The 72,089-nt window shown below is 46.2% G+C and overlaps 1 protein-coding gene and 1 non-coding gene across 2 annotated transcripts; both read left to right on the plus strand.

Annotated features, from left to right (window-relative positions):
* The first annotated feature begins 8,892 nt into the window (after positions 1-8,892).
* LOC148144706 (uncharacterized) lies at positions 8,893-35,758 on the plus strand. Its single transcript, XM_087975049.1, has 2 exons — positions 8,893-9,153; positions 33,745-35,758. Exon 2 carries the CDS (start codon positions 34,155-34,157, stop codon positions 35,133-35,135), a length of 981 nt encoding a protein of 326 aa, XP_087831175.1. The 5' UTR covers positions 8,893-9,153; positions 33,745-34,154; the 3' UTR covers positions 35,136-35,758.
* A 34,706-nt stretch (positions 35,759-70,464) lies between these two features.
* trnaw-cca (transfer RNA tryptophan (anticodon CCA)) lies at positions 70,465-70,536 on the plus strand. Its single transcript has one exon. It is a non-coding gene; the product is annotated as a tRNA-Trp (tRNA).
* The last annotated feature ends 1,553 nt before the right edge of the window (positions 70,537-72,089 follow it).

A 72,089-nucleotide genomic window follows, 5' to 3' on the forward strand; every position in this document is an offset into this window, starting at 1 on the left:
TCCATCGTTCTGCCACATTTACTAGCTGATAGATATCAGAGTGGAGCCAGAGACCATCCTCTTCCCTATGAACAATACCACCTTTCCAGCGTTTACTCCTGAACAGAGGGGGCAGCACTATCTCCAGCTCAGCAGTGTGTTTTTTAGCTTATCAGCATATCCAACTATATTAATCAAAAGTACCTCACGCTAGCTACACAATAAACCAGCGATGTTAGTTCCCATTATCTCTTTAGTTGTGCCCTTATAGTTTTTCCTACATTCTACTTAATGTTATTCTAATGTCACAGTTAGAGATTTCGTGCCAGCTTTTGCAACAATGGTCTTGCATTCCAGACCCGACTTAATATTTTCCCAATGTCATGATTAGATATTTATTATCAATAGTCTCAAGCAGGCTGACTCTACTAATTATTAATTAGATATTTAATATCATGTCCCAAATATTTATTGTCCCAATCCTGTCAATTATATTTAGTAGGTGAGTCTAACTTTACTGACTGTTATCTCATCTTGCCATGGTGACCTTTCAGCCGCAACCTTACTCTGCTAATTAGTGTAAGAGCTTTCCACTATCCTTTGCAAAAAATTGGCAGTGGTCTCCATGCTTTTATGCTCTTTATTTTCCATACTATCTAAAAATAGACTTAGAGTTGTAGAGCACAGAAACAAACCGTTCGGTCCACGCTGACCAGATGTCCTAAATTAATTTAGTGACCCATTTGCCAGCATTTCACCCCTTACCCCTCTGAATCTTTCGTATTCATAACCCCATCCAGATGCATTTTAAATAATGTAACTGTACCACTTCCTCTGGCAGCTCATTCCATAAACATACCACCCTCTGTGCGAAAAGGTTGCCCCTAAGGACCCTCAGAAATCTTTCCCCCCTCACCCTAAATCTATGACCTCCAGTCTGGTCTCGGCGCCTTGCCCACACAACAAGAGGAAAAGACATACAAAAATTGAGCAGCCAGAAAAAATGCAAAAGGAATAAAATATCGAGCCATAGGAAAAAAAATTGTGGCCCTATCTTTTTTCCCGTTGGCTTTTGGACACTTAAAATCTGTCAGTAACACCAACATCCCCGTAGAACAAACTGCGCATGTTTGCTGGTGTCAGCAACGCAGTGCGCATGCTGGCCAGTGTCAGCAAAATACTGAGCATGCTCATCACCGTGCGCAAAAAAAGGCGCGAGACCTTCTTTTGATTGACCAATAGGCAGCATTGGAGGACTGGAAGGAGGCTGGTCCTCCTACCAATCAGAGCCAGCCCATTGTCTGAATGCGGAAGTTGGACCATGAACTTCTCAAGCTGCGACTCCTGATCCTCTCTGTCTGAGTAAAGATTGAGCTTTACCCAGACTGCAAATTCCTTCCTGTGTCCCAGATATGTGAGTATGGCACTCTCTTGCTCCCATTCCATTTTTTTTTCATTCTGGGATTCAGTTGTGGACTTGCAGCAACTGAAAGAAAAGTGAGTGAATCCGGGAGGGACAGACTCCGGAAACGTTGGTCCAGGTCTGTGTCTCAATTTGCAAAATAGACAGGCAGGAGATGGAGAAGACGACGTTTCGGGTGTAACCCTTCCTCGGGGCTGGGGCTGGGTGTAGAAGCTGCAGATAAAGGGGGTGAGAGTGAAGTGGGGATAGGTCAAGACAGGTAGAGGGTACGACCTGGTTGGTCAATGGGAGGAATGAATCTGGTTGGTGGCAGGGAACGAGGAGGGAGGTTTTTTGAAATTGGAAAACTCAACGTTGAGTCCTTCGGGCTGTAGGCTGCCTGGAAGATGAGGTGTGGTCCCTCCAATTTGCAGTTAGGTTCGTTGTGGCAATGGAGGAGGCCAAAGATGGTCATGTCAGAAAGGGGGTGGGAAGGGGAATTGAAATGAGTGGTGACTGGGAGGTCTGGTCAGCTCTGTGAACCCAGCTGTGATGCTCAGTGAACCTTTCACAAGTTTGCGCTGGCTCTCCCTGATATAGAGAGGACCACAATCAGCAAACACAGGGCAAATGCAGTACCACAATATGAAGTTATAGCCTTGGCTGTGGCAAAGAAAAACAGAAAGGTGCATTGTTTAAATGGAGATGTATTTGGATGTGGAGAAAGTAAGAACTGCAGATGCTGGAGATCAGGGTCAAAGATTGTGGCACTGGAAGAGCACGGTAGGTGAGGCAGCATCTGAGGAGCAGGAGAGTTGACGTTTCGGGCACGAGCCCTTCATCGAGACTGATGTGTGGATGGGCAGAGGCCTCAGTGTCCTCCTCCTCCAGTCACTGCCTGTTGTCAGACTGGTGCAGCAGGCAATCAGCAAGTTAAGCGTTATATTAGCAAGAGGAATTGAGTTCAGAAGTGGGGGTGTCTTCCTGCAGTTAGGGTGTCATTGAATATATTCAAGGCTGAGTTCATCTGATGTTTGAACAACAAAGAAGTGGATGATTGTGGGGGAAGGCAAGAACATAGTTTTAAGACCAGTATAGAATAGTTCCAGAGTCATACAGCACAAAAACAGACCCTTTAGTCCAACTAGTCATAGAGATGTACAGCATGGAAACAGACCCTTTGGTCCAACTCATCCATGCCGACCAGATATCCCAACCCAATCTGGTCCCACCTGTCGGCACCTAGCCCGTATCCCTCGAAACCCTTCCCATTCATATACCCATCCAGATGCCTTTTAAATATTGCAATTGTACTAACCTCCACCACTTCCTCTGGCAGCTCATTCCAAACATGTGCCACCCTCTGTGTGAAAAAAATTGACCCTAAAATCTCTTTTGTATCTTTCCCCTCTCACCCTAAACCTATGGCCTCTAGTTCTGGACCCCCACCGCAGGGAAAAGACCTTGGCTATTTATCCTATCCATGCACTTCATGATTTTGTAAACCTCTACTCCTTAGACTCCAACGCTCCAGGGAAAACAGCCCTAGCCTCCCTATAGATCAAATCCTCCAACCCTGGCAACATCCTTGTAAATTTTTCTGAACCCTTTCAAGTTTCACAATGTCTTACCGAGAGTAAGGAAACCAAAATTGCACACAATATTCCAAACGTGGCCTAACCAATGTCCTGTACAGCTACAACATAACTTCCCAAATCCTATACTCAGAGGATTGGGAAAATTTTCAAAACCTACAAAAGACACCTGGGAAAGAATGGAGGGACAAACCGAACCTTTGAGGGTCAGCTTGGAGGCATCAAGGTCTCAGGACAGGGGGTAGAGATGACCCCAGCTATGGGCCATATGCCAGCAAATGGGACTAGATTGATTTCGGATATCTGGTCAGTACAGTTGTGTTGGACAGAAGGGTCTGTTTCTGTGCTATATATCTCTATGACTCTGGCGTTGCACTAACGTTTGCCACGTGAGTAGGTTCATTTTCTCTCTACTGTCAATGTTAATGCCTTGACGTCTCATTTTGCTCCAACCCTCCCGGGGACGTTAACCGTTTTGTGTCTGGTTGTTTCTAAAGAAGCTGCGTGGCAGGTTCACCCTGAATTGACACTTTCGTTTTGCTTCCCAAAATCAGACCTGCTCACTCTCAGCAGTATCCCAGTGTTGTGAAAGATATTAGCTTTTCAGGCGGAGATATTCAAAGTTCAGAGAGATGGCAGTCTTGATGTTTTTGCTTTTCTGCTCCATAAGATCCTGAATCAGCACCCTCAGGAGGAATCAGTTAGAGCGGAGTGAGAACAGAGGGGGAGAGAGAGTGGGATGGTGCTTTCAATTTTGTGGAATAATAAAAGAAAAGAATATTCCACAGAAAGTAGAATTCCTTGTTCAGAATTTCTACCCTGCACTGACATTGATGACCTTTGTAATTTCTTTATACAAAGTACAGTTGCACCTCGACATACGAACGACCCCATTCATGTACAAACCGGTTTACGAACAGGATTGTACGTAAAATTTTGCTTCAACGTACATACGAAATTCATGGTACGAACGCAAAAAGCCCATGTGCGACCACGTGGTTTCATTGTTCTGCTTTGCTTCGCGCTTGTTGAACACAAAAGCTCATCGGGCCCCGAGTGATCTCATTCAGTTCGTCTTTGGTGCGTGTGCTGTGAACAGCCGTCCAAGCATTCTTATGCTATCCAAACAATGGGAAAAGTTGAATCAATTCGCGAACCGGGTCCAGGAACGGATTAAGTTCGTAAGTTGAGCCGCTACTGTATTTGAAAATCGCAAGTTTCAAAATCAACAGATGATGGTCTTATGCCCGAAACGTTGACTCTCCTGCTCCTCAGATGCAGCCTCACCTGATGTGCTTTTCCAGCGCTGCACTTTTCGACTCTGACTCTCCAGTGTCTGCAGTCCTCACTTTGACGTCAATGTCTACAGTCACTCAATCCATCGGGACCACAACGGTTTACAACTATGATTCTGTGAGAAGGAGTAAAGCTTTTTGGTTCCTGTTTGAGTACGTTTTCAGCATCAGTGGGACTGGATGAGAGACCCTACCATTGCAGCGCACTGAGTGTGGAGCCTAAAACAGCCATACGGCCTGGAAAGAGGAATTCACAGTAGGAAGTGGCTCCACACTTCGGCCATGGAGAAACCTGAGGAATCCCACCTCTTGGAGAAACCGTGGAAGTGTGGTGACTGTGGGAAAGGCTTCCGTTTCCCATCTTCCCTGGAGATTCATCAGCGTAGTCACACCAAGCAGAATCCGTTCCCCTGCCCTGTCTGTGGGGAGGGCTTCAGACATTCCTCCTCTCTGCTGAGGCACCAGCGGGTCCACACGGGGGCGAGGCCATTCAGCTGCCCGAGTGCGGGAAGGCCTTCAGCGATTCCTCCTCTCTGCTGACGCACCAGCGGGCCCACACCAGGGAGCGGCCCTTCTGCTGCATTGAGTGCAGGAAGACTTTCAGCAATTCCTCCGACAGGCTGACCCACCAGCGGGTCCACACTAGGGTGAGGCCCTTCAGCTGTCCCGAGTGCGGGAAGGCCTTCAGCAATTCCTCTGACAGGCTGACCCACCAGCGGGTCCACACCGGCGAGAGGCCATTCCCCTGCCCCGAGTGTGGGAAGGTCTTCACCCGCTCCTCCAACCTCCGGAGGCACCAGCGAGTTCACGTACTATCGCAGGGGGATTGAAGGAGCGACGGCTGAATGCCATTATTCACTGGACCATCAACCCAGTTCCCGGGGTATGGGTTGAAATTGCTGAGTGAGGCAACACTTCCTCCGGGTTATGGCTGTACCAAGGATCCAATTAGAAAGGGACATCTCGGTGCTGATCAATAGTAAAGACAGTGCGGTGGGGTGGGTGTGTATGCGTGAGTGAGTGTGCTTTGACCTTGAGCTGTTTAAAAAGCAGCTACTTTTTCTCTGCTTTTTTGCTGAGGGGAATTTGAAGCTGTAACAAAGTTGGGTCACAATAAAGGTTAAGTGAACTTAACGCCGAGCTCAGACTCTCATTAAAGGCTTTGAGCTCTGAGAGGTTTTTGTTTTAAAGCTACTAATTTATTTCAGCCTCCTGCACTAAGCTTCCAATGTCGTGTATCAGATGGATCAGTGAATGAGCAGCCAGTACCGTGAGAAATTGTCAATTTTTCAGGAGTGCAGAGTGTGTCGTTTCATCGGCGTTGTAAGGTTTCCTGGCAGCATCGGGTGGTGTGGGCTGTGTTCAATAGAAACGATGTGGAGGAGCCGATGTTGGACTGGGCTGGAGAAAGCTAAAATCACACAACATCAAGTTATATTTATTTGGAAGTATGAGGTTTTGGAGCGCTGCTCCTTCATCATGTAACTGTGGAGCAGGTTTATTTGGAAGTATGAGGTTTTGGAGCGCTGCTCCTTCATCATGTAACCGTGGAGCAGGATCATAAGACTCAGATTTTATCGCAAAAGATCACAGTGTCATGCAACTGAAATGACATATTGAACAAACCAAGATTGCTGTTAAGTCTTTCACCTTTTAGAATGAGTTGCAGGTTTCAGTTCATTAATTTGTGAATCCCAGAACTACTATTAATTCACATTCTCGAGATGACTTAAGGTTTTTTTTTTAAAAGGTGACACCTCAGCCCAGACAATGCATTAAAGATGTGAGGTTCGAGTCTGTCAGTAACCCAATCTTGAATCAGACTGGTTCTCATTCCAGAGTAGGAATTTATAAAATATTACATGGATTGACTAACTGCAGTTTGTGCACTTTTTGAGCAAAGTAGAATGTATCTGCAAACATAATTCTGCCAATACAAGTTTGCCCACAAAGTGATGTGTGAATGTGTGCATGTGAGTTTGTGCATGAGAGTGCACATCAGAGTGTGTGCTTGCTTGGTAAAGTGAGAGTGTGATGGAGTATGTGCCTGTGAGTGTGTTGGGGGGTGTATGTGTGGGTGTCTGAGAGAAAGCGTGTGTATGAGTGAGGTATTAATAAAAGCAAGGGCTTGCGTTTTGCTAAAACAAGGAAGGGCAGGACTTGTACAGATAATGGTAGGGCCCTGTGACGTGCTGTAAAAGAGAGATATGGTGGGGTTCAGGTACACAGTTCTTTGAAAGTTGCATCGCTGCTAGACAGGGTGGTCAAGAAGGCATTTAGCACACTTGCCTTCATTGTTCACACCATTGAGTAGAGGGGTTGGGACATCATGTTGAGGTTGTACAGGATGTTGGTGAGGCCACTTTCAGAGTACTGAGTATGCTTCTAGTGTCCCTGTAATAGGGAGAATTCTAATAGAGAGGGTTCAGTAAAGATTTACCAGGTTGTTGCCAAGACAGGAGGGTTTGAGTTCTAAGGAGAGGCTGGGACTTTATTCACTGGAGCACAGGAAATTGAGGGGTGACATCATTGAGATTGATAAAATCATGAGGAGTGGAGATAAGGTGAACACCAAAAGGCTCTTCCTTAGCGTAGGGGAGCTCAAGACTAGGGGGTATATTTCTTTTAAAGTGAGAGGAGAGAGATTTAAAAGGAACCTGAGCGGCAACGTTTTGACAGAGGGTTGGTTTACACGTGGAATGAACTTGGATGAGGATGTGGTAGATGCAGATGAAGTTACAAATTTTAAATGACATTTGGATGAGTACATGAATAGAAAGGTTTAGAGGGACATGGGCCAAACGCAGGCAAGTGGGACAAGCTTAGTTTGGGAATCCTGATTGAGTGATCTTATTGAAGTGGTCTTATTGAAACCAGTAGAATTCTGAAAGGGGCTTGACAGGATAGATGCAGATAAAATGCTCCTTTGTGGAGGGAGTCATAGAATCCCAACAATGTGGAAGCAGGCCATTCAGCCCATCTATTTTACATTAGCTCTCCAAAGAGCATCTCGCCCAAATCCATCCCATGGCCAATCCATCCTAATTTTCACATCCCTGGTCACTAAGGGTAATTTAGCACAGCCAATCCACCCTAACCTCTACACCCTAATCTATAAATTACCTTCTCAAAAATGTCATTTAAATGTAGAGTTTTTCTCTAAGAACAATATCAGTCCTGACTCAACATTCGGGTGCAGACAGAATTCACACTTACTGTTAGAAAAGCTCTGCATTTGAGTAGCATTCTTGAGAAGGTAACAAAAAACAAGTTCTGGGATTAACATACCAAAGAGCAGAAACCTATTCTAAAGGTGAAAGACTTAATCTTAAATTGTTGATGTGTCACCTTTCCATGATGCTAGACTCCTTTGGATATAAATTGTGATCATGATCTCATTCTCCACAACCACCTGATGAAGGAGCGACGCTCCGAAAGCTAGTGCTTCCAAACAAACCTGTTGGATTATAACCTGGTGGTGTGTGATGTTTAACTTTGTCCATGGGAAACACATGAGTTGCGGGACTGGTAACAGTTCTTATTTTGTGATCTATTCCAAGTGAAATTTCTCCTCTGCACAGGCACGGGTGAACAGTTTGTTTTTGTGTTTTGTGCGAGATCGGGCGAGCAGCTTTTAAATCCTTATGTTAAACAGTTCAAGTAAACTGTCAATCAGCAATTATATTCCGAGAGTGATACTTCCAGCTCTGGTAATCCTGTTGCATCAACAGAGAGAGGGAGAGGATGTCACATCTAAAGAGCAGACAGAAAAGTTATTTCGCTTGTTCAGTCAGTTGAGTTGGTTCCGCGCTCAGATGAGACTGGATACTGCTTTTACTGGATCAGAATTAACCTGCTTATTTTCTTAAAAATTAAACCATCTCACGGCCATTCCAACCCCCTTTTTAAAAAAATGACTGGACTGTTTCCAATACGGTCGTGCTTTCTAAATATTACCATGTATTTTTAATTATGTACAATGTCTCTTTAGATTTCAATGTACCTTTTTAAATATAAAAATGCCCCTTTACATGTAGCTCAGCGCTTTAAATGTGTTATGTTCCTCTCAGCGCAATCTTGCTCCTGGATAGTGTATATTTACCCCTTTAGATATCAGTATGTCTCTTAAAGGGGTTCTTCTGCTTACAAATAGGGCAACGTTTCTTCGAAATGTAGATTCATTTAGATATAACTGCGTCACTTTACATATTAAGATATCCCTTTGAATGTGCCCACGTCCCTTTTGAAATATAATCTCGTCCATTTACATCTCTTTATTTGCAGAAATACCCGTTAAAATGTCCATGTCCCTTTAAAATACAGATTGCCCCCTTTAGATATGACGCCGTTCCGTTAGATGTCGGCATATCTGTTTAAATTGAGCCGTGAGCTTTCCCAATGTAGACAGGGCTCCTGGAAACGTGGCAATGCCCCCCTGCAGCTGCAGAGCGAGACAGGAGAGTTTGTTTTTGTGAATGAGCAGTTGTAGCGCGAGGTGGCTGTTGCTTGGTGACGGTGAGGCTCCCCCGGCCCCGCCCATCCCCCCGTGCAGACGTCACGCGGGGGCGAAGGAGGTTGGGAGGAGAAGTCGCTCGAGCGGGGAAGCGGCGGGAGGGCGGCCGTTAGGAAAATGGCGCCGTGCGGCCCGGGGTAGACACCCGTCACTGGGCACCGCCGCCTTCCTGGCGCAGCTGCTGTGTCACGGCCACACCGGCCGGCTGTACAGCAGGCAGGAGCCGGTGAGCATTCTGGAGGCGGATGGGGCTAAGGGCCTGCTTGGGAACTCGTCGGCCGCCTGGGTGGTGGAGTTCTACTGGTCGTGGGGCGGCCCCTGTGTCAACTATGGGGCCACCTGGAAGGTACTGGGCCCGGGAGGTGAAAGGTGAGGCAGGTTGTGGGGCGGAGGGGAAGGAATGTGGGGCCTGTCCTGTCATAGTGACATTTTACCCTCACTTTCCATCTGCTTTTACTGGCGCTTGTGCCGTTTCCCCCTCACTGTTTGTTTAATCCTTGTGCTGTTTCCCCCTCACTGTGTGTTTAATCCTTGTGCTGTTTCACCCCCACTATTTGTTTAATCCTTGTGCTGTTTACCCTCACAGTTTGTTTGTTTAATCCTTGTGCTGTTTACCCTTTGCTGTTACTTGTGCAATTGCTGAAGGTAGTGTGTAAATACTAGTGAAGGAGATTATGCAACAGCATGTATATGTTCCTCAGTTATTGAAGGGGCAGGACCTGTTGAGAATGGTTAGTAAAGCATGTGGTGCACTAAGCCTTGTTAACATGGATATAGTTTGTTATTTGGAAAAGTACACTTTATTATTTAGAGTCACAGAGATGTACAGCACGGAAACAGACCCATTTGGTCCAATCTGTCCATGCCAACCAGATATCCTAAATTAATCTAGTCCCATTTGCCAGCACTTGGCTCATATCCCTCTAATCCCTTCCTGTTCATATACCCATTTAGATGTGTTTTAAATGCTGTAATTATACTGGCCTCCACTACTTCCTCTGGCAGTTCGTTCCATACGTGCACCACCCTCTGCATGGAAAAGTTGCCCGTTCGGTACCTTTTAATATCTTTCTGCTCTCAGCCTAAACCTTTGCCCTCTAGTTGTGAACCTCACCCCGACACTGACGAACAGTCATTTTAAAAAAGTTGAGCAGCCAGACAAAATGCAAAAGCTATAAAATGTTGAGCCACATGGGGAAAAAGAACTGTGGCTCTACCCTTTGTTTCTCCTCTTGGCATTTGAACACTTAACATCTGTCAATAACACCAACATTGCCACAGAGCATATTGTGTCTGTTCCGTGGTGTGAACAACAGCACGCCTGCTCACTCGTGTCACCAACACATTGTACATGCTCGCTGTCGGCAGAAAAGGCGACATCGCTTATCTCTGTTCCTAAAGGTCTTCCCTTTATTCTTAAAGCTGTGCCCTCTGGTGCTAGTCTCTCCTACCAATGGAAACATCTTCCTAATGTCATTGCACTGTGGGGATGAAGCCCTATCCTGCCTGGTAATTTCTGCTGGTGGGTGAGACTCGACCTCAAGGTTAGAGGGAGGAGCTTTCAGACGGAGATGAGGAGGAACTGCTTTTCCCAGAGAGTCGTGAATCTATGGAATAGTCTAGATTAGAGTGGTGCTGGAAAAGCACAGCAAGTCAGACAGCATCCGAGGAGCAGGAAAATCGATCTTTTGGGCAAAAGGCCTTCATCAAAATCTATGGAATACTCTGGCCAAGGAAGCAATAGAGGCAGCTTCATTAAGTATATTCAAGACACAGTTAGGTGGGTTTTTGCCTGATAGGGGAATGAAGGGGTTCCTTGTGACAGTGCAGGGAGGAGGAGATGAGACGATGGATAGATCAGCCATGATCTTAATGATTGTGGAGCAGGCTCACTTGTAGTAACTGGAGTGAATCCAGGGAGGGAGCAGACTTTGCGACCTCAGGTATGTGTCTTGGTTACCTGGGTGAGGAGAGACATAAGGACAGGCTGGGACTGTTTTCCGTCGTATGCCAGAGTCTGAGGAATGACCTTATACGCTTTTATATCATCATGAGGGACATGGATAGGGTAAATAGACATGGTATTTTCCCAGGAGCAGGAAAATCAATGTTTCGGGAAAAGCCTTTCATCAGGAAAGTGTGTGTGTATGTGAGTTTGTGTATAAGACTGTGCGTCAGTGAGTGTGTATTTGCATGTGTGCATGCTTGATAAAGTGTGATTGTGATGGAGAATGAGTCTGCGAGAGGGTGAGAGTGTTGAGAGGATGGTGTATGTGTATGTCTGAGAGAGAGCGCGTGTGTATGAGAGAAGTATGGATATAAGTGAGGGGTTGCATTTTACTAAAATAAAGGAGGGCAAGACTTGTACAGGTAATGTTAGGGCCTGGGTCGTGTTGTAGAACAGAGACCTGGGGGTGTTCGGGTTCGTTGTTCTTGAAAGTTCCATCACTGGTAAACTGGAGTGAAGAAGGTGTTTCGCACACTTGCCTTCATTGTTCACATAGGTAAAACCTACCTCTTGCAAAAATGCCATCCCGTATTCCCAATTCCTCCGCTTTATCTGCTCCCAGGAGGACCAGTTCCACCACAGGACACACCAGATGGCCTCCTTCTTTAGAGACCGCAATTTCCCTTCCCACGTGGTTAAAGATTCCCTCCAACGCATCTCGTCCACATCCCGCACCTCCGACCTCAGACCCCACCCCTCCAACCGTAACAAGGGCAGAACGCCCCTGGTGCTCATCTTCCACCCTACCAACCTTCGCATACATCATCCGCCGACATTTCTGCCACCTCCAAAAAGACACCACCACCAGGGATATATTTCTCTCTCCACCCCTTTCCGCCTTCCGCAAAGACCTTTCCTTCCGTGACTACCTGGTCAGGTCTACGCCCCGCCCTACAACCCACCCTCCCATCCTGTCACTGCAGGAACTGCAAAACCTGCCCCCACACCTCCTCCCTCACCTCCATCCAAGGTCCTAAAGAAGCTTTCTACATCCATCAAAGTTTTACCTGCACATCCACTAATGTCATTTATTGTATCCGTTGCTCCCGATGCGGTCTCCTCTACATTAGGGAGACTGGACGCCTCCTAGCAGAGCGCTTTAGGGAACATCTCCAGGACACCCGGACCAATCAACCACACCCCCCCGGGGTCCAACATTTCAACTCCCCCTCCGACTCTGCCGAGGACATAGAGGTTGAGAGGATGGTGTATCTTCTGCCTCGGAACACTTCAACCCCAGGGCATCAATGTGGACTTCAACAGTTTCCTCATTTCCCCTTCCCCCACCTCACCCTAGTTCCAAACTTCCAGCTCAGCACTGTCCCCATGACTTCTCCTACCTGCCTATCTTCTTTTGCACCTATCCACTCTACCCTTCTTCCCCCTCCGCCCCTGACCTATCACCTTCATCCCCTCCCCAACTCACCTATTGTACTATATGCTACTTTGTCCCCACCCCCACCCTCCTCCAGCTTATCTCTCCACACTTCAGGCTCTCTGCTTTTATTCCTGATGAAGGGCTTTTGCCCGAAACATCGATTTTACTGCTTCTTGGATGCTGCCTAAACTGCTGTGCTCTTCCAGCACCACTAATCCAGAATTCATTGTTCACATGCTGAGTACAGGAGTTGGGACATCATGTTGAGATGCACACACAAAGTACTTTACTCAGAGGGTGATAGATGTCTGGAATGCATTGCCAGCAGAAGTAGAGGCAGGGACAGTAGATTAATTTAAGGTGCATCTGGGCGGGGGAGATCCAAGATGGCGGCGACCCAGCAAATCTGAGTCTGTAGTGCTCTGCCCAAGACTCAGGCAAAGTGGGCTGCCTGCCTTCACCACACCTGCCAAATCACTTATATAGCTTTTATTTAAATACACTAGTTATTTTGCACCAAACTTGAACAGTTTAGTGCCCCGTTAGAATGACTAAAGGAAAGAATGCCCTTAGCTCGCAGCACATAGGAACCCCTCCCCAGTTGCAGCAGAGGCGTCCGCAGCTGCCCCAGGATACTTAACTATGGTAGCGAGCCTTGTTGCAGTGATTTCTAAGCTTGCAGAGAAGATCGACACCTTCATAGAAGAGTCCAGGAGCAGGTGGGAGTCGCTCTCGGTTGCGCTGCAGAAGCACGACCGAGATTTGGAAAGAATCGAACATCGAGTCGGAGGGGCGGAGCTAAAGGCTCCGTGGGTCGGGTCTCGACTCTCAAACAGCGAGTCCGGGCCTTGGAAAATCACATCAACGACCTCAAATTCGAGTTTGTCGAGAGAATGTTCGTTTGCTGGGCCTTCCCAAACGAGAAGAGGAAGACCAGCTTACAATGTTTCTGGAGCAGTGGCTTACGCAGTTATTGAATCTGGAGGCTGGATCAGGCCAGGTCAGGGTAGAATGTGCCCACCGGGTTGCAATACACAGGCCCAGCTTGGACCAGCACCCCCACCCGGTTCTGTTCCAGCTGCAGTGCTTTTAGGAGAATCAGATGCTCCTGGAAGCTTCCAGAAATCTTGGGAAAGATCCCTAAGCCATGATTTACAAAAGATCCAAGATTATGCTGTTTCAGGACTTTCCCCCAGCTCTGGTACAAAAGAGGAGGGCGTTTAAGGGATTTAAACATTCAGTACTCCCTGCGCTACCCAGCGACGCTACGTTTTAGCCACGAAGGGTCCGTGTATAACTTCAGATCGCCAGAGAAGGCCAAGGAACTTTTGGACTCTCTTAGATAAATTGTAAGAGTTAACTCGTGTGGTGAATGATGTTGTTCTGCCCTCCCCCTTCTTTGGTTCACCCTTTCTTTTTTTCTCATTTATTACTTTATTGCTTAATATTATCTCCAGGGAGAAGGGAGGGGGGGCTTATTTGTTCTCCACTCTGCGATTTTTCTCCTTTTTTTGTAAATATATAGAGGTCGGGTGGTCTAGTAGATTTAGGTGAGGGGTCTCTGCTTTGTCTTATTTTTTCTCTTAAAGCGGGGTTATTTCCCCCTGTTATTTTGTATTACCATAATTAATTATTACCTGCTGAGACTGTAATTTTATAGTTTTATATGTTTATGCGTGGTATTAACATCGCCAAATATATCTAGGTGTTGATGTGTGGGTGGGGAGGGGGAGGAGGGTAGGGTACTCATTGTTAACTTTAGCTTAGTCATACACTTGAATTTTCTTCACTTTATTATGGGGAGCCTGGGTCGAGGGTGGGGCACTGGTCGGGAGAGGATATGATGGGTTTTCGGAAAGGAAGTGATTCCCCTGGTAACGAGGGGAAAAATCTCAGTTTTTTTTTATTTAGAAATAGTTGTTTGTTATATTGGTGTGAGTGTAATAAAGAATCTCTATTTTTGTGAATTTTCTATGGTCTATGCTCAGGGTGGTTTGGTGTTTCTCCTCCCACGGGGTCTCGGACTTGCCTGGATGATTATGGTGAGTCATTCGCTTAAATGGTGCACCTGGAATGTCAAGGGGAATAATTCTCCAATCAAAAGGAAGAAAATATTATCAAACCTCAAAAAAGAAAGGGTTCATATAGCTCTTCTACAGGAGACCCATTTATTGGATAAAGGATATTTGAAATTACAACAGGGTGGATTTGATCAGGCCTTCTTTTCTTCCTTCAGCTCAAAATGTAGGGGAGTAGTCATTCTTATTTGGAAGAATCTCCCTTTCAAAATCCTAAGTCAGATAAAAGATGAATCTGGACGATATATACTAATTAAAGCCCTTATAAATGGAGAGGAATATGGGATTTTAAACCAGTATTGTCTCCTAGCGCATCCTTTCAAATTTATAACAGAATCCTTCTCCAAACTGATGGCTCTCGGTGCTCGTCATACAATTATAGGGGGAGACTCAAATTGCATAATGGAGCCGGAAATAGACAGGATTCCCAAGAGTACTGCGGGTGGATGCCCCAGATCTAGACAATTGGATGAGGGTAGAACAGTGGATGTAGTATACATGGATTTTAGTAAGGCATTTGATAAGTTTCCCCATGGTAGGCTTATGCGGAAAGTCAGGAGGCATGGGATAGAGGGAAATTGGCCAATTGGATAGAAAACTGGCTAACCGGTCGAAGTCAGAGAGTGGTGGTAGATGGTAAATATTCAGCCTGGAGCCCAGTTACAAGTGGAGTTCCGCAGGGATCAGTTCTGGGTCCTCTGCTGTTCGTAATTTTTATTAATGACTTGGATGAGGGAGACGGAGGGTGGGTCAGTAAATTTGCAGATGATACAAAGATTGGTGGAGTTGTGGATAGTGAGGAGGGCTCTTCTCGGCTGCAAAGGGACTTGGATATGATGCAGAGCTGGGCTGAGGAGTGGCAGATGGAGTTCAAACCTGCCAAGTGTGAGGTTGTCCATTTTGGAAAGACAAATAAGAATGTGGAATACAGGGTTAACGGTAGGGTTCTTAGTGAGGTGGAGGAACAGAGGGATCTTGGGGTCTATGTTCATAGGTCTTTGAAAGTTGCCACGCAGGTGGATAGAGCTTGGAAGAAGGCCTATGGTGTATTAGCGTTCATTAGCAGAGGGATTGAATTCAAGAGTCGTGAAGTGATGTTACAACTGTACAGGACTTTGATTAGGCCACATTTGGATTACTGTGTGCAGTTCTGGTCGCCTCACTTTAGGAAAGATTTGGAAGCTTTGGAGAGGGTGCAGAGAAGATTTACCAGGATGTTGCGTGGAATGGAGAATAGGTCGTACGAGGATAGGTTGAGAGTGCTAGGCCTTTTCTCATTGGAACGGCGAAGGATGAGGTGTGACTTGATAGAGGTTTATAAGATGATCAGAGGAATAGATAGAGTAGACAGTCAGAAACTTTTTCCCCAGGTACAACAGAGTGTTACAATGGGGACATAAATTTAAGGTGAAGGGTGGAAGGTATAGGGGAGATGTCGGGGGGGGGTTCTTTACCCAGAGACTGGTGGGGGCATGGAATGCGCTGCCTGAGGGAGTGGTAGAGTCAGAATCTTTGGTGACCTTTAAGTGGCAATTGGATAGGTACATGGATGGGTGCTTAAGCTAGGACAAATGTTCGGCACAACATCGTGGGCCGAAGGGCCTGTTCTGTGCTGTATTGTTCAATGTTCTATGTTCTAATTGTTGGATTTGAATCAAGAATTAGGATTAATAGATGTGTGGAGGTGCCTCCACCCGCAAGGCAGAGATTTCTCTCTTTACTCTAATCCACATAAATGTCACACTAGAATTGACATGTTTTTTGCCCCCTCGACATTTTTAAATTCCATATCATCCTGTCAAATAGGTGATATGATAATTTCTGATCACACTGCTGTGTACATGGAAATCAAGTCTAGGAACAACGAGGCATCCCCCTGACATTGGCGTATGGATTCCTTCTTAATGAAGGATAGAAAACTTGCAAAATATTTTTCTCGAGTTTAAAGCTTTCTTGGAAATTAATTCAGGTACGGCTAGTAACCCGTCAATGATGTGGGAGACTATTGAAGCTTATGCGAGAGTTGTGATCATTTCATACTCGGTGACCCAGAAAAAAGTAAAGGGAAAACAACAGCGTCTACTTGACGCTCGCTTAAAAGCAGCTGAAACAGCATACGCTGACAGACCTTCTATTGACAAATTACAAAGGATTATGACCCTTAGGACAGCTCTGAATACCGCCTTCACCCAAACGGCAAAGAGGGAAATATTATTTGCAAAACAAAGATTATATGAATTTAGCGATAAACCTGGTAGATGCTTAGCATTTCTTGCAAGGAAAAAAAGGACCCCTCCAGCTATCAGGGAAAGTGCTGGTACTCTGATTCACATCATAAAGGGATCAACACAATCTTCAGAAAGTTTTACTCTGATTGAAGGATTGTGAAGATAGAGCCAGGAGGATGCAGTCCTTTTTTAAAAGCCTGGCCTTTCCGGACATAATCCCGGAATAGATATCGGTCCAGAATGCTCCCCTTACAACCCAGGAAATACTTGATGCAATCGGGTAACTTCAGAGCGGTAAGGCATCTGGTCCAGCGGGCTTTCAGGTTGAATTTTACAAAGAGTTCACAGGAGTATTAGCTGGCCCACTTATGGACATGTATAACTACTCATATAAGTCAGGGCTGCCTCCTGCCTTCACTGAAAGAGGTGAATATCTCCCTTATTCTTAGAAAAGAAAAGGATCCAGAAGATTGTGCATGATACAGACCAATATCCTTGCTAACTGTAGATTTTAAAATTCTCTCTAAAACATTAGCATTGAGGCGAGAGAGGGTACTGCCATATATCATAAATGAGGACCAGAATGGGTTTATTAAGGGCCGTAGATCATCTAATAATATTAGAAGAGTCTTGAATGTGAATCAAGTCTGTCATCAGGAAAAAATACCAGGAATAGTAGTCTCATTGGATGCGGAGAAGGCAATCGACCGGGTTGAATGGACATACCTGTTCAATACATTGGAAAGATTTGGCGTTTGAAACGTATTTGCCAAATGGGTCTCAACACTGTATAATGATCCCAAAGCAGTTGTGATCACCAATGGATTAGGTTTGGATAGCTTCCGTGTGGGTAGGGGCTGCTGTCAGGGATGTCCTCTCTCACCATTGCTATTCACGCTAATAATTGAGCCACTGGCGGAAGCGATATGGGCTTACTCTAATATAACGGCCCTGAGGGTTGGTACAGGTAAACATAAAATTACCCCATATGCAGATGATGATCTCCTTTTTCTTCGTGATCCTCTGATGTCCGTGCCTCACTTAATCCAAGTTATTAATACATGTAGTGAATTTTCAGGCTACAAAATTAATTTTTCAAAACCTGAGGCAATGCCTCACGAGTATGTCCCATTTATTGGACGGATCCCACTTCCCCTTTCGGTGGTCTCTGGAGGGTTTCTTATACTTAGGCAATTTTATCACCCCAGTATTTGGCCAGCCATATAAGGTCAATTTTGTGCATCTATTGGGAAGGGTAAGACAGGGCATCTAACGTTGGGGAGACCTTCCAATTTCGTGGCTAGGTCGAATAGCCCTAATTAAAATGAGTGTCTTGCCCCGTCTCTTATACCCTATGCGAATGCTTCCGGTGATGCTGCCGAGTACGGCACTGCGCAGATTGTATGGTTGGCTGGGTTCTTTCATCTGGACTCCGAGACAGCCCCTTATTAAGTTAAGGAAGCTACAGCTTCCACAGGCAAAGAGAGTGGGAGGGGCGGGGGGGTGGAGGGCTGGATTTTCCAGACTTTAGGAAGTATTAGTTAAGTTCCTTGTTAAGCTACATAGCCGATTGGGTCACGTCTGACCCGCAATCAATCTGGATGGACATCGAGGCTTCTCAAGTATAGTGCCCTCTTATTAACCTCTTATTTTTAGAGAAGATGAAAGTCATTACGAACCACTGTAGAAACCCTATAGTATTAAACACAATTAAAGCTGAGAATATAATGTGGCAAAACGAGGGTAATTCACATAAAACATCCCCCTATACGCCTATAGTGGGGGCATGGGGTTTTCAACCGGGGCTGACAGGTGCCACATTCAAATCCTGGAGATCTAGGGATATCTCCTGTTTCGGGGATCTGTTTGAGAAGGGGGTCCTGATGTCTTTTGAACAGCTGCATCAGAAATTTGCATTATCTAATGGAGACCCCTTTCGATACTTCTACATTTGAGACTACATACAGAAGATGACTACGTTATTAGATGTTTTCTATAAATCAGATAGAGAAGGTAGATGGTTGTGGCCAATAGGTGTACCCTCGGTCAGCACTCTTTATCATTTATTACGTGATGAAGTGTCGGAAGATATGGAGCTTAGAACATGGGATCAGGATTTGGGGCTGGAGGTTTCTACAGAACAGTGGAATGACATCTGGAAAAATGCCAAAAAAAATCTCCATTTGCAACAGAACCCAGGCCATTCTGGTAAAGATACTTCATAGGGCCCATATGGTATCAGAACTATTGGCAAAATTTAGGGCAGGAGCATCTGCAATGTGTCCCAAATGTAATACAGAGGTGGACATTCTTACACACCGCTTGTGGACATGCCATAAGATCCTCAAATACTGGACCAAAGTAGTAAACGCTCTGACAGAAATCTTGGGAACGGAAATTACAGTAGATCCAGTATCTCCTCTTCTGGGCTTCTTGAGCTTACCTTCTCTGGATGTGCACGGGAGGAAATTATTTTCCATTCTCTATTTCTATGAAAGGAACAATATCTTGGTAAACTGAGTGGCTGAGGGCCCTCTAGGACTTCAGAATTGGCACAGATTAATCATGGAATGTATTCCCCTTGACTTCCTTACAAATATGGTGCACCAAAAAACTGAATTATTCTATAAAATATGGCAGCCCTTTTTGAATTACATAGATACAGATATTTTGGCCATTCTATCAAGGACTTTCATCTAGTTGAGGTAACAGTTCTGGCTGGTCCCTTGAGAGAGGAATCCCGCATGAATACGGGTTTTATTACAACTTATGTTAACTCATTACGAGCATGTATTTCACTACTTCATTACTATGTTATCCTTTTTTCTTTTGAATAATGTAAGATATTTGATCATACACTCTGGTTAGTTATAGGTTAGATTCGTAGTTAGTTGAGTTTTGTCTTTTTCTTTTTTATATCTCTTCTTTTTGTTTGACAAGTTTTGGCTATTTATTTAAGATTTAATTGTATATTAGTGTTTGTACTTGTGCTTTTTTATTTGTAAACTTGTAAAAACATGTTAAATTTTCAATAAAAATATCTTTTTTTAAAAAAAGTGCATCTGTACAGATGCATGAGTAGGGGAGAGCAGAGGGATACAGATTCAGGAATTGTGCGATAGGTTTAGACAGGGGATTTGGATCGGCTTAGGCTTGAAGGGCTGAAGGGCCTGTTCCTGGGTTGTAAGTTTTCTTTGTTCTATGTTGAGGTTGTACAGGATGTTGGTGAGGCCATTTTGTTTAGAGTACTGAGTACAGTTCTGGTCATCCTGTAATAGGAAGAATACTATTAGAGGGGGTTCGGTAAAGATTTACTTTGATGTTGCCAGGAATGGAGGGTTTGAGTTATAGGGAGAGGCTGGGATTTTTTCACTGGAGTGGAGGAGGTTGAGGGATGACCTTATTGAGATTTGAAAAATCATGAGGGGTGAGGGTAAGGAGAAAAGCGAGGAACATGCGTGGTTATGTAGAGCCGGGGGGTGGGAAGGTGAAACAAAATTGTGGCTCTCCCCTTTTTTCCTTCTTTTGGCATTTGGCCAGTTGAATCTGTCTGGAAGGGGCCTGGTCCTCCTGCTAATCAGAACCCCTGCCACTGTCTGAATGCGGAAGGTCGACCATGAGCTTCTGAAGTTCTGTTGCTCCTCTCTCTCTGAATGAAGATTGAGCTTCAGTCCAGACTGCAACTTCCTTTCTCTGTTTAACATCTGGGACTACCGCACTCTCTTTTCTCGTCCCCTTTCCCATTTCTTTTCTCATCCTTGGGTTTAGCTGTTGGTTTGTAGGAGCTGAGGGAAAAAGAAAGTCAATCGAGGTGAAGGGACAGACTCTGGAAAAGGTTGGTCTAGATCTGTGCCTGTTAATGTTTGACAGGCTTTGTTTCCTGAACTTGACACATTTACTTATCTGGCAAAAAAGGATGGCGTCTTGATCCATGTTGGGGATGGAAGTGGATTACGCTGTGGGTGACTTGCTCGTAGTAGTCCAATAAGTATTGGATAAGTAATCATGACACACAAACCTTGAGTTATTGACTGTTTATTCGGAAGTCACGGGGAGAGCCAAGTCGACCTAATAGTCTCAAGTCACTCCGACGCGATACAGAGTTGTGTGATTCTATAGGTTACAGTCATTTAACAATTAGCAAACTGTTAATTGCAGGAAACTGAGCAAACTGAGGCACTTTACCCAGTCACGTAGTGTCTGGACAGTGTTGGTTAGTTGCTGATGTGTACAATAGGTCTTTGCAAAGAGAAAGATATTCCCATGCAAGGAAAGAATTTGTTTATCAGGTAGCAGTACAGCTGCAAGGCAGACTGTCTCTAAGTCTGGGAATTAAGGGTAGCTGGGACAATGCAGGAAGGAGGAGCTCAGACAATGGATAGATCAGCCATGATCTTAATGAATGGCGGAGCAGGCTGGATGGGTCAAATGACATACTCCTGCTTCTATTACTATGAAACTATAACCCTGCATTTCCCATGGCTAACCCACCTAACCTGCACATCCCTGGACACTGTGGCCAATTTAGCATGGCCAATCCAAATCGAGGCCGGTGAGCAATGTAGTGATGTGGAAAATGAACATCAGAGAACAATAGAAAGGGACAAGGAGAGTAAATATACCAGCAATCGAAACTGGATACTAATGTCACAAAAACTGAAAAGATACATGGTGTGTCTGAATGTGTGCTGTATTGTAACAAAAGTGAATGCATTAACTGCACACATTGGAAGTGAATAATTATGGTCTGAGACTCCTTACAAAGACATGGCTTCAGGATGGCAAGGATTGGATCCTGAATATTGAGGGGGGAGTCAGATAGGAAGCGAGGTAAAGGCAGAGGGTTGGTACTGCTCATCAAAGCACTGATCACACAGTAGTCTGGTGTCAGCTCGGGTTTCAGGGCCTGATTTCTCTGTCCTCTGATCTCCCTGTTCCCACAGAGTAAGATGTCGGTCTATTCTCAGCTTTGCTGGACTTCTGCTGAAGCTTTCACGCCTCTTTTACAGCTTCCAGAACAAGAAAACATTCAGTCAATCGAAATCCAACCCACAATCTACCAGAAATAGGGCTCTCCCAGGATTCTGATAGTGTCCTACTTGAGAAATTCTCTCTCCCTTCGATGTAACTATTAGTATTGTTGGGGCAAATGAACTCGTGTGTCAAATCGTTTAAAGCAAAGTAGTCAGGAGAGGAGACCTTGAGCAATTAATTAGCTTTATTCACTGCCATGGGGAGTACCTCTTAGTTCAAAACAAAGTCAGACGTATTCCAATAAATTCAGAATGTTACAAGTTTTATGGTAAAACACAAGCCCCACTCTCCATCAATTATGTAACTGAGGGGCAGTCGTAAGGTTCACATACATTGTCCAGAGCTACTTTTCTTAATGTTTACAAAACTGAATGTTACCTTATACTGCAGGTTCAGCTCGGCTCGAATTACCGATAAGGGACAGAGAGAACGAATCCATCATTCTATGATGCAGCACAGTCTAATGGCCTGAGGAGCAGAGACAGCCTGCAGCTGCAAGGTCAGGCTATCAAAACAGAATTCCTCAGCCAGGGCTCAGACAGCATTATGTTAACAGGCTACATTTTACTGCAAACATTGCTTTGTGACAAAATGGCTTCCATGCAGTTTTGTCAATTCTGATCAAATTCTCCCACAATCCCTCCTTTTTATTAAAAGGAAGAGATTGTGGGTGTCAGCGAAAGAGGGATTATACCCAGAGCCAGGAGGATTGTCAGGGGTTGGTGCTTGGAAATCGGACTGATAGTCCTCGGGTTCAGTAAGGACAGGGGCAGAAGGTTCCACGGATTGGGAATCATCATCAGGGGTTTCATCAGGAATGGGAAATCTCAGCAATTGTGAGATCGCTGGAGAGGAGGACCACAACAGTGAACTGAGCCGAGCACAGGATTGTCTGCGAGGTGACTTTGATATCCAGTTGAGCAGTTCCAAAGGCAGGGGGAATGAAAGCTGCAAGTTGCTCAAACTCCATAAAGGCTCGCATGGTACGAGTTCAGGATGGATGGGGATATGGGCACATACCTAGCAGCGAGAGTGGTTGACCTTCTGTGCATAAAAAAAGTATTAAACTGTAATTTCTGTTTACTAGCGGTTATCAGGCCCAATCAAACATAGTTAGTGAAAGAAAGCTAAGAAAGAGTGCAGTGAAAGGCAGAATGATCAGTCTGAGCCATTCATGGATGAAGGCTGAAGATGTGTCTCTGACGGAGTCTTCTGGTGTTCCTCCAGGAGGTGGCGCTCATTTGCATTGTGTTGTGTGTGTCCATGCGGCCTCCCCTTGACCTTGACTGCTGACCGGGTAACCCAGCAGGACTAGGAACGGACCTTTCCATCTCAGCTCCAATATGCCCCGGTCCTAATGCTGAGGCTTGGCGTACCCGTGAATGTAAACTCTAAATAAATCTACTCTTATTAGACAATATTTATAACAATGTACACGAGGTGATTCTATGAAAGCAAGTTGTAGATAGGGAAAAAGGCTGACCAGGCAAGGAGGTGGTTAGCAAACACACTCTCTCTGCCTGCCTGCGGCTCTCTCTCTCTCTTTTCTGTCTCTATTTGCATGCCTGCGCCTCTCTCTCTCTGCCTGCCTGCGCCTCTCTCTGTCTCTGTCTGCCTGCCTGCGCCCCTCTCTCTCTGTCTGCACCTCTCTCTCTCTTCCTGCGCCCCTCTCTCTCTCTGCCTGCCTGCACCTCTCTCTCTGCCTGCCTGCACCTCTCTCTCTGCCTGCCTGCGCCTCTCTCTCTGCCTGCCTGCGCATCTCTCCGTCTCGCTCTGCCTGCCTGCGCGTCTCTCTCTCTCTCTCTCTGCCTGTCTGCGCCCCTCTCTCTCTGCCTGCCTGCGCCCCCCCTCTCTCTCTGCCTGCCTGCGTCCCTCTCTGTCTCTGCCCGCCTATGCCCGCCTCTGCCTGCGCGCCTCTCTCTCGCTCTGCCTGTCTGCGCCCCCCTCTCTCTGCCTGTCTGCGCCTCTCTCTCTCTGCCTGCCTGCGCCCCCTCTCTCTCTCTGCCTGCCTGCGTCCCTCTCTGTCTCTGCCCGCCTATGCCCGCCTCTGCCTGCACGCCTCTCTCTCGCTCTGCCTGCCTGCGTGCCTCTCGCTCTGCCTGCCTGCGCGCCTCTCTCTCTCTGCCTGCCTGCGTCTCTCTCTCTGCCTGCCTGCATGCCCCCCCCTCTCTCTCTCTCTGCCTGCCTGCGTCCCTCTCTCTCTGCCCGCCTATGCCCCTCTCTGCCTGCGTGCCTCTCTCTCTCTGCCTGCCTGTGCGTCTCTCTCTCTGTAACACTCTTCAACTTTCTACATGTCTCAGTTAATAGTTGCCCAATGTGTCCTGTATGCTAAATTCATTCAAGTCTGGACATCCTGAAGCGAGCAATTATACTTCAGATTTCTACTCGCCAATTAAAGCTAACGTTGGGCACTCAAACAGATCGGGAGCACCTTGAAGCATGCCACGGACCTCATTGTGGGTCCTGGGCTTATCAAATAGGGTTTCACCTCTCGTAACCCTGGGGTAAGCAAATTCGTTATTACTAACTTTGTAAGGCACAAGTGCTCTCAGCAACATTACGTCCAGACGCTAGGACCATGTTGAGTTCTCTCACTAGTATCTTATGGCTGAGGAGGGAGAATTGTGTCATCATTTCTAACAGCATTTTTGTCCCTGGCCAGCTTTCCCCTTTATTATGGACACGACAAAAGCAGCAATCAAAGGATATCGGCTGGTGACCTGGCAGGACCAGGGTATCTCCTGCCTGACTCGCCAACTGTGGGGGGTGGAAATAAAGCCCCATGTCAGGAAAGAAATTGTTTATCAGGAAGCAGTACAACTGCAAGGCCAACCGTCTCCGCTGAGCCTGGGAAACACGAGCTTTAGCAAGCAGGCTCTAAGCTGAGATTCAAAATGGTTTCCAGGCTTTAATATGTTACCAAATGGCTGACCCAAATCTAACAATTCTCCCACATCATCGCAGGGAATAAAACAAGAAAAATGAAACAAAATGAGAAATAAATAGGTGACCGTGCTTAATGTTTGTTCATTACGAAGTAAACAAGAAATAGCAGTCTCCCAGGATTCGAATGGTGCCCTACTTGAGAAATTCTGTCCAACAAGTTTAATTGGAAGCAGTAGCTTTCGGAGTGCAACTCCGTCATCAGGGGATTGTGGAATATAAAATTGTAAGACACAGAATTTATAGCAACAGTTTATAGTGTGATGTAACTGAAACTGTATATTGAAAAAGACCCGGATTGTTTGTTAAGTCTCTCATCTGTTCGAATGACCATGATAGTTTCAGTTCTTTCAAATGTAAATCACAAAACCTTTTAAAATAGTTAAATCCTCAAGTGAACTTTACCAATTGGTGTTGCGTCAGCCCAGATAATGTATTGAAGGTGTGAGCTCTCCTGTGTGAGACTGTCTGTGCCACAATGGTTAAACTGATTTACAGAATCTTACATGGATTCGTGCAGTTTTTGAGCAAAGTAAGACATAATTCTGCAAGTACGAATTCACTCAACAAACTGTGTGTGTGTGTGGTGGGGGGGGGGGGGGGGGGGGCGGGGGGGGGGGCGGGTAGCGATGTATATTTGCAGATACATTCTATGTGCATTTTTTTTAAGGAAAAATCTGCAGGCAGTCAATACATGTAATAGTTTGTAAATTCAACTTCGGAAACAGAACCAGTCTGACTCAAGATTGGGATACAGGCAGACTCTGACTTAACACCTTTAATGCATTGTCTGAGCTGAGATGTGAGCTTTTGGTATTAAAACCTTGTTATATCAAGAAGGTGACAACAAGAAGTTATGGGATTTACATTGTAATGAGACCTGCAACCTATTTGAAAAGGTGGAAGACTTAACAATCCAGGTTTGTTCAATATACCATTTCAGTGGCAGGACACTGGAATGTTTTGCTCTAAATTGTGTCTTAGGATCTTATCCTCCACAACCACCTGATGAAGAGGCAGCACTCCAAATGTTATTGCTTCCAAGGAAGCTTGTTGGACTACAACCTGGAGTTGTGTGATTCTAGAATCTGGTTTCTAGTATCTGCAGTCCTTGTTTTTACCTAGTTGATTTTAACCCTACAGTGAATCCTCTTGCAAGGATGCCTGCCTTGAAGAGGTTTTCCTTCTCTCTCTACAAGAATATCAAGGAATCCCTCTCCCACTGCAACTTCCAGGTCATTTCCTCTGCCCTGAAGCTCTTCAACCATGTCCTGAAACAGACTCGCTACCACAGCCACATTTGCTTCCTCAGTGCCTGCCTCTGGAACCAACTCATCCTACACGGTTTCTGGACCACCTTTAAACCAGCAGAGTTCGGATCCGAACAGGCCACTCCACCCTCCTGTCTGACCTATCACCTTCATCCCCACCCCCATTCACCCATTGTACTCTTTGCTACCTTCCCCCACCCTCCTCCCTGACCTATCCCCTCCATTCCCCACTCCCATTCACCTATTGTACTCTACGCTACTTTCTCCCCAACCCCACCCTCCTCTCATTTATCTCTCCACCCTGCAAGCTCTATTCATGATGAAGGGCTTTTGCCCGAAACGTCGATTTTCCTGCTCCTCGGATGCTGCCTGAACTGCTGTGCTTTTCCAGCACCACTCTAATCAAAAGTGGATTGGCCATGTTGAATTACCCATAGTGCCCAGGGATGTGCATGTTAGGGTGTATTGGCCATGCTAAATTACCCATAGTGCTGTGAGAAACGAACACAACTTAATCAATAATTTTCAGTCCGAGTCAGAGTTCTGAAGCAGCACATTTATTCGAACATCTTGCAAGATGGGTGGCTGTATGAAGAGAGACATACCTGACAGTAAAATACAGAGCTTTTTATACTTTTCTGAGGGCTCTCTCGACACCGCTACACTGAGCAATAAACCTATGAGTGTCTATTTCATTCTATCCCTTTATTTGGTGGTTACTTGCATCCGTTATTCCTTCATTTGGTAATTCACTGCACCCAAGCCAAAGCCTATCATACTTATTAATTACCTCGCTTATTTTTCTTTAAATCTGCCTTATTTGGCTGTCCTTGTTCGTTACAGCCTTCCTGTTACTTTGTCCAGTTCCTCTTATTTTATCTAAACGATTGACTTCTGAGATCATCCTTTACTATCTTGATAGTCCAAAAAGCAGACCTACAAACTATGAGCTTATTGCGAAATGCCCCTGCTGCCCTTTTTTTTGTGGTCAGCTACAAGTAATTTCTTAGCTTAAAACTATTTCTTAAAAGACCTTTATATTATTTAAAATCAACATACACCTGACAACCTGAAACTTATCTCTCTCAATCCCCACCCCCACCCCCGTGACCCTCTCATTTATCTCTCCACCCTGCAGGCACTCTGCCTCTATTCCTGATGAAGGGCTTTTGTGCGAAAGGTCAATTTTCCAGCTCCTCGGATGCTGCCTGAACTTCTGTGCTTTTCCAGTACCACTCTAATCTAAAGTGGATTGGCCATGCTGAAATACCGATAGTGCCAAGGGATGTGCAGGTGAGGGTGAATTCGCCATGCTATATTATCCATACTGCCAGGGATGTGCAGGTTAGGGTGGATTGGCTATGCTAAATTACCCATCGTGCCCAGGGATGTATAGGTTAGAATGGATTGGCTATGCTAAATTACCCATTGTGCCCAGGGATGTGCAGATTAGGGTGAATTGGCTATGCTAAATTAGGCAGAATGTGCAGGTAAGGTGCATTACTCAGGGTTAAATGTAGGGGAATGGGTGTGGGTGGGTCACCATTGGGAAGTTCGGTCAGGCCGAGTGGCCTGCTTCCACACTGTGGGGATTCTCTGAAGGGAGTGTTTTTTTTGGAAAGTGTGCGTTCTCGTCCTCGTCTGCTGCAGGCGCAGTGCATGCGCAGTGCCCCGCCCCCTCAACCGTCACTTTTCCTCGGCCCCGCCACGAGTTCCTTTGTGACGTCACAGCACGCAAGTGGCCCTGTCAGTTTCAAAGTGAATCTCCCGCCCTCTGGACGACTCTTCATCCTGGGAGGGAGACAGAGATGGGAGGAGGGGAAATTGGTCACTTGTAGCAACTGGAGTGAATCCAGGGAGGGAGCAGACTCCGCAAACTCAGGTATGTGTCTTAGTTACCCGGGTGAGGAGGAACTGAAGGATAGAGATTGGGAAGGGGAGGGCTGGGTATCTTTTCTGTTTTGATGTTTAAAATACACCCGGTTCCCGCCAGTAACTGCAACAGGTACAAGTACAGCACATGCAATATTCCTCATTGCAGCTTCAAGCCGGTTTTGTATTCTCTGTTCTTTCTCCACTTTGGCTCCAGCACATTCAGCTTCTTTCCCTCATTCACATTCCTCCGCCCCCGCCCTGATGTTCCAAGCTGACCCTCAAAAGGTCGGTTTGTCCCTCCATTCTTTCCCGGTGGCGCCCATTACTCTTGTCTATTTCTTGCCTTATCCGGCCTTGTGCGTGAACAAAGTGTTTGGCGTATATCCTCTTTCACTGCCAGCTGCTTCCTTGTTTGCGAAAGCAACGTTTCCTCCCATTTTTCGCCGACACTGAGCCTTCTGATCTCCTTGATTGTGTTTTTTTTTTGTTTTTGCAGAAGCAGGAAACAGATGCTTATAACTGTTTGTACGAGCATATCTAGCTTAACCCACACCCCCTCCCCTCACAGCACCTTATCTGTTTGTCTGTAACATCTACCATTGTTTGCAGGCACATTTCATGTATGCACATTTTAGCTAATACAAAAGCAATTATGTATTTCCTTCACATAGCTTTCATTCTTGTTAACTCCACTCTTGGCTGAAACAATTATGCCCTGGCGTTAGTTCATTTACCTTGCAGAAGCAATTATGGTTGCAAAAGTAACACTGCTTTACCTATATCCGACAGGTGTGACCCTACAACTTTGTATAAATAATGTGGGGCATGACGAGGCTAAATAGACAAGGTCTTTGATCTGGGATTGCTCATAGGTTTAGGGTGAGATTTAAAAGAAACCGAAGGGGCAACTCCTAAATACAGAGGGTGGTGTGTGTAAAGAATGAGCTGCCAGAGGAACTGGTGGCTGCTGGTACAATTACAACCTTTAAAAGGTATCTGGATGGGTACATGTTGGGAAACATTTAGAGGGACATGGGCCAAGTGCTGGCAAATGGGACTAGATTGATTTGGGATATCTGGTCAGCATGGACTGAAGGGACTGTTTCTGTGCTGTTCATCTGTGATTCTGGCTTGCCACGAATGTTTGTCACGTCTGTATAGTTCAGTTTTTCCCTGATGTTGGTGTTAACGCCTTGGTGTCTTATTTTGCTCCCCACATCCTGGGGACATTAACCATTTCCTATCTGGTTGTTCTGATCTGGACTGCTGTCTGGATCTTCGGATTTCTGGGATTGGTCAATAAACACACCTGGAAGTGACTTTGTCAATCACACAAGCAATAGTTTATTCTTTGATATGGCCCGGTCGGTAGACTTTGATCAGCCCAGAAGGATTAGATTAGATTAGATTCCCAACAATGTGGAAACAGGCCCTTCGGCCCAACCAGTCTACACTGACCCTCTGAAGAGTAGCCCACCCGGACCCATCTCCCTCTGACTAATGCACCTAACATTATGGGCAGTTTAGCATGTCCAATACACCAAACCAGCACATCTTTGGATTGTGGAAGGAAATCCACACTAACATGGGGAGAATGTGCAAACCCCACACAGACAGCGCCCCCGAGGCTGGAATCGGACCTGGGACGCTGGTGCTGTGGGGCAGCAGTGCTAATCACTGGGCCACCGATGAGTACTCCTAGAGTGCCAAAAAAATCCGCCAACTTTTACAGAGTTTGGATAGAACTTATGTACATTCTTTAGAGTCAGGCATTGGTTGTTACTATGTGATCATGCTCAATCAGATCCCGCAAGGTCCTCATGCTTTTTTGACTTAGCCTAGGTGGCTCAGTGGTTAGCACTACTGTCTCACAACACCAGGCTCCCAGGTTCGATTCCAGCTTTGGGTGACCGTCTGTGTGGAGTTTGCACATTCTCCCCATGTCTGCATGGGTTTCCTCCGGATGATCTGGTTTCCTCCCCAAGTCCAAAGATGTGCAGGTCAGGTGTATTGGCCATGCTAAATTGCCCATGGTGTTAGATACATAAGTCAGAGGAAAAATGGTTCTGGGTGGGTTACTCTTTGGAGGGTCAGTGTGGACTGGTTGGGCCGAAGGGCCTGTTCCTAAACTGTAGGTAATCTAATCTATCATGATTTTTTGTCGACAACCTGTTCTTGAAATCGTATTTGTCCTCTCTGGTGGTTCGGATTAAAACGTTACTTCTGCGATTGATGGTTAGGTTCACATTTGTTACTTCTGCATTTGCAGTTTTTTTTTCCCTGGATTTGCATCAGTCTGTGGTTTCTTGTTTGTTCTGAGTCGTGAGTATCTGCCTGACTCAGTCCCACCGATTTAGCCAAGCAGAAGCCATTTTGTCCTACCTCCCATGTTAAAGTGGAGATTTGAGGTGGCCCAGGGAATCCTTTGAGAACGCAGACCTGTAAAGCCTCTCTCTTGGTTTGTCCTGGAGATCATACTCTTTGGAAGCCTGGAATAAAAATCTCTCATCATAAAGTCGCAAAATGCAATTCAATTCAATCCATAGCAGTTAAGCACTAAGAGTTAATTCTCTACGGGATTCAACAGCCTCAGCAATAAAATGGTCTCTCTCTCTCTCGTGTCCTTTTGAACTCTCAAGACAGCAAAGATATATTTTGTGAATGCTCCGCTTGCAAGGGGTAATAAGAATCCATTATAATGGACAAAATCCAACCATTAATTACAAAGCTATGGATAGTACCGAGTCTTGTTTCAGGGTCAAATTCAAAGACTATCATTCATTTCACACGGGAACGGCTGTGAATGTTATCACTTGGTGTCCTGTTCACACAGACTCACCGATGCTGATGTAAACATTCTTAATTGCCTCAGCATCCTGTTATCACTTGGTGAGCCCAGGTGTCCCTATCATTAAGTTCTCTCCTCTTTCTGAGCCTTCCTGCCTGTTTATTTTCTAGTGCAGTAAATGTATTTAATAATTCAACATTACATTTTAGTCTGAATGTTTAAAGACAAGTTTTAAGGCTATAGACTTTCTCAACCAGATGCCCACACCCTCATTCCTCCCTTTGATTGCACCGTTATCACTGAAAGAGAAGGCTAGTCCAAACGAATGCCCTTCAAGGTGGTCCAGCCATCAACATCCTGTAGAGCGACACCTCCATCTTCGCAGCTCTTCTGGTCATATTTATCATCGCCATCGACACGTGTGGGTGAGCCATCAGATCGCAAAAGGAGCATCTTCTGGGGCAAATCTATATCACTGAGGGACCTCATAAGCCTAGCAATTAAACACCTAACAATAGCAATACCGACAAACAGAAGAAAAGTATTCTGACATACATAGCTAAATTGATAAGCCAATTGTGCCATCAACCCGATCTGCAGTTTCCCCAACTTGTCCCTTCAGTCATTCTGGATCTCTTCTTGTATCTTAGTTAATATTTCTAGTAAGATTGGGAATGCCCATAGTGCATTTATCTTGGACAATGGTGCAGACCTCACCCTCCCGGTCAAGTATATAGTCTAAGGCATACCGATTCTGCACAGAGTAAAGACACAGGTCTGATAATCCCAGTTTACTCTGTTCCAGAGCCTCTTTAGTCTTATTTCCTCGAGTGGTCAGGCCGCAAAAGAGAGAATTGCGGTTCTGTTGACTTGTCACCCCTGCCGATCCTTCCAACCTCAGGGTACTCTGGATTCCCCAGGCTATCGGGTGTCCTGTATTGTCACCCAGTCCCTTTGGATCCTTCCAGTTGGAACAAGGTTGGCTGAGACCGACCGCTGTATCCTCCTCAGATGGAGGTTCCATCGACTTGTCCACTGGCCAGGACAAGGTACTGTTGTGGGAACAAGGGCTCCGATTGTGACTTTATGAGGGACATCTTTGCCATCCAGGACAAGGAAATTGGTAGCTTTACCGGAGCTGAAGAAATAATAGTTTGGTTACTGAAATGTGACAGCAGCGGGGTCTGGTCAGGTCTACAGGAGTAAAAGGTGTTGCTTGAGCTCTGTTTAAAAAAAAATGGGCCAAGTAACTCGAGCACTCGCACTGTATGGGAGACAATGGTCCTCAGAATGCTGTTCCCGTTGGGCTCTCCCTTAGCTCTATTGTACATGGTCTTGGTGACAGTATCAGATTCTGAAAAGAGAAAAGGCCTATAAATGCACAAGGGAAGGGGTCCCCTCCAGGTTTTACTTTCCACCCCTACGGTGATCAAAGTCACTGGGCACTCAGATTGGGTCCAACTGCACCATTGTAAATTGATTGACCGCACCAATCAAAAGTGGGGAAGAGGAGGAGAGAATCCTGGAATCCCAACAAAAGGAGTGGACCCTGTCCATTTGGGTTCCCTACATGTCCCTCCTCTTAGTTCAAATGTCTGTAATAAGATTAACATGAGAACAACATATTAACATTGGAACAACGAGGTTGGAGACCGTTGCCAGTCCAGTTCTTCATGAGCACCAAAGAACCAGGCTCTACCCGTGACGAGGATGAAAGGGAGGGAACATCTGTAGGCCGCACGCTCCTGGGAGTGAAAGGCATGCATAACATTAGTTAGAGCAAGAACATAACCAATCATTGCTTCGGTCATGTGATGGAAGTGGACTGAGAAGGGAGCCGAATCGTTCCAAGGGGTGCGGAGGCAGTGACCAGAGAGACTCTCAGCTGGAGACAGTCGTGTCTTGCTCGCAGACATGGATCGCATCTGGAATGAGGCCACAGGGATTAACATAACCAGGAGAGGCCAGACTCTGCCATTAATTTGGCAAGTTTAGTCTTCAGTCTGGTTAAAACATTCAACAAGGCCGGCTGCCTGAGAATGACAAGCACCATGCAGTTGCTGACAAATACAAAGCTGGGAACAGAGTTCTCCATTAATATTACTACAAAGTGTAGTCCATTGTCTGAGCTAATGTATGCAGGTACACTGAAGCAGGGAATTATTTCCTTAAACAAAATCTTCACCACAGTCTCAGCAGTAGCGTTAGGAGGAGGGTAGGTTTCAATCCACTTCGAAAAGACATCAGCAATAAGCAAAACATATTTATAGTAACTCAACTCATTTCTACAACTCAATGAAGTCCAGTTGAAGTGTCTCCAAGGGACCCTCCAGTAAGGGAGTTCTCGTAGAGATACTTGAACTAAGAGGTGGAGGATCGCCTACCCACGGACATGTTTGATCACGTACAACATCCTGATCGGGAAAGCCACTGACCTGAGTATCGATGCGATCTGGAACGATCTGGGGTTATCCTGATGTCATCTGGTGCACTAGACCAGACGCTTTCAATGTGGTGTTGCTTGAGCGATGGCGTGAGCTGCCAAAGGAAGTGTTGGGTGCTGGTACGATGACAAGTTAAAAGGCTCCTGGACGGGCATCTGAATATGAAGGGTTCAGATGGGTCGAGGCCAAGTGATGGTAAATGCAACTGGAGTCAGAGAGATGTACGACACAGAAACAGACCCTTCGGTCCAACTCGTCCTTGCTGACAAGATAGCCAACCCAATTTAGTCCCAGCTGCCAGCACCCGGCCCATATAGGGGCCAAGTGATGGCAAACGGAACTAGATTAATGTAGGATATCTGGGCAGGTTGGGCTAAAGGGTCTGTTTCTGCGCTGTGAGACTCTAATTGTCTTCAGTGAAAGCAGAAGTGTGGTTGTGAAGGCTGGACTTTCAGAGCATGTTCTGCCCTGACTGGGAGCTGAACAGTTTGACTGAAGTGTATTGGTGTTAATGCCTTGATGTCTCATTTTGCTCCCACCTTCCTGGGGTCATTAACCATTTCATGTCTGGTCCTTCCTCAAGAAGCTGCATTGCAGGTTCACCCTGAATTGACACTTTTGTTTTTGCTTCCCAAAATCAGACCGGCTCACTCAGCAGTATCCCAGTGTTGTGAAAGATATTAACTTTCAGGTGGAGTTATCCAAAATTCAGAGAGATGTCAGTCTTAATGTTTTTGCTTTTCCTGCCCCTGTAAGATCCTGAATCAGCACCCTCAGGGGAATTAGTTAGAGCGGAGTGGGATGGTGCTTTTAATTTTGTGGAACAACAAAAGAATACTCCACAGAAAGTAGAATTGCTTGTTCTGAATGTCTACCCTGCACTGATAGTGATGACTTTTGTAATCTCTTTTAGCAGAGTATTTGAAAATCTGAAGACTGAAGTTTCAAAATCAATGGATGAAGGGCTTATGCCCGAAACATTGACTCTCCTGCTCCTCGGATGCTGCCTGACCTGCTGTGCTTTTCCAGCGCCACATGTTTTGACTGACTGTCCAGCGTCTGCAGTCCTTTCTTTGATGTCAATGTCTGACAGTCACTCAATCCATCGGGACCGCAACGATTTTTGACTGTGATTTCTGTGAGAGGGGTCAACGCTTTTTGGTTCCTGTTTGAGGACGTTTTCAGCATCAGTGGGACTGGACGAGAGACCCTACTGTTGCAGCGCACTGTGCGTGGAGCCTGAAACCGTTATACGGCCTGGAAAGGGGATTTCACGGCAGGGAGGGGCTCTACACGTGTTTGTGTGCAGCTGAAGCTGTGGCCATGGAGAAACCTGAGGAATTCCGCCCTGTGGAGGAACCGTGGAAGTGTGGCGACTGTGGGAAAGGTTTCCGTTTCCCGTCTGCCCTGGAGACTCATTGGCGCAGTCACACCGGGGAGAGGCCATTCCCCTGCACCGACTGCGGGAAGGCCTTCAGACATTCCTCCGACCTGTTGGCCCACCAGCAGGGCCACACAGGGGAGAGGCCCTTCAGCTGCCCAGCGTGCGGGAAGGCCATCAGTTATTCCTCCAACCTGCTGACCCACCAGCGGGTCCACACGGGGGAGAGGCCGTTCACCTGCTCTAAGTGCGGGAAGGGCTTCACCTGCTCCTCCAACCTGCGGAGCCACCAACGGGTCCACATGGGGGAGAGGCCCTTCAGCTGCCCCAAGTGCGGGAAGGCCTTCAGCACTTCCTCCAACCTGCTGACCCACCAGCATGCCCACACGGGGGAGAGGCCGTTCACCTGCTCTCAGTGCGGGAAGGGCTTCACCTACTCCTCCAACCTGCTGACCCACCAGCGGATCCACACGGGGGAGAGGCCCTTCAGCTGCCCCGAGTGTGGGAAGGGCTTCACCTGCTCCTCCAAGCTCCAGACCTACCAGTGGGTCCACATGGGGGACAGGCCGTTCACCTGCTCTCAATGTGGGAAGGGCTTGAACTGCTCCTCCAACCTGCTGACCCACCAGCGGAACCACACGGGGGAGAGGCCATTCAGCTGCCCTGAGTGTGGGAAGGGCTTCACCCGTTCCTCCAAACTCCAGACCCACCAGCGTGTCCACACGGGTGCGAGGCCCTTCAGCTGCCCAGAGTGCGGGAAGGCCTTTACCCACGTCTTCTCCCTGATGCGGCACCAGCGGATCCACACGGGGGAGAGGCCTTTCAGCTGCCCCGAGTGTGGGAAGGCCTTTACCCAGGCCTCCACCTTGCTGACCCACCAGCGGGTCCATACAGGGGAAAGGCCATTCAACTGCTCTCAGTGAGGGAAGGACTTCACCTACTCCTCCCACCTGCGGAGGCACCAGCGAGTTCACGTGCCATCACAGGGGGATTGAAGGAGTGACGACCGAGTGCCATTATCGATTGGACTATCAACCCAGATCCGGGGACTCCCAGGTTTGAATCCTGCCACGACAGATGGCAGAGGGAGTGGGTGGTACAGGGGAGAAAGCCCCCATTTAATTCACCCCCTCCCTTGTTCGGGAAGGGAACCGCCATTGTGGGAGAGGATTCATTCAGTCGTTCCAGCTGCACCCTTTATCCGGTCTGACCTACACGTGACTACAGACCCACAGCAGTCTGGTTGACTCTACACTGCCCCTTCCTGGCAAATGAGCGGGGAGAAACTTACTTGGAGACAGGGTATGGGTTGAAATTGCTGAGTGAGGCAATACTTCCTCCGGGTTACGGCTGTAACAAGGATCCGATTACAAAGGGACAACTTGGTGCTGGGCAATAGTAAAGACAGTGAGGGGGGTGGGACTAGGAGAGGTGTGGTGTGTGCACTTTAACCTTGAGCTGTTCAAAAAGCAACTGCTTTTTCTCTGCCTTTTTGCTGGGGGGATCTGAAGCTGTAACAAAGTTGGGATGCAATAAAGGTTACCTGAACTTACCACCGGGCTCAGACTCTCATTGAAAGCTTTGAACTCCAAGAGGGTTTTGTTTAAAGCTGCTCATTTCTTTCCGCCTCCGGCACTAAGTTTAGAACATAGAACAAAGAACATAGAACAATCCAGCGCAGAACAGGCCCTTCGGCCCTCGATGTTGCACCGACCTGTGAACCATTCTCAGCTCGTTCCCCTACACTATCCCAAAATCAACCATGCGCTTATCTAAGGAATGTTTAAATCTCCCTAATGTGGCGGAGTTGACTACTTTAGCAGGTAAGGCATTCCACGCCCTTACCATTCTCTGCATAAAGAACTTGCCTCTGACATCTGTCTTAAATCTATTACCCCTCAATGTGTACAGGTTGCAGGGGGACTTGGATAAACTGCAGAATTGGGCTGAGAGTTGGCAAATGGAGTTCAATGCAGCTCAATGTGAGGTGATTCACTTTGGGAAGCTGACGTCACCATCCTAAGAAAACGTCTTTCACTGTCTCCCCTATCTAATCCTCTGCTCATCCTGCAACCTATAACATTCTTCCAAACTGTCCAGTACTCCACCGACTTTAGTGTCGTCTGCAAATTTACTAATCCATCCACCTATGCCTGTGTCTAAGCTATTTAAAAAAACGACAAACCGCAGTAGTCCCAAAACAGATCCTTGTGGCACACCACTAGTAACCGGTCTCCAGGCTGAATATTTTCCATAAACCACCACTCACTGCCTTCTTTCAGAAAGCCAGTTTGTAATCCAAACTGCTCAATCACCCTCAATCCCATGCCTCTGCATTTACTCCAACAGTCTACCATGTGGAACTTTATCAAAGGCTTTACTGAGGTCCATGTACACCACGTCAACTGCCCTACCCTCATCTACATGCTTGCTCACCTTCTCAAAAAACTCAGAGGTTTGTGAGACATGATCTGCTCTTGATGAAACCATGTTGACTATCTGAAAACAAATTGTTGCTTGCTAGATGATTATAAATCCTATCTCTAATATTCCTTTCCAAAAGCTTTCCTTCAACAGACGTAAGGCTCACTGGTCTATAATTACCTGGGTCATCTCTGCTGCCCTTCTTGAACAAGGACACAACATTTGCAATCCTCCACTCTGGTACTAAGCCTGTCGACAATGACGACTCAAATATCAAAGCCAAAGGGTTTGCAATCTCCTCCCTCGCTTCCTAGAGAATCCTTGGATAAATCCCATCCAAGTAGAAAGTGTCTACTTTCACTCCTTCTAGAATTGATAACACCTGTGTGCAACTAACCTTGATCCCTTCGAGTTTAATATCTCGTACCTCATTCTTCTCCTCGACAATATTCTCCTTTTCCTGAGTGAAGACCGATGAGAGATATTCATTAACACCTCTCCAATCTCCACAGGGCCTACACTCAACTTCCCACTTCTGTCTTTGATTGGCCCTATTTCTACCGTAATCATACTTTTATTCCTCACATACCTATAGAAAGCTTCCTCCCTGCCTGACAGGGATATACCTATCAAGGACACACAATAGCTGTTCCTTAAATCAGCTCCACATTTCAATTGTCCCCATCCCCTGCGTTTTGCTACCCTAATCTATGCATCCTTAGTCTTCCCAAATTGCATTATAATTGCCCTTGCCCCACCGATAACTCTTGACCTGTGGCATGTTCCTATCCCTTTACGTCGCTAAATGAAACCTAACTGAATTATGGTCACCCTCTCCAAAGTGCTCACCTTCCACTAAATCAAACACCTGGCCTGGTTCATTACCAAGCATCAGATCCAGTGTGACCTCCCCTGGACAAAAACTGATCCATACGACGGACTAGAGTGAAAGCATTTCCAGTCAATGTTGGGGAAGTTAAAGTCCCCCATAATGACCATCCTGTTCCTTTCACTCCTACTCAGAATAATTTTGCTAATCCCCTCTTCCACTTCCCTGGAACTCTGCGGATGCCTATAAAAAAAACTCCAAGCTGTGACCTCTCCTCTCCTGTTTCTAACCTCAGCCCACATTACCTCAGTAGACAAGTCCTTATCAAAAGTTCTGTCAGCCACTGTTATACTATCCTTGACTAACAAGGCCACGCCTCTCCCTCTTTTACCGCCTTGGCTGTTCTTAATGAAAGATCAAAACCCTGGAACCTGCAACATCCATTCCTCACCCTGCTCTCTCCATGTCTCCGAAATGGCCACAACATCCAAGTCCCAGGTACCTATCCGTGCTGCAAGCTCACCTACATTATTGCGGATGCTCTGGCGTTGAAATAGACAAACTTCAAACCATTTCGCTGTCTGCCATCACATTCCTGTGACCCTGAAATCCTGTCCCTGTCCTTCCTACTCTCATCCTCCTGTGCACTGCACCTACACCCCCGGTTGCCATCCCCCTGCTGAGCTAGTTTAAACCCACTCGAATAGAACCAGCAAATTTCCCACTCAGTATATTAGTACCCCTCTGGTTCAAGAGAAGACTGTCCTGTTTGTACAAGTCCCACCTTCCCCAGAATAAGCCCCAATTATCCAAAAACCTGAAACCCTCCCTCCTGCACGATCCTTGTAACCACGTGTCAGCTGATATCTCTCCCTATTCCTTGTCTTGCTATCACGTGGCACGGGTAACAAACCAGAGACAACCACTCTGTTTGTTCTAGCCCTCAGCTTCCACTCTAGTTCCCTGAAATCCTGCCTTACATCCCTATCCCTCTTTCTGTGGGAGATTAAAAATGTTTTTGCAGATGGGTGAGGTGGTGTAGTGGGGGGAAGGGAAGCGGAATTCTTGTAGCATGTAGCATACGTAAGGTTAAGACTTTAATGAATATAGAGGGTCTTTTAAAGAAAATAGTTTTAATCTAGGAAATAACTTTAAAGTATTGTAGTTGACCACAAAAAGAAGCAGCAGGGGCATTTCACAATAAAGCTTATAGTATGATAAGAGAAACTGGATAAAAGAACAAGCTGTAACAGACAAGGAACAAAGAATGCAGACAAGGACAGCAGGATGACCAGATAAGAAAATAACTAACAAGTGAGGTAATCGGCTTATGATCGGATGGGAAAAGGGAGGCATGATTCCGCAACTTGTAAACTGAATAAGAAAGCTAACATGCTCTGCTTTGGCGCGCATTTCTGCTTGATTGCAGAAGCATCCGGTACTTACAAGACGATAATAAATTGTTCTTGCTTCCAAGGCTTTGTCTCAGGCTGATTGATTTGTGAGTGAGTTCTGTTTCTCACAATTGGGGGCCTCGTTCTGGGATCCAAAACTCAGACCGCTCGACACTCTTGGGACGAACGGGGAGGTGCACCTCGCCTATTTCGGTGATCTCCGACTCCGTTGCTTGTCGTTCACGGTTTGGGAGAGTACGATCCGGACTGGGAGACCCTGGAAACAAGGCGGGCAGACGCGGCGGGTTCGGGCGGGCAACTCTTGTGCACAAGACCCGGGTAGGGAAAGTTCTCAAAGGATATATCCTTTAAGAAGGGCTGAAGGGCTTATGCCCGAAACGTCGATTCTCCTGTTCCCTGGATGATGCCTGACCTGCTGCGCTTTTCCAGCAACACATTTTCAGCAAAGGATATATCCAGGCAACCGGGGGCAGCGGTATTTGCTGCGAGAATTGCTGCGGGATGGGGTGCACTGAAATGACCAGGTAACTCTGTGCATAGACCAAGGTAAGAAGAGAGACTTTTTATGTCTTGCCTTGGTGGTCGGGACATATAAAAGTATGGGGAATTGGCGATATATAAAATTAAGCATATGTCAATGGAAAGCAGCCCGTGTCAGAAGGGCTAGTAGCTGAAGGGCTACTGAGGGTGCACTTCGTAACTAACTTATGGCCAGACGTCCAGATGAATATTCAAAAGCTAGAGGAGTCGTTGCGGGAAGCTCAAAGTGTCAGTGAGACATGGTGTCTGTGAGTGTGTGTGTGTGTGTGTGTGTGTGAGAGAGAGAGAAAGAGCTGGACAGCAACGAGAAAGTATAACCCTTTGTGATTTGGTTTGAATGCACATTTGTTTGTTGGTGATTGAATGTTTCTGCTTTGTTCCGTGGAGCTTGAGATCCAGGACTGTTTTGAATCTGATTTCTACTATGGAAATTTTAACATGATTTCTTTTAAGGTTAAAAATTTTACAGATTATGAAATAAAATGTTAACTCCTGTTCTTTTTACAGGTCATGACTGCCTTACTATCAGTTTCTAACTAATCTCTTTTATCCTTACATCAAAGTAATTTATGGAAAACAGATGAAGTCTCAAAATGCATATAGTTGGTCAGATTAATCGGACGAGTAAGGTGTCTAGTCAGGACCCTGAAGGGGGTGTGGAAAATGGTGACACCGGACCTCGTTAAGATTAATTAACTTAGCAACAATGGGAGGCACGGGGAGTTGGCTGGGTAACGATCGATCTGTAAATAACGTTAAAGGGGAATATATTTCACCCGACAGTCCTTTAGGGAGAATGTTGGGAAATTGGGAACACAACTCCCGGACACGGGGGAAAGATTAGGCTACAATGGTAAACTATTGTTGTTTTGTCTGGACTAGAGAAAGTATTGAGGCGCCTGGTATTTTTAGGCCCAAATATGGGTCCGATGAGGATTGGCTGCGTCAAGGTCTTAATATATATGTCAATCGGAAAGAAGCGTACAGTCAAAAAGAGTCCGATTATGCGGTTTGTTGGATAGTGAGCGCGGGAGTAAAATTATGTCCCATGAATAGGGAGGAATCAGGGAAAGAACAGAAAAAGAATGAACAAGGGAAACCACAATGGGATCCCTTGATGTGTTTGCCGCCCCCATATACTACTCCCCGGAACGAGCCTACAGCTCCCGAAGTAGAACCGAGTCCAGACACAGAAATGGAAATGGACTCTGAACTAAAAGATGCAGAACCTGGGTGGGGGGGGGGGGGGGGGGGGGGGGGTGGGGGTGGGGGGGGGGCAGAGTCATTTGAGCCACCACACGTAAAGGAGGGGCAGAGATAATGGAAAATGTAAAATTATGTCCCTTAGGAGAGGTTCCGATTGGGGAAGGTACAATCGGATATGTAAACGCTCCCTTAACTAGCAGTGAAGTTAGGGTCTTTAAAAAGGAAATGAAAAGTTTAATGGAGGATCCGGTTGGACTAGCCGAACAATTAGAGCAATTCCTGGGGACTAATTTATATACCCAGGGAGAACTGATGGCAATTTTAAGAACGTTATTTTCAGGAGAAGAACGAGAAATGATTAGGAGAGCGGCTTTATAGGAATGGGAAAAGAGGCACACAGTTGGGAAAGAAGGGGCCCCAGCAGAACAAAAATTCCCAAATGTTGACCCACATTGGGAAAATAATGACAGAGAAGATAGGGAGTCAATGCGGGATCTATGAGAAATGGGAATATTAGGAATTAAAGAGGCGGCACCAAGATCATAAAACTTTGTTAAGGCCTTTGAAGTACGACAAGAGAAGGATGGAACCACTTCTGCATTTCTTAAAAGGCTCAAGGAGGCCACAAGAAAGTGTTTGGGAATGGATCCCGATAATCAGATAGCACAGGGACTCTTAAAGGTCTAGTTTGTAACTAAATCATGGCTGGACATACAAAAGAAATTACAGAAATTAGATGGATGGAGTGAAAGACAGACGGAAGAGCTGTTACGTGAGGCACAGAAAGTGTATGTGAAAAGGGAAGACGAGAATCAGAATCAGAAAGCCAAAATGATGGTGGAGGCAGGAGAAGAAATAACAAAAAGGAGACTGGGATCAAGGGATAACAGGAAGGGTAGGGGAGGACACGAAAGACAAGGGTCAGATACCTGGGAAAGGAGGCAACAAACCAGAGATAACCACTCTGTTTGTTCTAGCCCTCAGCTCCCACCCTAGCTCCCTGAAATCCTGCCTTACATCCCTATTCCTTTTTTTTGTGGTTAGCACTGGTGCCTCACAGCGCCAGAGCCCCGGGTTCAATTCCCCCCCCCCCCCCCCCGCGTCTGCGCGGGTATCCTCCCACAGTCCAAAGACAAGCGGGTTAGGGTGAATTGGCCAAGCTAAATTGCCCCGTAGTGTTAGGTGACGGGCAATAGGGCTGGGCGTTTTGCGCTTCTACGGGTCAGTGTGGACTTATTCGGCCGAAGGGCCTGTTTCCACACTGTAGGGAATCTGATCGAAAGTTCTGGAATTTACATATTGATGAAGTGAAACCTGCAACCCATTCTAAAAGATGAAGGACTCAGCAGTGGTTCAGGTTTGTTCCAAATATTGCATCGGTTGCATGACACTGTGATGTTTTGCTCTTAATTCTGTGTCTTCAGAAGGAGCAGCCCTGCAGAAGCCAGTGTTTCTAAATACACCTGGGTGGGCGGGGTTTACCAGGAGAGGCGGGGTTTATCCTGGAGTCGGGTTTTAGCAGGAGAGCAGTGCTCATGGGCGGGGCGGGTCTCGTGAGAGGGTCGAGCGCTAGTAGCGGGGCGAGGCTCACTGGGCGGTGCGGCGCGGCTCGCCTGCAGGCGCGCGGCTTTGTGGGCGGTTGCGCGTGGGGGCAGGGGGCGTGGTTTTGACTCACGCGGGGACCGCGGCGAAAGAGCGATGTTTGGCGCGCGAGTGGGAAAGATGTTTGGGGCCATGAGGCGGGGCTTTGTCTCGAAGGAGCGGAGTTTGCGTGCACCGCTCCAAGGGCGGGGTTTACGAGCGTCGTTCGGAAGGGGCGGGGTTTACGTGTCACCATGGAGGAAGAGCGGGCGGGACCAGGACCGGGGCGTGGCCATCCCGAAGCCGGAAGTGTGCCCGCGGCCTGTTTCCTCCGCTGGAGCCTCGGCTGCAGCAAGTAAGGTAAAGCTTTATCAATATTTCCTTTTACAAAGTTTGTATTTCATAGCCAGTAATGGCTACTCAATATCATCATAAAGTCCCAAAATGCAATTCATTTCAATCCGTAGCAGATAAGCACTAAGAGTTAATTTTCTACGTGATTCAACAGCCTCAGCACTAAAAGGGTCTCACAAGGGAACGGCCGTCAATGTGATCACTTGGTGTCCTGTTCACACAGATTCACTGATGCTGAGGCAAACGTTCTTAATTGCCTCACAGCATCCTGTTATCATTTGGTGAGCCCAGGTGTCCCTATTTTTCAGTCCTCTCCTCTTTCTGAGCCTACCTGTCTGTTTATTTTCTAGTGCAGTAAATGTATTCAATAATTCAGCATTACATTTTAGTCTAAATGTGTAAAGACAAGTTTTAAGGCTATAGACTTTATCACCCAGATGCCCATACCCTCATTCCTACCTTTGATTGCACCGTGATCACTGAAAGAGAAGGCTAGTCCAAACAAATGCCCTTCAAGGTGGTCCTGCCATCAACATCCTGCAGAGCGGCACCACCATCTTCGCAGCTCATCTGGTCATATTTATCATCGCCATCGACACGTGTGGGTGAGCCATCAGATCACAAAAAGAGCATCTTCTGCGGCAAATCTATATCACTAAGGAACCTCATAAGCTTAGCAATTAAACAGCTAACAATAGCAATCCAGACAAACAGAGGAAAAGTGTTCTACCATACACAGCTAAATTGATAAGCCAATTGTACCATGAGCCCGATCTGCAGTTTCCCCAAATGGTCCCTTCAGTCATTCTGTCAAGGAATACCTGGATCTCTTCTTGTATCTTAGTAATATTGCCAGTGAGATTGGGAATGCCCATAGTGCATTTATCTTGGATAATGGTGCAGACCTCACCCTCCCGGTCAAGTATATAGTCTAAGGCATACCGATTCTGTATAGAGTAAAGACATAGGTCTGATAATCCCAGTTTACTCTGTTCCAGAGCCTCTTTAGTCTTATTTCCTCGAATGGTCAGGCCGCCAAAGAGAGAATTGCGGTTCTGTTGACTTGTCACCCCTGCCGATCCTTCCAACCTCAGGGTACTCTGGAGTCCCCAGCCTATCGGGTGTCCTGTATTGTCACCCAGTCCCTTTGGATCCTTCCAGTTGGAGCAAGATTGGCTGAGACCGACCACTATATCCTCCTCAGATGGAATTTCCATCGACTTGTCCATTGGCCAGGACAAGGTACTGTTGTGGGAACAAGGGCTCTGATAGTGACCTTATGAGGGACATCTTTGCCATCCAGGACAAGGAAATTGGTAGCTTTACCTGAGCTGAAGAAATAATAGTCTGGTTTGGTGCATATTAGGGAGAGTTTGTCGAAATAGGTTACTGAAATGTTACAGCAGGGGGTCTGGTCAGGTCTACAGGAGTAAAGGGTCGACGTTTTGCAAGAGGAATTGCTTGAGCGTTGTAAAAAATGGGCCAAGTAACTCGAGCACTCGCACTGTATGGGAGACAATGGTCCTCAGAATGCTGTTCCCATTGGGCTCTCCCTTAGCTCTATTGTACATGGTCTTGGTGACAGTATCAGATTCTGAAAAGAGAAAAGGCCTAAAAATGCACAAGGGAAGGGTTCCAGGTCCATGTGCCGCATTAGGCCCACTGTACCCCAGCCAGTGATACACCAGCTGTTTGTATACACAGACCGAACGTATTGGAAAGTGATATTTCTCTTGGTAGCATCGGCAGTAGGAAGTCTGACGAATAGAATGGAATCAAGAACTGGGGACGGGGCAAGTAAGTCATCTCCCGATAGAGAGGAGTAACATACTACTGCCTCTGGGGTGAAGAGCGTTCTGTGGGCCTGTATAAATAAGTAGTTTGTGGATTGAGGAGTTTCCCTTATCAGGCTTCCCTTTTCTCGAGTTGGCCCGTCCTCCAAAAAGGGATGGTGTTCCTGAGTGTCCTTAAAATATTTACCATAATGAGGGGGTTGATCATTTTTATCCTCACTAGGCTTGCGTCTGCAGATAAAATTAAAAAAAAACATGGTAACGACATGGTAACTCCCACTGATTTCTACTGTCCAGATGGACCATCTGGTCTTTCTGATGTAAGAGTCCATTTTTGATTGGTGTGGCCAATCAATTTACAATGGTGCGGTTGGACCCAAGCTGAGCGCCCAGCGACTGTGACCGCCATTAGGGTGGGAAATAAAACCTGGAGGGGACCATCCCAACGTGGTTGGAGGCCTTTGCCAGTGCAGTTCTTGACGAATACCAACGAACCAGGCTCTACCCGTGACGAGGCTGAAGGGGAGGGAACATCGCTGTAGGCCGCACGCTCCTGGGAGTGAAAGGCACGCATAACATTAGTTAGAGCAAGAGCATAACCAATCATTGCTTTGGTAGTGGAAGTGGACTGAGAAGGGAGCCGAATCGTTCCAAGGGGTACGGAGAGGGTGACCAGAGAGACTCTCAGCTGGAGACAGTCGTGTCTTGCCCGCAGACATGGATCGCATCTGGAATAAGGCCACAGGGATTAGCATAACCAGGAGAGGCCAGACTCTGCCATTAATTTGGCAAGTTTAGTCTTGAGTCTGGTTAAAATATTCAACAAGGCCGGCCGCCTGAGGATGATAAGTACCATGCAGTTACCGACAAATACAAAGCTGGGAACAGAGTTCTCCATTAATATTACCTACAAAGTGTGGTCCATTGTCCGAGCTAATGCACACAGGTACACTGAAGCAGGGAAATTATTTCCTTAAACAAAATCTTCACCACAGACTCAGCAGTAGCGTTAGGAGGAGGGTAGGCTCCAATCCCCTTCAAAAAGACATCAACAATAAGCAAAACATATTTATAGCAACTCAACTCATTTCTACAACTCAATGAAGTCCAGTTGAAGTGTCTCCAAGGGACCCTGCAGCAAGGGAGTTCTCGTAGAGATACTTGAACTAAGAGGTGGCGAATCGCCTACCCACTGACCTGTTTGATCACGTAGAACAGCCTGATCGGGAAAGCCACTGACTGAGTATCGATGCGATCTGGCATATGAATATGAAGGGTTCACTTGGGTCAGGGCCAAGTGATGGTAAATGCGACTGGAGTCATAGAGATGTACAGCACAGAAACAGACCCTTCGGTCCAACTCGTCCTTGCTGACAAGATAGCCAACCCAATTTAGTCCCAGCTGCCAGCTCCCGGCCCATATAGTGGCCAAGTGATGGCAAATATGACTAGATTAATTTAGGATATCTGGGCTGTGTGTCTCTAATTGTCTTCAGTGGAAGCAGAAGTGTGGTTGTGAAGGCTTGACTTTCAGAGCATGTTCTGCCCAGACTGGGAGCTGAAGAGTTTGAACGAAGTGTATTGGTGTTAATGCCTTGATGTCTCATTTTGCTCCCACCTTCCTGAGGTCATTAACCATTTTGTGTCTGGTCCTTCCTCAAGAAGCTGCATTGCAGGTTCACCCTGAATTGACACTTTTTTTTTGCTTCCCAAAATCAGACCTGCTCACTCTCAGCAGTATCCCAGTGTTGTGAAAGATATTAACTTTCAGGTGGAGTTATCCAAAATTCAGAAAGATGTCAGTCTTGATGTTTTTGCTTTTTCTGCCCCTGTAAGATCCTGAATCAGCACCTTCAGGGGAATTAGTTAGAGCAGAGTGAGAACAGAGGGGGAGAGAGAGTGGGATGGTGCTTTCAATTTTGTGGAACAACAAAAGAATATTCCACAGAAAGTAGAATTGCTTGTTCTGAATTTCTACCCTGCTCTGATAGTGATGACTTTTGTAAACTCTTTTTGCAGAGTATTTGAAAATCTAAAGACTGAAGTTTCAAAATCATTGGATGAAGGGCTTATGTCCGAAACATTGATTCTCCTGCTCCTTGGATGCTGCCTGACCTGCTGTGCTTTTCCAGCGCCACAGTTTTTGACTGACTGTCCAGCGTCTGCAGTCCTCACTTTGATGTCAATGTCTGACAGTCACTCAATCCATCGGGACCCCAACGATTTTTGACTGTGATTTCTGAGAGAGGGATCAATGCTTTTTGGTTCCTGTTTGAGGACGTTTTCAGCATCAGTGGGACTGGACGAGAAACCCCACTGTTGCAGCGCAGTGTGCGTGGTGCCTGAAACAGTTATACGGCCTGGAAACGGGATTTCACTGCAGGGAGGGGCTCTACACGTGTTTATGAGCAGCTGAAGCTGTGGCCATGGAGAAACCTGAGGAATCCCGCCCTGTGGAGGAACCGAGGAAGTGTAGCGACTGTGGGAAAAGCTTCCGTGTCCCGTCTGCCCTGGAGACTCATCGGCGCAGTCACACCGGGGAGAGGCCATTCCTCTGCACCGAGTGCGGGAAGGCCTTCAGACATTCCTCCCACATGTTGGCCCACCAGCAGGACCACACGGAGAGGCCCTTCAGCTGCCCAGAGTGCGGGAAGGCCTTCAGCACATCCTCCCACCTGCTGAGCCACCAGCATGTACACACGGGGGAGAGGCCCTTCAGCTGCCGAGAGTGCGTGAAGGCCTTTACCCAGGCCTCCACCCTGCGGAGTCACCAGCGTATCCACACGGGGGAGAGGCCATTCACCTGCTGTCAGTGTGGGAAGGGCTTCACCTGCTACTCCAACCTGCTGACCCACCAGCGTGTCCACACTGGGGAGGGGCCGTTCACCTGTTCTCGGTGCGGGAAGGGCTTCACCTGCTCCTCCACCCTGCTGAGCCACCAGCGTGTCCACACGGGGGAGAGGCCCTTCAGCTGCCCCGAGTGCGGGAAGGCCTTCAGCAATTCCTCCACCCTGCTGACGCACCAGCGGATCCACACAGGGGGGGAGACCATTCACCTGCTCTCAGTGCGGGAAGGGCTTCAGGTATTCCTCCCACCTCATGACCCACCGGCGGGTCCACACGGGGTAGAGGCCCTTCAGCTGCCCCGAGTGCGGGAAGGCCTTCAGCACATCTTCCACCCTGCTGAGGCACCAGCGGATCCACACGGGGGAGCGGCCGTTCACCTGCTCTCAGTGCGGGAAGGGCTTCACCTACTCCTCCAACCTGCAGATGCACCAGCGAGTTCACGTGTTATCACAGGGGGATTGAAGGAGTGACGGCCGAGTGCCATTATCGATTGGACTATCAACCCGGTTCCGGGACTCCCAGATTTGAATCCTGCCACGACAGATTGCAGAATTGGTATTCGGTCCGAATTGTGGAGTTCGGAATCTAACAATGGGATCGTTTCAGGGAGGGGGTGGTGCAGGGGAGAAAGCCCCCATCTGATTCATTCTCTCCCTTGTTCGGGAAGGGAACCGCCATTGTGGGAAAGGATTCACTCAGTCTTTCCAGCTGCACCCTTTACCCGGTCTGGCCTACACGTGACTACAGACCCACAGCAGTCTGGTTGACTCTACACTGCCCCTTCCAGGCAAACCAGCTGGGAGAAACTTACTTGGAGACAGGGTATGGGTTGAAATTGCTGAGTGAGGCAATACTTCCTCCGGGTTACGGCTGTAACAAGGATCCGATTACAAAGGGACAACTTGGTGCTGGGCAATAGTAAAGACAGTGAGGGGGGTGGGACTAGGAGAGGTGTGGTGTGTGCACTTTGACCTTGAGCTGTTCAAAAAGCAACTGCTTTTTCTCTGCCTTTTTGCTGGGGGGATCTGAAGCTGTAACAAAGTTGGGATGCAATAAAGGTTACCTGAACTTACCACCGGGCTCAGACTCTCATTGAAAGCTTTGAACTCCAAGAGGGTTTTGTTTTTAAGCTGATCATTTCTTTCAGCCTCCTGCACTAAGTTTAGAACATCGAACAAAGAACATAGAACAACACAGCGCAGAACAGGCCCTTCGGCCCTCGATGTTGCACCGACCTGTGAACTATTCACAGCTTATTCCTTGACACTACCCCAAAATCAACCATGCGCTTATCGAAGGATTGTTTAAATCTCCCTAATGTGGCTGAGTTGACTACCTTAGCAGGTAGGGCATTTCACGCCCTTACCACTCTCTGCATAAAGAACTTGCCTCTGACACCTGTCTTAAACCTATCACCCCGCCATTTGTAGTTATGCCCCCTAATACAAGCTGACGTCACCATCCTAGGAAAGAGCCTTTCACTGTCTACCCTATCTAATCCTCTGATCATCTTTTATGTCTCTATCAAATCCCCCCTTAGCCTTCTTCTTTCCAATGAGAACAGACCCAAGACTCTCAGCCTTTCCTCATAAGACCCTCCCTCCAGACCAGGCAACAACCTGGTAAATCTCCTCTGCACCTTTTCCAATGCTTCCCACATCCTTCCTGAAATATGGAGGACAGAACTATACATAATATTCCAAATGTGGCTGCACCCGTGTTTTGTATAGTTGCAGCATGATATTGCGGTTCCAGAACTCAATCCCTCTACGAATGAAACCTAACACACCGTATGCCTTCTTCACAGCACTATCCACCTGGGTGGCAACTTTCAGGGATCTATGTACATGGACTCCAAGATCACTGCCTTCCTGTTATTCTTCCCAAAGTGAATCACCTCACGTTTAGCTGCATTGAACTCCATTTGCCACCTCTCAGTCCAATTCTGCTAATCCATCCACCTATGCCTGCATCGAAGTCATTGATAAAAATGACAAAACGCTGTAGTCCCAAAACAGATCCTTGTGGCACATCACTAGTAACCGGACAACGGGCTGAATATTTTCCATAAACCACCACTCGCTGCCGTCTTCAGAAAGCCAGTTTCTAATTCAAAGCTGCTAAATCACCCTCAATCCCTTGCCTCTTCAAATTTCGGGAGATGATTTGTAGCTCCGGTGCTCATTGTTGTGGTTCTGTTTGCCGAGCTGGAAATTTGTGTTCCAGACGTTTCGTCCCCTGTCTAGGTGACATCCATCACTATAAATGCTGGAGGAAACATCACAGAAGCACTTCACAGGAGGCTCCCAAGCACTAAGGATGTCACCTAGAGAGAGGACGAAACGTTTGCAACACAAATTCCCAGCTCGGCGAACAGAACCACAACAACCCATGCCTCTGCAGTTTCTCCAACAGCCTGCCATGTGGAACCTTATCAAAGGCTTTACTGAGGTCCATGTATACCACGTCAACTGCCCTACCCTCATCTACATGCTTGCTCACCTTCTCAAAAAACCCAATGAGGTTTGTGAGACACGATCTGCCCTTGATGAAACCATGTTGACTGTCTGAAATTCATCTGTTGCTTGCTAGATGATTATAAATCCTATCTCTAATATTCCTTTCCAAAAGCTTTCCTTCAACAGACGTAAGGCTCACTGTTCTATAATTACCTGGGTCATCTCTGCTGCCCTTCTTGAACAAGGGCACAACATTTGCAATCCTCCAGTCTGGTACTAAACCTGTAGACAATAACGACTCGAATATCAAAGCCAAAGGGTCTGCAGTCTCCTCCCTCGCCTCCCAGAGAATCCTCGGATAAATCCCATCCGGCCGAGGGCACTTGTCTACTTTCACTCCTTCTAGAATTGATAACACCTGTTTGCAACTAACCTCGAACCTTTCGAGTCTAATATCTCGTACCTCATTCTTCTCCGCTACAATATTCTCCTTTTCCTGAGTGCAGACCGATAAGAGATATTCATTAACACCTCTCCAATTTCCACAGGGCCCATACTCAACTTCCCACTTCTGTCTTTGATTGGCCCTATTCCTACCCTAATCATCCTTTTATTCCTCACATACCTATAGAAAGCTTTAGGGTTCTCCTTTATGTGTTAAAGACTGCTCATGTCCTCTCTTTGCTCTTAACTCTCTCTTTAAATCCTTCCTAGCTGACCTGAAACTCTCCATCGCCTCATCTGAACCATCTTGCCTCATCAACACATAAGCCTCCTTTTTCTTTGTAACAAGAGATGCAATTTCTGTTGTAAACCACGGTTCCCTTACCTTATCACTTCCTGCCTGACAGGGACATACCTATCAAGGAAACACAATATCTGTTCCTTAAACCAGCTCCACATTTCAATTGTTTCCATCCCCTGCATTTTGCTACCCTATTCAATGCATCCTAAGTCTTGCCTAATTTTATTATAATTGCCCTTGACCCATCAATAACTCTTGACTTGTGACATGTTCCTATCCCTTTACATTGCTAAATGAAACCTAACTATGGTCACTCCACTATGTTGACCTTCTACTAAATCAAACATCTGACCTGGTTCGTTACCAAGCACCAGATTCAGAGTGACCTCCTTTCTTGTCAGCCCTTCAGCATACTGTGTCAGAAAGCCCTCCTGCACACACTGGACAAAAACCGATCCATACGACGTACTAGAATTAAAGCATTTCCAGTCAATGTTGGGGAAGTTATGCATATGCTAAACCTAAACCCAGGATTCAAAGTAGACCTTTCCGTCTGCAAGGTCAGTCAAGATGGCAAATGGAACCCTCCTACTATCGTCCAGTATGGTAGGACAGTAGAAATGGTACTGAGTATTCACAACATCCCAATGGACCTTGCGGTCCTCCTATGTATCCTTCCCCAACAGTCCATGATGCCCCTATACATCCTCTCGTTATTCTTCACTGCCTCCCCCACCCCCTAGAGTCCCCCAACAACTACACCTTTGTTTCAATTGCAATGAACCAGGACATTGGTCCAAGAACTGCCCTTTTCATAGCAGTCCCTGGTTCATCACCGCAGTAAAAACAACAGACAATCTCCTGGCCTCCCTCCCCAGTGACCTCAGCAGGTTGCCCCTTTTACTGCACAAAATCTTTTTCAAAACTGACTCCCGGATATATGGCAGCTTCCTGCTTTGAATTTTCCCATACTTACCGCTAGCCCAGAGGATGGACCTATGCTAATTATTAACCGTAATGGCCACGATATTGAATTTATGTTTGACACAGGAGCCACTGTTTCATCACTTCCCGTCCATCTTGCTAATGCTTTTGATTTTCAAATCTCGGACGATGATGTAATCCTGCAATGTTTTGATGGTTCCTCTAATAAACATGCATACGCTGTCCCTCTGACAGTGGGCCAGAGAGTGGTGATCCTGTGGAATTCATTGCCACGGAATGCAGTGGAGGCTGGGACGCTAAATGTCTTCAAGGCAGAAATTGATAACTTCTTGATGTCACAAGGAATAAAGGGCTACGGGGAGAATGTGGGTAAGTAGAGTTGAAAGCACATCAGCCATGATTGAATGGCGGAGTGGACTCGATGAGCCGGATGGCCTTACTTCCGCTCCTATGTCTTGAGGTCTTAGGCCATTTGGCCCATCGACACTGCTCCGCCATTCATTAAAATCATGGCGGATTTATCAATCATCTCAGCTCCTTCTACTTGCATTATTTCAACTACTCTTAATTCCCCTGCCACGCAAAACCCCATCCAACAGTGTCTTAATGAAGCTGCCTCTACTGCTTCCTTGAGCACAGAATTCCATAGATGCACCGCCCTCTGGGAAAAGCAGCTCTTTCTCATCTCTGTCCGAAATCTACTCCCCACTAATCTTCCAGCCTAGTCTCACCCACCAGCAGAAAAGACCCGATTGGGGGGTGTTGGTCGAGTGGTTGGGAGGTGTGTCTGGGTGGTATGTTTTTGGAGGGCTCAGTGTGGGCTTGATGGCCTGAATGGCCTGCTTCCACACTGTTGGGATTCAATAATATACTGCAGCTATGTTTGCCCGGATCACAGCACCCAGAATGTCCCATCTTCTACAAATCAAAAGACAAGCCCCATCCTGCCCTCTTGTATGTGTGTTATCTAAATGCTAAATCATTTCTAGTGAATACAGCCTACACCTGCTGCTGCTGCCAGTAACCTTTACAATGCTGATGAAACAATGCAATACCTGCAGTACTGAAAATCGTAAGGCTTCTAACGATACCAGTTACTGATTTACTGCACCTTCTGATTGACAGCATTGGAAATACAATGTTGGAGCCTGAGAGAAATGAGCAGTTTAAAACAAAAACCTACCTAACCCTTCACTAGGCTCCCCGCTCAGCACACTGTACATACTGCCGGAAAAACTTAAAACACTTCATCCCCACAGTGCAATGAAATTCCACTTTCTAACAAAATCCTGGATGTACTCACTCACCCAGCTTCTGTCTCACAAATGGAAGATTTCTGCTCCTCGTAAGGGCAAAACATCTTTGAAAGCTGGTTCTGAATGTCCACTCTTCACAACGATACTTCTGCTTTCACCAAAGATCATTAGAGTCATGCAGCACGGAAACAGACACATCGTCCAACTCGTCCGTGCCAACCAGATATCCAAAATTAATCTCGTCCCATTTGCCAGCATTTGGCCTATAACCCTCTAAACCTTTCCTATTCAAATACCCATCCAGATGCCTTTCAATATTGCAATTGAACTAGCCTCCACCATTATCTTTGGCAGCTCGTTCGATACACACATCACCCTCTGCATGAAAATGCTGCCCCTCATGTCCCTTTAAAGTCGTCCGCCCTCACCTCAAACTGAAACTCACGACTTTCGGACTCCCATATCCTGGGGAAAAGATCTCCGGTATTCATCCTATGCATGCCCCTTATAAACTTCGAATGGTCACAGACGCTCCAGGGAATACAGCCCCAACCTATTCAGCCTCTCCCTGTAGCTCAAACCCTCCAACTCTGGCAACAACCTCCTAAATCTTTTCCGAACCCTTTCAAGTTTCACAACACCTTTCCGACAGCAGGGAAACGAGAACTGAGTGCGGTATTTCAAAAGTGGCCTTTCCAATCTCCCGTGCAGCCACAGCATTACCTCCAAACTCCTATACTCAGTGTTCTGACCAATAAAGGAAAGCGTATCAAACGCCTTCCTTGCTATCCTATCTACTTGCAACTACACTTTCAAGGAACCATGAACCTGCTCTCCAAGGTTTCTTTGTTCAGCAACACTCCCCAGGAATTTACCATTAACCACATAGGTGCTGCCCTGATTTGCCACATCAAAATGTAACAGCTCATATTTGTCTAAGTTAAACTCCATCCACCACTCCTTGGCCCATCGGCTCATCTGATTAATTATAATTTATATCAAACTTCCTTTCCTCTCTTATTCCCTAAAAGCTGAAAATCTCCATCCCACACACTCTCCCTCCATTCTCACTTTGTTGAACCTAATCCCTGCTGTCCTCATCCTGAAGGGTTTGGTTCATGCTGATTAACAGGCCCACATTCAAGGGGGATCTAACTGAAACGTACAGAATGTTGAACAGCCTGGACAGTGTGGAAATTGGGAAGGTGTTTTCATTGGCAGGAGAGACTAATATCCATGGGCATAGCCTCAGCATAAAGGGAGAATGGAGATTAGGAGAAATTCCTTTATCCAGAGAATGGTGAATCTATGGAATTCATTGTCACAGAAAACTGCCAGGCCAGGTCACTGAGTATGTTTAACACTGAGATAGAGTATCAAAGGGTTGAGAGTTGCGGGGAAAAAAGGGGGAAAGAGGCTGAGAAACGTAACAGCCAGGATAAATTGGGAGCAGGAGTAGACCACATGACCTTTCCAGCCTGCACCAGCATTGAACACTTCACACCTGGATGTGAATATACCAACATCTAGGGTGGATAGGCTGGAACTTTTCTCACTGGGACACAGGAGATTGAGAGGTGACCTTATAGAGGATTATAAAATCATGAGGGATACGGATGAGGTGAACAACAGATGTCCTTTCCCTCAGCTGGGGGTTTCAGGATCTGGGAGCAAATATTTTGAGGTGAGTAGAGAAAGACTTTATAAAGACAGGACAAGGAGTTTTTTATTAAGAAAGTGGTCTAAGTGCAGAATGAATGTCCAGAGGAAGTCATAGAGATGTACAGAACAAAAACAGACTGTTTGGTCCAACTTGTCCATGCCGACCAACTATCCCAACCCAATCTAGTCCCACCTGACAGCACACGGCCCCATATCCCTCCATTCCCTTCCCATTCATATACCTATCCAAATACCTTTTAAATGTTGCGATCGGACTAGACTTCACCACTTCCTCTGGCAGTTCATTCAATAAACGTACCATCCTCTGCGTGAAAAAGTTGCCCCTTAGATCTCTTTTGTATCTTTCCCCTCTAACGCTCAACCCATGCCCTCTCGTTCTGGACTCCCCCACCCCAGGGAAAAGACTTTGTCTATTTATCCTATCTATGCCCCTCATGATTTTATGCACATACAGTTACAACATTTAAAAGACATTTGGATAAGTACATGAATACGAGAGGTTCGAAGGTTTATGTGCCAAACACTGGTAGGTGGGACGAGTTTAGTTTGAGAACATACTCAGCATGGACTAGTTGGATGAAGGGTCTGTTCAGTGCTGTCTGACTCTGGGACTGACCTGTACTGATCTTAAAACCATTTTCTTACCTCCCCCATAACCATCCACATCTTTATCGTTCAAAACTCAGATTAACTTCGCCTTGAATATGTTCAATGTACAATGGGGAAGAGGTTTTGGCAAAATATTGTCGGTTGGCAGATGGAAAAATGTTCAGAAAGTAAAACAGAAATCCCAGTCTCCAGCTTTGTGAATCTTTAGAAACTCTTTGGGAAGTGGAATTAGAGGAGAATGAAGGATGAACTGTCCGACTGAGCAGAGACAGTCCAGACAGCGTCCCCTTGTTTAAGAGGCCGGGAGATTGACTCTGATATTCTCGGGACATGAACTGATCTGAGACATTGAAAGAATTCTCTGCACATCAGGAATTCAAACCTCTTCTCGGCTCGGGACCAATGAGAAAATACGGGAAGAGGCAAAGCACTGAAAGGCTCGGAGGGCGATGTCCCTGGTGTAAAAGGGCTAGTTCCTCGTGACATGGATGTGCCTGCAGATGGTGGGATCAGACTGTCCCCATGTCTCCACAATGAATGTCCAATGCTCTATTATGGAAAAGCAAAACTGACAGAAGACAATGGTAATTCTGGGCGGGTCATGTTGAATTATGAATTGAATAGCAGCTTTCTCAAAGAGACTGTGCATGATGCTTCTGGGTCTGTCTTTGTGGCGCAATTGGTCAGCGGGTTCGGCTGTTAACCGCAAGGTTGGTCGTTCGAAACCACCCAGAGACGGAGTGCTTGTTGTTCTCGCTTTGACCGCTTTCTTGGCTGCGCGTTTTTAATGGTGTCAGGAAAATGTTTCTCGAACGGAAATCTTCTCCACTGAGGAAGCACAGAGGGGTTTCTGAATTGATTGAATTTCTAACGTAAAAGACTGCGGATGCTGACAGTCCGAGACAGAAAGAGAAACTGCTGGAGAAATTCAGCAGGTTTGGCTGTACCTGGATAAGGAAAAAAAAGAGTTCTCAAAAAGGTTTTCTCTAATTCTCTTTCCACAGATGCTGCCTGACCTGCTGAGTTGCTCCTGCAATTTCTGGTTTTGTTTTTAACTGAATGTCCATGTCATCTTTCGGGATTAAACACCCAGACTCGCCATTTGCAGATATTTAACCCTTTCGAAACCTGTGAAGTGATTGGATTCAAACAAACTCTGCAATGATTCACTCTTTCTCAGCTCAGAGGCAGAGAGACCTGGGAAATGAAGCTGTCAGTGTGGTTCTGTATTGGTGGGTCGAGTGGCGAATGCGATGGACATCAAATCCATTGCGATTTCCCCACGCAGGTGTGAACTCTGCCGACGACAGTTGAGAACTACCGTCAAAAAGAGGGGAGATTGCTCGACGGTTTTTTTAAAGATGCAAATCAGTGGAAGGGTTGAAATATTTCAATCACATTGGGACTGGTCGGGAATCTGCAACCCACTGCCTGTCAGGGTGGAACAAGCAGATACCCACAGAGCTGCTTTTGAGTCTGTGAGCCAAGTGTTTGGAAATGAGACTAGAACAGTGAGGGGCATGAAGTCGTGATCGAAATGAAGCAGGCACCTGAGGACTAATGTGTTTTATTTGCCAGTGAAAGATACTGCTTCATAAAGTTGTGAGTATGGAAGGGAAACAGTGACGGTGATAATCTTTGGTCACCTTGTGAAGGTTCCCATCGCTGCGCATGTCCGTGTTACCGTCAGAACTCTGCAGAATGAAGGCGTTAGATACGCACAGGGCCAGGGGCGCAATGGATGACGCATCTGACTCCACCTACCTGTTTGAAATGCAGCTCACAGCTTCTTCACACACCCCAATTAATCTTTCTCATTGTCCGGAAGCCGGCATAAGGTTTGAATTCCTGATCTGCAGGAACGAGACTCTTTTCACTGTCTCGCGACAGTAAGTGTCCCTGAGAACATCAGAGACAAGTCACAGCGCTGTCAGAGGAGGGGAAGCTGAAATAGCCCCACACGCTGCTCACGGGCACATTTCACTTTTCCCAACTCACCGCCACAACCACTGCGGCTCCTGGGAGTGGAAAGGGAACAAACACCAAAACCCAGTCTCAGCTTTGTAAATCTTCAGGAAATAAGAAAATTGTTCATCCCTTTGGATCTTCCATCCTGGCCTGATAGCGTTGATTTTAAATGGCTGTCCAGTCAGTTCCGATTCGTTTTGGCTGAAAAAATCTTCCTTATCGCATCCCAGCATTTCTTGCCACAGAGAACTGTGAGGCAGAGTTCATGTATATATTTCCTTGTCCGGTATTTTGTAAATAACATTCGTTTGCTGGTTGTTTGTATCGGGTATTTCAGGTTCATTAGCCGCTGTTCAAGTGTGTTGGTAGGTTTGTGGGCTACCATGATGCTGAGAGGATTGAGTTGTCTGGACATCATTTCACAGATGTCTTTAATGTAAAGTAATGTGGCTAGAATTTCTGCAGACGTTGTGTCTGCTTGTGTCAGTTTGTCGATGAGAAATCGCCACACTGGGTTTATTGGGTCGGCAAAAGTGAGGACTGCAGATGCTGGAAACCAGCTTTTAGATCAGACTGGTGCTGGAAAAGCACAGCACGTCAGACAGCTTCCGAGGAGCAGGAAAATCGACGTTTCTGGCAAAAGCCCTTCATCAGGAATAGAGGCAGGACGCTTCCAGGGGTGGCGAGATAAATTGGGGAGTGCTGGGCCGAAGGTAGCAAAGAGTACAATAGCTGAATGGGAGTGGGGACGTAGGTGACAGGTCATAGAGGAGGGTGAAGCGGATAGGTGGGAAGGGAGATAGGCAGGTAGGTCAGGTCAAGAGGACAGCGCTGAGCTGGAAGGTTGGAACCGAGGTAAGGTGGGGGGAGGGGAAATGAGGAAACTGTTGAAGTCCAAATTGATGTCCTTGGGTTGAATGTTTCCGAGACGGAAGTTGGGACTTCTACCTCCAGGCATCGGGTGGGGAGGGTGCGTCGATGGAGGAGGCCCAGGACCTGCATGTCCCCGGCAGAGTGTGAGGGGGGGGGGTTGAAATGTTGGGCCACAGGGCGATCGGGTTGATTGTTGCGGGTGTCCTGGAGATGTTCCCTCAAGCGCTGTGACTTGATTCTGCGAGGAGTCTCCAATCTCCCCAATGTAGAGGAGACCGCATCGGGAGAAATGGATACAAGAAATGATATTGGTGGAAGCCTTCTATCTCCCGTGGCCCGGTTTCGATTTCCGGGCAGGGAAGCAATTTTCAGTTGAGCTGTCAAGCTGCCCTAATGTCTCCCTGGTGGTCTAGTGGTTCGGATTTGGCGCTTTCACCGCTGCGGCCCGGGTTCGATTCCCGGTCAGGGAAGCAGTTTTCCGTGTGTATTTTGGCTACCCATTCTCCTCAAATGCGCTGTACAGTTACTTGTTGGTCTTCGTAGTCACTGGCTGCTGCAGTGTATCGTGGCTCGTTAATTAGTGTCCTCATTCAGACTTGTTTGTATGTGCAGGGATGATTACTTCTGTAGCTAAGTACTTGTTTCGTGTGTGTTGTTTTCTTGTAGAGGCTGTTTTGAATTTACCCTTGACTGTTCGCTCTACTGTGACATCGAGAAATTGAACTTTGGTGTTGTTTTCCTCTTTTGTGAATTTTATGCCAATAAGGATATTGTTGATGGTGTTGTAGGTTTCCACTAATTTGTTTCATTTTTTGATGACAGAGGCGTTTCATGGGTATTTCGTTTACTTGTTTGTAGGGCTTATTACTGAATATGAAGTGGGTGGTAAGGCACAGTTCCATGAGCTGGACAGTGCTATCTTTGCTGATGAAGTTGATGCTGTGTTTGTGTCTTTGGTTCTTCGAGTAGTGTCTTCAGTTTTCTTTGGCCACGTTGATGTTAATGGATGTGAACAGGGCTGTATGTCAAAGGACAACATTATTCCATCTTCTTCTATCTTAGTGTCTTTGGTGTTCAGGAATTCTTGGATGGAGTAAATGTAGTGGAGTGAATATTCGACTTGGTGTTTTAGGCTTCACTGGAGGCCTTTGACTAGTCTGTATATTGGTGTTCCAAGTAGAGAGACTATGGCCTGAGGGGGACTTCTGGTTTGAAAAGGAGGAGAACAACAATAAACTGCCATTCGTAGATGTCACAGTAGAACGAACAGTCAATGGCGAACTTCAAACTAGCATCTACAGAAAAACAACACACACAAACCAAATACGTAACCACAGAAACAATCATCCCAACACCCACAAACGAAGCTGCATCGGGACCTTATTTCAACGAGCCACTACACACCTGCAGCACAGAGAAACTACGAAGAGCACAAGAGAAATACGGAAATAGTGTATTTAAGGAGAACGGGTACCCAATAAACCCAGTCCGCCGATTTCTCAGGGATGCTTCCAACCTGACTCTCAAAACCTCGGCTTGTCCCGCCATTCTTTCCTGTTTGTTTTTGTTGGTTTTGAAAGCTTTCACAATCCTCTGACTGAGTTTGGAGTTGTGAAGTTATGTTGTGGCTGTACAGGACATTGGTTAGACCACTTTTGGAATATTGTGTGCAATTCTGGTCTCCTTCCTATTAGAAGGATATTGTGAAATTTGAAAGGGTTCTGAAACACCAATGGGTCCACACAGGGGAAGAGGCCTTTCTGCTCCCCAGAGTGTGGGAAGGCCTTCAGTGATTCCTCTGCCCTGCTGACGCACCAGTTGGTCCACACCGTGGAAGGCCGTTCTCCGGCCCCAAGTGCGAGATGGCCATCAGCAGTTCTTCCCACCTGCTGAGACACCGGTGGGTCCACACTGAGGAGAGGCCATTCTTCTGCTCCGAGTACAGGAAGGGCTTTGCTCTTCCCTCCGACCTATTGGCCCATTGGTCAGATATCGTTCAGTTGCCCTATGTGCAGGAAGGCCTTCAGCAATTCCTCGGCCCTGCTGAGGCACCAGTCCATCCACACCGGGGAGAAGCCGTTCTCCTTCCCCGAATGTGGGAAGGTCTTTACCCGCTCCTCCACACTGCTGAAGCACCAGCTGGTCCACACGGGGGAGTGGGGGTTGGGGAGGCCATTCTGCTGCCCTAAGTGCGGGAAGGCCTTCAGCAATTCCTCCTCCCTGTGAAGCACCAACGTGCCCACACCGGGGAGATGCCCTTCAGTTTGCCCGAGTGTGGGAAGAGGTTCATGTTTTCCTACAACTTGTGGAAGCACCAGCGGGGGCACCAGAGCTCCCAGCAATCAGATCCTACCAGTGTCGCTGCCTTCGGTCACCCCCCAGGACTGAACCTCCTGCCAGTGAGTGCAGTGGGAGAGTAGGTGGGCTGTTTTTGTTTTCTGCTGGACTGCAATAGCCTCGCCCACCCCCCAAAACCACAAGTCCATGGTGGCTCAGGGTTAGCACTGTTGCCTCATGGCACTAGGAACCCAGGAATAATTCCACCCTTGGGGGTCTGTGTGCAATTTGTGGAGGGTAGGAAAGTGGATCTGAGTAGGTTACTCTTCAGAGATCAGTGCAGATGTGTTGGGCTAAAGGACCTGTTTCCACATTGTACGAGTTCTACGATACTATGAGCTTTGCTTTCAATGGACATTGCTGCTCATTGAGCCCGGGACTGCACATTGCCAATGAAATGATCCAGAGAAATCTAAGACCGCAAGACTATCGGAGCAGAAGTTAGTCCATTCGGCCCGTCGAGTCTACTCTGCCATTCGTTAGTGACAAAAGTAGTGCCGATGAGATTAGTTCCAGTGTGGAAACAGGCAATTTGTCCCAACAAGTGCACACCGACCGTCCGAAGTGTAACCCATCCAAACCCATTTTTCTCTGACTAGTGTACCTAACTCTATGGGCAATTAAGCATGGCCAATCCACATAACCTGCACGTCTTTGGTTTATGGAAGAAAACAGGACCACCCAGAGAAAACCCACGCAGACACAGGGATATTTTACAAACTCCTCACAGACAGCCACCCAAGGTTGGAATCAAACCTGGGTCCCCGCCACTGTGAGGCTGCAGTGGTAACAACTGACCAACTAAATATTGAAACCCGTAGTAGACAAGCAGGAGGTTGGGAGAATACAGCAAGCCAGGTAGCACCAGAATGTGGAGTAGTCATCGTTTTGGGTATTAACCCTTTACGGGAATGTTACTGGGAGTTGGAGGATTTGAGCTACAGGGAGAGGCTGAATAGGCTGGGGCTGTTTTCACTGGAGCATCGGAGGCAGAGGAGTGACCTAATAGAGGTTACAAAATCATGAGGGGCATGGACAGGTAAGAAACAAGATGTTTCACTGGGGTGGGGGAGTCCAGAACTAGAGGGCATAGGTGTAAGGTAAGAGGCGAAATATATTAAAGGGGCACCTTCTTCATGCAGAGGGTGGTATATATATGAAATGAGCTGCCAGAGTATTTGGGCCAGGTGCTGTCAAATGGGAGTAGATTAATTTAAAATATCAGGTCAGCATTGACACGTTGGACCGAAGGGTCTGTTTCCATGCTGTACGTATCTCTGACTATTGGTCCTGATGTAAGTTTGAAATAGAGTCCAAGTAACTTTGAATAGATCAATCTTGTTGAGCTCACCTCCTGAAAAGTTTCAAAAGAATCCCTCCGAGCGATACTGTTTAAACATGCTGAGTTGCACAAAGTATACCATCAAGTTCAACACAAACCCAGAGTTGAAGAAGTCAGAAGTCAGAACACCAAGTGGACCAAAACTCATCACAATATTCCAGGTGCAGCCTCATCAACGTCCTGTATAACTACAACATAATTTGCCAACATCTATACTCAATTCCCCAACTGATGAAGGCCAGTGTGCTGAAACCTTTCTTCACTGCCTTGTGTACCGATGTAATCAGAATATAGGACCTACTTTAAACTGATGCACAATCTAGCTACTGGGTGCCCAGAAGCAGAGTAGTGCTGCGTGAGTGTGCTGGGCACGTAACCCAGAGGTCGATGGGTCAAAATCGTGTGATGCTATTGCTCAATGTCTCTGTAGGCTGCTTTCATTTGCAAAGGTGCTCTGTTCTGTATCTTACCTTTGCATCTGCTTCCCAAAGCTTCTTCAGTGGAGGAGTGGCAGTGGCATCAATCTCCCGGAGCTGGAGGAAGGTCCGAGCTCCAAGAAGCGGAGGGTAAGGCTGGAGACTGGATTTGCTCAAGGCTTGTATCTATTAACTCATTTAAATGGTACCGACTGTATGGTGCTATGGTTTACATTAAAACCGGAGGATAATATCAGAGTGTTTACCTTTAGCAGTGGTAGTTGGTAAAATGCACTCCCTAGAGGAGCACCCTTTGTGATGCCCCTTTTCTTGCCTTCTGCCCTTCCCCCATTTCTTATCTCCCATCTTGATTTTATATAATTTTTTGGTCAAATTTAATTTCATATTAATCAGTCTTGGTATTCACTGTGTGCTTTTAATTTGTTCGAATATTGTAAGTCAAAATTAATGCTGTAATTTCATTTCTGATGTCAGAGTTTGACATTGAATGTGCAGGTGTGAATACCAGTAAGTTGTGAAAATAAATCAAGCACTTGTGGTTTTTAACAAAAAGAGAGGTTCACTGATATTGATGGCATTGTCTCATTTGGGAGTGATGATTCAAATCTAACCAACAAACCGTTTCATGTAGTTACCCAATTTAATTAAAGTTTCCACTTTCCGCTTTCTGAAATGTTATGCCACACCATTACTCCAGCCACCTTTTAAGAATCCTTTCAACCTGTTTTTCTAACAATTGTGGAGGTGACCAAAAGCAAACATTTCACTCCTCCTCAATGTCGCATTTCTCCATAATCCTCAATTCCCTTTCTGATTTTAAAAAAATGAGCCATTTTGTCATGTTGTCTATGTTACAAACAGCCGAGTGCACTTGGTTTCTGAATTGAAATTTGGCCATTGAAGTGAACAGGATTAATATTTATCGATGGCTAGCTGTGTATGCACTAACTGTAATTATCCACCAATATGATGTCTTTTGTTCCACCTAAACCGGAAACATTGATCTGTGTTTATATTGCAGTCGGATGTAGAAAATCATCCCAGCAATCTTCACGTTATTGTAGTTTACTGTGGCCATAACAGAATTGCGAGGCAGTTTGATGGGACTAAAACTTGGGTGGGAAAAATGTAGATTGATGAGAAGTCAAAATGGCAGAGTCTCTGGCCACAATCAATCTGTCTGGCTTGATTATATGAGTGACGGCTCTTCAAGAGCAACTTCCACTCCATCACTTCAACCAGCAAGAGGAGATAAGTGTGAACACAACATTCCAAATGTGATATATACGCATTGCTTCGATGTTATTGATCAAAATCCTGGAACTCGCTCCTGAACCTTTATTATAGACCACATCATATTTGTGAAGTAATTTAAGAGGCAGCTCACCACCACTTTTTCAAGGACAGTTTGGGAAGACTTGCTGGCAGAGCAAATGATATTCACATGATATTGGAAACACTCTAATCGTATGGATAGATGATTGGCTAACCAATGAAACAGTAGGGATAGGGGCATGTTCAGGATCGCAACTTGTAACTAGCAATGTGCCACAGGGATCAGTGCTGGGCCCAAAACTATTTACATTATGTATATGAATTACTTGGATAAGTAAAGTGAATGTACTATTGCCAAGACTGCAGTAGAGACAGTTGATTGGAATGCAGATGGGGTGGATGACGTGAGAGGGATATCGACAGGTTCAGCAAATGAGCAAAACCTTGGCCGATGGAATAGAATGTGGGAAAATGAGGTTGTGCACTTTGCCAGGAGGAAAAGTGCTGAATGTTAAATGGAGAAAGCTGCTGAATCAGAGGATTTCCAAGCTCGCATCCATGAACACTTCATCCAAGTTCAGTGAGTAATAGGGAAGGTAAATGGGATGTTAGTTTTCAAATGGAGTATAAAAGTAGGGAGGTTATAGTGAACCTAAATCAGACACCAATTAGGCCACAACTGAACACTAGGAGGAGTTTTGGGTCTTTTAGCTGAGGAAAGATATACCGGCATTGGAAGCAGTCCTGAGAAGGCTGACCAGGATGCTGTCAGGGATGGAAATAATGTCTTATGAGGAGACATGAATTCGTTCGGCCTGTGTTTAATAGAAGTTAGAAGATTTCGAGGTAACCTTATTGTCAGAAATAAGATTCTGAGGAGACGTGACAGGCTAGATGTGGGAAGGTTTACCCTTGTGGGTGAGTTTAGAACCAAAGGGAATAACTTGCAAATAAGGGATTGCATGTTTAGGACAGCTGTTGAGCCTGGATTGTTAAGTGCATTCAAAACTAAGACACGTTTTTTTTAAATCAGAAAGGGAATTGAGGATTATGGGGAAACAGCGGGAAAGTGAAGTTGATGTTTACCAGAAGAATAGTCAGAAACAAAATGCGACATCCCATGAATGAATAAAGGAAAATAGTCAGGAGAAAAATGCCATTGATGGGAAGATTGGGATCTAGTGATAATGGTTGAGCAACCCAGAGATCTAGGTCTTCTGAGAACACAAATTCAAATCCCATCATGGCTGCTGGTGGAATCTATGTTCAACTCATAAAGAGATCTGGAAGTGAACGTTTCTCTCGGTCCTGGCAACCAGGAAACAGTTATTCACTAAAATAATGAATTGCAAATGTTGGAGATCAGAAACAAAAAGCAAAATTGCTGGGGAAACGCAGCAGGTCTGGCAGCATCTGTGGAGAGAAACCAGTTAACGTTTTGAATCCAGCCAAGTTTTGAAGGACCACTGGACTCAAAGGAGGAACACTGTTGTCTCTTCATAGATGCTACCAGAACTGTTGTGTTTCTCCTGAAACTGTCCTTTTTAGGGCAGGAAATCTACCATTCATGAATCCTGCATGCATGTATGCACGTGTGTGCACACACACACACACACACACACACACACACACACACACACACACACACACACACACACACACACACACACACACACACACACACACACACACACACACACACACACACACACACCTTGTGACTCCAGACCTACTATAATGTGGTTGACTCTCAACTGCCTTCTAGCTTGTAGTCACAATTACTCTGTCCAAGGGCCATGAGGGACAATAAGCAAATGTTGGATGTGCTCGCAATCATCACATCCCATAAAATATTTTCTCATAACTGACAAAAAACATAGATTAATGAAGGACAGCCAAAACAAAGTGCTATGGGAAAGTCATGCCCAACTAGCCTGATTTGCTTATAGTTATATTTTTTAAAATCCTCTTCAGAGAGGACATTGACTACACCACTGTTGGAATACTGCATGCAATTCTGGGCTCTCTGCTACAGGAAGGAGGTTGCAAAACTTGAAAGGGTTCAGAAAACATTTACAAGGATGCTGCCAGGGTTGGAGGGTTTGAGCTAAAGGAAGAGGCTGAATCGACTGGGTTCATTTTCCAGGAAGTTTTGAAGGGTGAGGGGTGACTTTATAGATGTTTATAAATTCATGAGGGCATGGATAGGGTAATTTGGAAAGGTCTTTTACCTGGGGTGGGAGAGTCCAAAACTAGATTGCATAAGTTTAAAGTTATTGGCAAATGCAGTTTAACATAGCTAAGTATGAGGTCTTACATTTTGTATAGTCAAACCAAGGTTTGATTTACATGGTGAATGGTACCTCCTTGAATGTAGTTGAACAGAGGGATTTTGAAGTTCAGGTTTTGGCACACTGGACTTCATCAGTGATGGCATTCAGTATAAGACACCAAATTAGAGGAGAGATATGCACCAAATATTAACGTCTACCAACAAGCATCAAAGCTGTTTAACATGCAGTATTTTGAACCAAGAGATCTCGGGTTGCGGGTTATTAGCTCCTAGAAAATTGAGTCGCGGGTAGACAGGGTGGTGAAGATGGCTTTTGGCAGGCTTGCTTTCATTGGTCAGAGCATTGAGCACAGGAGTTGGGACGTCTTGTTGCAGCTGTCACATATGCCACACAACAACGATAGGCGTGACGCTGCCCCCCTCTGACTGGCTGTCCCTTTGAATATCTGGGGGAAGATTAGAGCCATCTGCCTGTGTTTGGCTCATATGTACTTATCCAAATAATTTTAAACATTGTAACATTACCTGCATCCACCACTTCCTCTGACAGTTCATTCCACAGATGAACCACCTTCAATGTCAAAACAGTTGAAACCCCCCACCCCACCCCGTCCTTTTAAAATCTTCTCCCTCTCATCTTAAAAATATACTCCCAAATTTTGAACTCCCCTACCCTTCGGGAAAAGACACTGGTTATTCATCTTATCTTTGTCCCTCATGCCTTCATAAACCTCCATAACCTCCACCCTCAACCTTCTACACTCCAGTGTATAAAGGTCCCAGCCTATGCCGTCTATAAATCATTCTGGCACACCATAGTTAAAAAAGGTGATCTTTAAGAATTGACTGAAAGGGCAGTCAAGATTCAACCAGCTGACAGTGGATCTGAAATCACATGTAGATCAGACCAGGTTCGAACAGCAGGAAACCAGAGAAGTTTTTACAGCAAGCCAGAACGGTTTCATCATTAGACTCTTAATTTCAGATTTATATTGAATTCAGATTCCACCATCTGCTGTGGCAGGTTTTGAACCCAGGCCCCCAGAACATTAGCTGGGTGAATAGTCTGGTGACAATAAAGTCTGCCATCGCCTCCACTGAACACATTGGCATATTGTGATTAGAGGTAACAGAGGAGCAAGAGGTTTCAGCAGCTGTTAAGTTGTAGATAATACACAAGGGAGCATCAGCACTCTCAGTAATGGCACATACTGAAGCCAGGACCTGTTTCAGAGGTAAGGGCTCGGGAACCATAAGAAATAGGAACAGGAAAATGCCATTCAACCCCTTGAGCCTGCTTCTCCATTCAATAGGATTGTGGCTGATCTGACATTCCCCAAATGCACTTTCCTGCCCTTTTCCTGTAACTGTTCATCCCCCGACTGATCACGAATCTATCGATCCTAGTTTTAAATGTGACATGAAGGCTGTCAACAGAGTTACTGGGATGGGTGAGGGTCGTGGGGTGGGGGCTCAGGTCGAACTTGGGGACTAAAATAATGGCTTCACACTTCACAATATTTAATTAAGGGAATGTTTATAGTTTATAGTTAAAAATTCCTGAAGAAGGGCTTATGCCCGAAACGTCGAATCTCCTGCTCCTTGGATGCTGCCTGACCTGCTGCGCTTTTCCAGCAACACATTTTCAGCTCTGATCTCCAGCATCTGCAGTCCTCACTTCCTCCTAGAGAATCCCATGGAGTCTCACAGAGTGACACAGATGTACAGCACGGAAACAGACCCTTCAGTCCAACTCGTCCATGCAGACCAGGTATCCTAACCTAATCTAGTCCCATTTACCAGCACTTGGCCCAAATCTCCATCAAACCTTCCTATTCATATACACATCCCGATGCATTTTAAATGCTGTAATTATACACCCTCCATCACTTACTCCAGCAGCTCATGACGTAAAGCATTACCCTCTGCGTGAAAAGTTTGCCCCTTAAGTTCCTTCTATATCTTTCCTCTCCCCTTCCTAAAACTATGCCCTGTAGTTCTGGACTCCCCCACCCCAGGGAAAAGAACTTCTCTATTTGCTCTCTCAATATCCCTCTTGATTTTATAAACCTCTATAAGGTCACCCCTTAGCCTCCGATGCTCCAGAGAAAACAGTCTATTCAGCCTCGCCCTATAGCTCAACTCTCCAACCCTGGCAAAATCCTTGTAAATCTTTTCTGCACCTTTCCTAGTTTTACAACATCTTTCCGATAGGAAGCAGAACAAAATTACATGCAATATTCCAAACGTGGCCTGACCAATGTTCTGTACAGTGGCAACATGAGCTCCCAACATCATTCCTCGATGCTCTGACCAACAAAGGAAAGCATACCAAACGCCTTCTTTACTATCCAATCTGCCTGCGTCTCTACTTTTAAGGAACTATCAACCTGAACTCCAAGGTCTCTTTGTTCAGCAACACTTCCAAGGAACTTACCGTTAAGTTTAAAAGTCCTGCTCTGATTTGTTTTTCCAAAATGCAGCACCTCATATTTATCTACATTAACCTCCATCTGCCATTCCTCAGCCCATTGGCCCATCTGATCAAGGTCCCGTTGTAATCTGAGGTAACTTTCTTTGCTGTCCACGACACCTCCAATTTTGGTGTCATCTACAAACGTACTAACTATACCTCCTCCGTTTACATACACATCATTTATATAAATGACAAAAAGTAGCGGATCCAGCATCTATCCTTGTGATACACCATTGGTCACAGGCCTTCAGTCTGAAAAGCAACCTCCATCACCACCCTCTGTCTTCTGCCTTCTAGCCAGTTCTGTATCCAAATGGTTAGTTGTCCCTGCATGCCATGAGATTAAACCTTGCTCACCAGTCTCCCATGAGGAACCTTGATGAACGCCTTCCTGAAGTCCAGAGGGATCACGTCCATTACTCTTCCCTCATCAATCCACTTTGTACTTCTTCAAAAAACTCAATCAAATTCGTGAGACATGATTTCCCAAGCATAAAGCCATGCTGACAATCACTAATCAATTCTTGCCTTTCCAAATACATGTAAATCCTATCTTTCAGGATTCTCTCCAAAACCTTGCCCATCACGGATGTCAGGCTCACCGGTCTATAGTTCCCTGGCTTTTCCTTACCACCTTTCTTAAATAGTGCCACCCTCTAGCCTTCTGGCACCTCACCTGTGACTATTGATGATAGAAACATCTCAGTGAAAGGTCCAGCAATCACTTCCCCAGTTTCCCACAGAGTTCTTTGGTACGCCTGATTAGGTCCTTGGGATGTATCCACTTTTATGCATTTCAAGATATCCAGCAATTTCTCATCTGTAATATGGACATTTTTTCAACATGTCACCATCTACTTTCTCACATTCTAAATCTTCCATATCCTTCTCCACAGTAAACACTGATGCACAATATCCATTCAGTATCACAACCCACCCCCCACCCCCCCGCCCCCCATCTACTGCAGCTCCACACAAAGGCCGCCTTGCTGATCTTTGAGGGGCCCTATTCTCTCCCTTGTTATCCTTTTGTCCTTAAGGTATTAATAAAAACCCTTTGGGTTATCCTTAACTCTATTTGCCAAAGCTATCTCATGTCCCCTTTTTGCGCTCATTATTTCCCTCTTAAGTATGCTCGTAGATGCCTTTATACTCTAAGGATTCACTCGATCTCTCTGTCGATACCTGATGTATGCATTCTTCTTTATCTTAACCAAAATCACATTTTCTCTAGTCATCCAGCATTCCCCAAGCTACCAGCCTTTCCTTTCACCCTAACAGGAATATACTGTGGCTGGACTCTTGTTATCTCATATTTGAAGGCTTCCCATTTTCCAGCAGTCCTTTAACCTGCAAACATCTGCCCCCAATCAGCTTTTGAAAGATCTTGCCTAATACCTGAGTCTTCCTCCAATTTAGAACCTCAACTTTTAGATCTGTTATATTATTTTCAATCACTATTCTAATGTTAATAGAATTATGGTTGCTGTCCCTTAGGTTTTGCACCCACGCCAGTATGTAAATCCACATTGTGAATCAGTAAATATCCTTGTACACACTTAACAAATTCCTCTATTTGGCGGACAAGTAAATGGGCAGGAGTATACCTTGGATCCACTCTTCCTTCATTCCTATCAACCCTCCCCCCATTCCCACCCCAATAGTCCAACGGCACTTTCCCATGCAACTGCCGAATGTGTGACACCAGCCCATTTACCTGCTCCCTCCTCACTATCTAAGGGCCCAAACTTACCTTCCAGGTGAAGCGGCACTTTACCTGCACTTCCCACAACCCAGTCTACTGCATTTGCTGCTCACAATGTGGTCTCATCTACATTGGGGAAAACAAAGCATAAACTGTGTGACTGCTGCACAGAACGTTCTGCCCCGAAAAAAGACCCTGAGCTTCAAAAGACCCTGCCAATTCCACACCACACCCTGTTCCCTGGCCAATATCTCTGTCTGAGGTTTGCTGTATTGTTCCAGCGAAGCTCAGCACCAGCAGAACGAAGAGTACCGAATATTACACTTGGGGAGCATACATCCCTCCGGTCCCAATATCGAATTCAATAATTCTAGGGCCTGAAATCCATAGTATCCTGGTCCCTTCCACACACACCAAGCCTTGTTATCACATAGTCTGTCATTACACACTACCTGTTCTTAGCCACGAACACTCTCCATTCACCCTCCCACGCAGATCATTATCAACTCCCTTTCCTGTCCAACAGTTCTTCCCTCGCTTTTGGGTCTGTCCTGATCTATCATTTACTGCATCCGCCTTCCTCCCACGCTATCTCCTGCATCTGTACCAACGTTTTCCCAATCACCATCAGTTCGAGAGAAAGGTCACCGGCAACTACTGTGTTTTTTTTTCTGATATACAGCATCCCAGTTCTTTCAGCTTTTTATTGAGGTAGAGTTGGAAATTGTTTCGAGAAAAAGAAGGAGAGGGGGAGAGACAGAACAGACATGAACTGTTGATCTCCGTTGTTACTCATAACGTAAAATCATTGCAGTGCGATCACTTCCCTTAAGCATGAATAGAGATCAAACGGCATCCGTGAGCTTGTGGCGCAACGGTAGCGCGTCTGACTCCAAATCAGAAAGTTGCGTGTTCGAATCACGTCAAGCTCACTGAAATCAGCTTCTTACATTTCAAATCAAGAAAGGAGTCGGTTCCCTCCAGATTACTGTTGAGCCAAATCTTCTTTCTGGAAACTTTTCATCACACGTGAAACTTTGCTGTCAGTTTGAATTGTGAACACTGTGTCAGGGAGGTGGTGTGCCCATTGTTTGGGCAAATGCTCAGCTCCCCCACTTCATCACGGGATTTCAACACAGCCGTCTCCCTCGGGGCAGCCGCTTCGTTCAGTTGGTGACAGCGCGGTGTGAATAACGTCATACCGATATTTTTACAACATAATCCAGAGACTCCCAGCTTTATGTTTCAATCTATCAGGAGAGTGATAGCGAGTTCAGATAGAAATGTTTCCCACCAACAGCAAATCCTTTCCTCTCACTGCACACAGTTAAAATTATCTTTATTCAACAGGAGAAGCAGAAACTACAGTCTGGCATCCTCTCTCCACATTAGCGGTGAGCCTGAATTTTATAAACGGTGTCAGTAAAATCCAGTGGCGGACACTGATTTGGTTCAGTCGATTTTTTTGCCAAGCGAAATTCACCAAGAGGATGCTGCTGTGTGAAACAGCTTGGGGAATTACTGCAGGGCCTCCTGCGCATGGGACACACCGCAACTGATGTGTTTCACCTTCACCAGTTTATTCCTATCTCGGAGAAGAGAGGTTTGATGATTCGGATCATAGCAGCCAGACAGAGGACAGGAGAAGAGCACTCAGATCTTCACAAGCTTGTCACCACAGCTAGGTCATCGGGGCCCGTGTATCAGTATGGGATAGTAATCTGCATCTTCCGACTGGAAGCACAGCAAATTGGAGTGCTGGTGGGACTATCACTTAGGAGAAAACGGCTTAGACCTATCAACTCCCAATGCGCAACTCCGCTCACCTCAACTGAATAACTGTAAACAAATTACTCAGTGATTCAAAGGAATACTCGGTTTTGAATCTGCATTGTGTCATGTACCTTTGAGAATGATGTCAAAACACCTTCATTGCTGTGATGGAGTATCCTGGTGGGCAGAATATACCCGTTGTCAAATTTCCTACGTTCTGTTGGTCCAACTCCGATTTCACTCAGAATCACAAAATGTGTGACAGCGCAGACTGAGGCTACGCAGCCCACCTCAGCTCTGTGGCTCAACACAATATGTAAATAAGTGTCTCATTCTGTCGCCTTCTCCCTGTAAATCTGCACATTGTTACATTGAACATGCCCACCGAATTCCCTTTTGTGTCCATTGAATCTGCCTCTTTGTCACTGTCAGACAGCGACTTACTGACCCCCTCCCTGTGCGAAAACGGTCTTCCTAATGTCACTTTTACATATTTTCCTGATGAATTTAAATCTCTGCCAAATTGTTCTCGATCCTTTCAGGCCTGGGAGCATTTTCACTGCATTATTTCCTCTGTTTGAAACCCTAATGACGTGGAAAACTTCAATCAGGCCAGCTTTCAGCCCTCTGCTCACCAAAGACAACTGCCCCAACTTTCCAATCTACCTTCATGACTGACATTCCTCATACACGGTACAATTCACTTCAACCT

The sequence above is a fragment of the Chiloscyllium plagiosum genome, unplaced genomic scaffold (genome assembly GCF_037043375.1).
Source record: "Chiloscyllium plagiosum isolate Xiang-an unplaced genomic scaffold, Cpla_swu_hap1 HiC_scaffold_27, whole genome shotgun sequence".
NCBI classification, from domain to species: Eukaryota; Metazoa; Chordata; class Chondrichthyes; order Orectolobiformes; family Hemiscylliidae; genus Chiloscyllium; species Chiloscyllium plagiosum.

Bases quoted from the DNA above. Each gene is read 5' to 3' on its own strand.
- LOC148144706 (XM_087975049.1), top strand. From the start codon at position 34,155: ATGGAGAAACCTGAGGAATTCCGCCCTGTGGAGGAACCGTGGAAGTGT.